The sequence below is a fragment of the Meles meles genome, chromosome 21 (genome assembly GCF_922984935.1).
Source record: "Meles meles chromosome 21, mMelMel3.1 paternal haplotype, whole genome shotgun sequence".
NCBI classification, from domain to species: domain Eukaryota; kingdom Metazoa; phylum Chordata; class Mammalia; order Carnivora; family Mustelidae; genus Meles; species Meles meles.
In genome coordinates, this window is record NC_060086.1 from 42,014,371 (window position 1) to 42,079,942 (window position 65,572).

A 65,572-nucleotide genomic window follows, 5' to 3' on the forward strand; every position below is an offset into this window, starting at 1 on the left:
ACCTCCCAGGTTGGATACTTGTGACATTCCTCAGGCCTAAAGCTAAGAGAAAGAGAAACCAGTGGTCATCTGGTAGACCGTACAGTCCAGCCAAGACCGGAGTCTCCCTCAACTTCCAAATGTCTTAGTGATTTACAAGAAAAAAGCTTTCTTATCAGTAACCTGACTTCCAGAAAGAAGCTCCCAACGGTTTCAACGTTCATATTGCCATGCTAGAGGGAAAAAAACACTTTTAACGCTTTTAACTTTGACAATGGCCAGGCCTCCAGTATCTTGTGGGTCCTCTTTAGCAGAAATGATTTTTTTTTTTTTTAAGATTTTATTTATCTATTTGTCAGAGAGCGAGAGAGCGTGCACAAACAGGCAGAGGCTGAGAGAGAAGCAGGCTCGCAAGCAAGGGGCCGGACTCGGGACTCGATCCCAGGACTCTGGGATCATGACCTGAGCTGAAGGCAGCGGCCTAACCAACCGAGCCACCCAGGCATCCCCAGAAAGTTCTTTTTGAGAACCTCCCTTTTCCTTACGTCCCCCAACTCCCCAGTACATAACAGTCACCCCTCGCAACCCCGCAGCTCTTTCTGACCACGAGTCCTGAGCCTTACTTTAACAAAACGAGCTTTTTGCACCAAAGTCATCTCAAGAACTCTTTCTTGGCTGTAGGTTCCGGAGCTCACCCCACCAGCCTCACCTGCCTCAGCGGGCGAGCAGGTGAGGTGGGGGGCGTGGGGGGCGGGGCGCAGAAAGGACCACCTCGGGCCCTGCCCCCACTGACACTCCCTGCCCAACTCAGCCCCCTGCCAGCCAATTCCAAGGCACACAGTCCAAGGCCAGGACGTCGTAGCTGACCACGGTCCTCACCCTTGTGTCCCCTCTCCCCTTCTCTCTTCCACCTAGGCCTCCCTTGGCTGAACACCCCCTCCAGACTCCACCTCCCTCCCTGGAGCCCCTATTCCTTCCCTGTGCGGAGCTGGCTGTCCCAGCCTGACCACAGGCCCCCTGTGGGAAACCCCCGCATCTTGATGGAGCAGCTCTCCTGCCCTGATGCCCGGCCAGGCCACCTGCCCTCACCTTGAGAAGGGCGCCGAGTGCTCTCCCCACAAGTTCCCCCAGACTCTGGCTGGGCCAGACCCAGGAGGGACTTGCGAGTGGCGTTTTCGGCTCCTCCCTCCCGGAGCTCCTTAGAAAAGCAGGGGTTTTGCTGAACCCATGTCACCGTTTCATTTCATTGGGGTCCAGGCAGTCCCGGTTTCATTTCATTTCCTTTCTCGTGCTCAGAAATGAAAGCATCTGGAATGTTCCCAGTGTGTCAGACAACCAAGAACTCCACGTGTGAGTGAGGCAGAGCGCGACAGTGGGCTCCTGGGCAGGCTCACCAGCACGGCTGTAAGCAGAGCCCAGGTGAAGCCCCAGGCGGCGGGGCAGGTGCTGGAGATGGTGTGATACTGGCCGTCTCAAACGTTCTCTGAGCTCGTTGTGCAAACCCGGCTTCAGTCCGGCCCGTGTGTCCATCCCTGCCTCAGTCTGCAGCCCAGGCCCAGTATTCAGTATAATCCTCGGAGCCAATGTTTTTAGCCAAAGACCCTTTCTTGGGAGTTTGCAACCTAGAGCCTTCAGTCCTGGGAGACTTCCTGGAGGAGGTGACCTTGGGCCTGGGAGGGCAATGACTGAAATGCCCTTTAGCAATGACCACAGGAAATTTTTTTTTAAAGATTTTATTTATTTATTTGACAGACAGAGATCACAAGTAGGCAGAGAGGCAGGCAGAGAGAGAGAGGAGGAAGCAGGCTCCCTGACAAGTAGAGAGCCCGATGCGGGGCTCGATTCCATGACCCTGAGATCATGACCTGAGCTGAAGGCAGAGGCTTCAACCCACTGAGCCACCCAGGCGCCCCCACCAGGAAATTTTAAGGAAGAAAAAGTGTCCTTACTTTCTGGACCTGGAGGTTTCTTAGCGCACCTGGGGCCACGGAGTGAGGTAGCTGGGACAGAGGCAGAGAGAAGAGGGACAGGGGACAGAGAGATTATTAAGAGTGAGAGAGAGACAGCATGAGGGAGGGTGCTCATAGACAGGCCTGGGGTTCTGGTTTTACTGGGATGGAGGAGAAAGGGCCAAGGATTTTGCAGACTCCCTCTATTGCTGAATTTATAACATAAGGGCAAGAATTTAAAGTCAGGGGAGGGGTGAACAGGTGGCCCAAATGGTGGGCTACTGAAGCCAAACTCTGAAACAGAAGCCCAGATGGGGGCGTTTTCTAGGGCGGCCTGCAACACGTTTATTTGAGATGGCCTTTGGGGTCGCGCCTCTTTGAAAGCAATCAAAGTTTCAGTCAGGCACTTGCATCACAACAGAGGAAAAAGCCCATCAGGGCTCAGTGCTCTGATTCACACTGGATTGCCCCCAACTCGGCCAGGATGCTGCTATTGGCGTGGCTGGCTTGCTGCAAGCAGGGTCGCGCATGCTGCCACGCAGAAAGTGCATTTCCACATAGGATTATGGTAGCAAATCCTATAAAAATTATAGGGGCAGTAGTCCGGAATGTAGTCTGTAGCCATTGTCCCAAACTTGGGAGGGCCTGGGGCTATGAGAACAGGTGGGTCAGGTCGTCCTTGGTGGGGGGGGGGGGGCAGCTCAGGGAATCAGTTCAGGGATTTGGATAATACTACGAGATATTTTATTTTAAAGATTTTATTTATTTATATGACAGACAGATCACAAGTAGGCAGAGAGAGAGAGAGAGAGGAGGATGCAGGCTCCCTGCTGAGCAGAGAGCCTGATGCGGGGTTCGATCCCAGAAGCCTGGGATCATGACCTGAGCCAAAGGCAGAGGCCTTAACCCACTGAGCCACCCAGGCGCCCCCACTGCTCTTTTATTAAGTCGGCTTTGCTGGGACCTTTCATAAGAAATCTCAGATTGAACTTGGAAAATCCTTTCCAGGCTAAGAAGCCAAGCCAAAAACTTTCTGTCCGACTTCACCTGGAATGCCTACAGATCTGGGTGAATTCCTTTCTTTTTTTTTTTTTTTTTTTTTTTTAAAGATTTTATTTATTTATTTGACAGAGAGAGAGATTACAAGTAGGCAGAGAGGCAGACAGAGAGAGAGGAGGAAGCAGGCTCCCTGCGGAGCAGAGAGCCCGATGCGGGGCTCGATCCCAGGACCCTGAGATCATGACCTGAGCCGAAGGCAGCGGCTTAATCCACTGAGCCACCCAGGCGCCCCGGTGAATTCCTTTCTTCTTGAGTTTCCTGGGCCTGTCAGGAGGCCGCCTTCCTTACTCACATGATACGGTTACTGGGAATTCCCTTAGCAAGGTTATCAGGCTGATTTTCCCAAGGGGCTTTATTGGCTCCATAAAGTCAACCTTAAGTTCCTAAAGCTATCTGTTCATATCTGAGTCTACGCACATCTTTCTCAAATATGACATTCCAGTCAAAGCCTTGGTGATACGACCAGTGTTTCCAGTAGCGTCCTGTAACAAGGGGAACAGATTCTTATTGGACTTACACAAATGAATATGTTGTTATGAAAATATAAGAATACTTGGAGTTTCCAAATTCTGGAGCGATCAGGTAGGGAGAAAAAGTAATTGCTTCATCTTTGTTTACAAAGGTAGACTTTATATATTGCTGTAGGTCATAGCTAGGTTTGTTTTTTTTTAACTTTTTTTTTTTTAAAGATTTTATTTATTTATTTGACAGAGAGAGAGAGATCACAAGCAGGCAGAGAGGCAGGGATCACAAGCAGGCAGAGAGAGAGAGAGAAAAGGAAACAGGCTCCCTGCTGAGCAGAGAGCCCGATGCAGGACTCGATCCCAAGACCCTAAGATCATGACCTGAGCCGAGGACAGAGGTTTTAACCCACTGAGCCACCCAGGTGCCTGGCCATAGCTAGTTTAAGAGAAAGTTTCCTTAAATCTGGAAAACAAAAGATTAAAGAACCAGCAATGTTTCAAACAAAAGCATAAAAATTTATAATCCCCATCAGTTCCGTCAGTCCCCTGAAATTAATTCCTGTGGATCTTGATCTTTTGCTGATGGTGTTAGGAACCTAGGTTTTCTTTCGAGTTGTGTAAATTCTTTCACAGGTGAGTGATGTGATCTCAATTATCAGAAACCTGTATTCTAGAGAGCTGGTCAGTCCTTTCCAGGAATTTCTCTGAAGATAAAACAGTTTTGCAGAAGCATCCGAGTACAACAATAACTTTGTTTATGACAAAAGACTTAAAAGCAGCATGTTTGAAGATTTGATGAGAGTTTGTTACAAGGCAATTGACACGGAAATTTGGGTATTTTTGTGACATACAACATTTTAAGATGATAACTGGAATAAAGACATAATATACATCAGATTTTTAGGAGTTTCATATAATTTCTGGAAAACTTATATTAATAACATATCCATATAAGGATATTAGTAAAGAACTTATAGCATAATTTCTTATAAAATCTTTGTAAGCCACCCAGGCATTCCTAAAGCCTATTTTTAAAGATTAAAAAAATTGAAAAAAATTGGGGGGGTGTGCCTGAGTGGTTCAGTTGATTAAGATCTGCCTTTGGCTCAGGTCATGATCTCAGGGTCCTGAGAGGGAGCCCCATACCAGGCTGTCTGCTCAGCAGAGAGCCTGCTTCTCTCTCTCTCTGCTCATGCTCTTTCCCAAATAAATAAATAAAATCTTAATTTTTTAAAATTAATCTCTACACCCGACCTGGAGATCAAGAGTGGCAGTCTCCAGAGACTCAGCCAGTCAGGCGCCCCAAGCCTATTTTTGAAACCCTTATAATAGCCATTCCATTTTTAGCCAGCTGGACCATACAAGATCTCCTGCCCCTCAATTTCTTTCTCTTCTCAACTTGTTATGTGCATAGTTTGTTCTTTATTTTCCCCTTTCTCATTCTGAAATAATCAGCTTTACTTTAGGACAAAATTACTCTTGGGACACCTGGCTGGCTCAGTCGGTGGAGATTGTGACTCTTGATCTTGGGGTTGTGAGTTCGAGCCCCACGTTGGAATTAGAGATTGCTTAAAAACAGGGCCAACCCCCCCCAAAAAAAACCCAAGAAAAAAAAAAACAGGACAAAATTGGGGCACCTGGGTGGCTCAGTCAGTTGAGCATCTGCCTTTGGCTCGGGTCATGATCGTGGGGTCCTGGGATTGAGCCCCACATCGGGCTCCCTGATCAGCAGGGAGCCTGCTTCTCCGTCTCTGTCTGCCTCTCTGCCTATTTGTGCTCTCTATCTCACTGTCAAGTAAATAAATTAAAATTTAAAAAGACAAAATTACTTTCTTTTTCCTTGTTATTTCCAGTAGTTTAAATGGCATACAGTAATTAAGTTCTTAATCCGGGGCGCCTGGGTGGCTCAGTGGGTTAGAGCCTCTGCCTTCGGCTCCGGTCATGATCCCAAGGTCCTGGGATCGAGTCCCACATCGGGCTCTCTGCTCAGCAGGGAGCCTGCTTCCCTCTCTCTCTGCGTGCCTCTCTGCCTACTTGTGATCTCTCTCTGTGTCAAATAAATAAATAAAATATTTAAAAAAAATCTTTAAGTTCTTAATCCTTAGAAAACTTAATTTCTACTGCAAACTAAGAAGTATGCAGTTGTGAACTGATACACAGTATCTCTTATTTATTTATATATATTTTAAAAGATTTTATTTATATAACACAGAGAGAGATCACAAGTAGGCAGAGAGGCAGGCAGAAAGGGCAAGCAGGCTCCCAGCACCCTGAGATCATGACCTGAGCTGAAGGCAGAGGCTTAACCCACTGAGCCCCCCAGGAACCCGATACACAGTATCTTTTAGACTGCCAAACTTATGAATACATCTAATTCCTAGAAACTTAACATTTCCTCCTAGTGCATTTTTTCCCAATTAAAATGTAACACTATCACCCTATAATTAAGGGGATTGCCCTGTAAAGAATAATTCTCTGGACTCAAGGTCAAATGGGGCCTCTTGAGGGTTGGAAATAGAGGATCATTTGGGCCACTCACTGGGATCACAGGTATGCTCAGCCCATCCGACCACACCAAATTCGCACAGGAGATGGGCCTTGTCTTATTGTTTGCTGTTCCCCGTGAGCCCTGGCAGTGATCGCGGTGTAGGCATGGAACCAGGCAATAAATATCCAAGTGGAGAGAGGGTATGAATATTTGTGGCTCTGGGGGCCTTTGCCTTCCCGTTTCCCTTGGCCCTCTCAATAGAGACCTTGATGACCCTGTCGGTTTCCCCCTTGGTAGCAGGGACGCCGGAAAAATCTGGATGATGTCCCTGTGGGCACTCCTTGTAGGTGGCCGCTTTCTTTTCCAGGGTGTTCCAAGCGACCAACCTGGAGTGAGGGTAGGCCTCCACTGGCGTGCTACATCCAGGGCCTTGGGAAAAGCCCCAGGCCTCTGGAGTGTTGTACACGTCTTAGCATGTTGGTATGCAGGGCACTGAGCAATAGTCCGGAAGCTTCTATGGGGTTTGCATTGCTCAAGGAGTGGGTACACTCCTCAGTCTTCTTAGGAAGGGCTGGCACCAGCTTCTAAGGACATTTATACTTGTCTGTTCATATTTTTGCAACATCACACCAGGAATAGGACCCATATCAGGGGCTGAAGAACAGCGCTGAGTGACGTGGTGGCCCAGAGACCACGGCCTTTGTCTTGTTTTCCCTTGGGTGCGGCCACTGATTTCCAGGTGCAAGGCTGCACGACTCTTCTGGTTAAGGACACATAGTCCGGGAGTGGCCCACAGACTCATCTCTCGTCCTGCTCACCGAGGGGCATCTTTTCCTTGCTCCTTCAGCCCTAGCCTCCCCTTGGGCAGGGCCACCAGCCTTGTGATCCAGCCCACCCTCCTTAGCTCTCCTCGGCCTTGAGATGTGGAGCACCGTCACGCACATTAAGTCAATTAAGGCCTTTATAATTAGTGGTTGCATCATCTCGGCAGACCACAGGGCCTTGATCGCGATCATCGGATAATTGTGGCAGCTGTGACCTTTTGGGGTTGGATCCTGCAGGCAACACATGACAGAGGCAATTTGCAAAAGCAGAAAACAGCATGAGCAACTGCCTGCAAGCGGTGCGAGTTTTCCAGATGGTGCTCCCCACCTGAGCGAGCAAGGAGCCCAGGCGGCTGCAGGCGAAGACTTTCCCCTCAGCTGAGTGCAAAGGCCATCATGCAATCCTGCCAGCTTCCGCCGGTGGTTCCTGGTGCTCCGTGTGTGGGTCGGAGCTTATCAATGCCCAGTGTTGTGCTGGACCAGCCCTTCAGGTTCTTACTGTGATTGCAAGATAGTCTCCGGCAATCACCACCAGGAACCCACAGGGATGGGGGGAGGTTTATTACCTCAGGACCAGGAAACCATACAATGCCCCTGGGGCCATGTAGCTCGGTCTCTTGGAGGGAGGGAAAGCCCGTATGTGGAAGGGCAGGCTCACAGGCCCGGGGTTCTGGCTTTGGTTGGGTCCACGGTGCAGGGGTGCTGGCCTCGGGGGTTTGAGCTTACTCTTTATTGCTGAATTTAAAACACAGTTGCAGGAATTTACAATTAAAACACAGTTGCAGGGGGCAGGGGGCATGGAGAAGTGGTCCAAGGGTCAGTTATTGAGATCAACCAAACTCTAAGATAAAAGAAGCCTCAGCTGGGGGAGGTGGCCTGGCTCATGAATTCGGCTGGAACCAAATTTTTTGAGATAACCGGCTTTTTAAAATTTTTTATTTTCCCAAGTGATGCCACTTTGAAATGGATGCTTTGGCAATCAAAGCTTAAGTCAGGCACCTGCATTACCAAAGCAAACCAAACCAAAGCGAGCTATCCCCGCTGACTCTACAGAAGCATGTAGGTTTCCCCATCTTTTTGTATTAGAAGTTGCGCCAACGGTGTCCTTGGAAGCTCTCCTCAGCTGGACCTTCACCCGCAGGCAACTCTGCGGCCCCTCCAGCAAGTGGGTCCCTAGTGGCTGGGGGGGGGGGAGCTCTGCAGGGCGGGACTAAGGTGTTACCAGGTGGTGGGAGGCCACTTTGTATTTTCTAATTTTTTTTTTTAAGATTTTATTTATTTATTTGACAGAGATCACAAGTAGGCAGAGAGGCAGGCAGAGAGAGAGAGAGGAGGAAGCAGGCTCCCTGCTGAGCAGAGTGGACCCTGAGATCATGACCTGAGCCAAAGGCAGAGGATTAATCCACTGAACCACCCAGGCGCCCCAGAAGATTTTATTTATTTATGAGAAGGAACACAAGCATGGTGGGGAGAGGGAGAAGCAGGAGGGGGAGAAGCAGGCTCCTCGCTGAGCCTGATATGGGGCTGGATTCCAGGACACAGGAATCAGGACCTGAGCCACCCACTGGCCCTCCTAGTATTTTTAAATACAAAAGTGCCATGCGTGATAGTCATAATTCACCTGAATTTTCACAAAACAATCCCAAGAAAATAAAGTTACTGCTTTTAGTTCATTCTTTTAAAATATTTTATTTATTTGACAGAGAAATCACAAGTAGGCAGAGAGGCAGGGAGAGAGAAGGGGGAAATAGGCCTTCCTGATGCCGGGCTCGATCCCACGACCCTGAGATCATGACCTGAGCTGAAGGCAGAGACTTAACCCACTGAGCCACCCAGGTGCCCCTTCATTTTATTTTTTAAGTTTATTTTATTTTGGTGATCTCTCTACCCAACATGGGACTCAAACTCACCACCTGGAAATCAAGAGGGGCCTATGCTTCCAACCGAACCAGCCAGGCACCCCTAAAGTTATTGCTTGGATTTGATTTATGTATTTAAAATTTTCTCTTAAGATTTATTTGAGAGAGAGCAAGCACGTGGTCACACTTGAGCAGGGGGAGGGGAAGAGAGAATAATCCTCCAGCAGACTCCCCAGGTAAGCGTGGACAGCCATGCAGGGCTCAACCCCAGGATCCCGAGATCACAACCTGAACAGAAACCAAAAGCCAGACGACCAACCTACAGAGCCACCCAGGTGTCTGAAATTATTGCTTTTAAAGCTGTAGAAACTCCCAAAGTTTAGACAGTGTCCATTCGAAGGAGTGGGGGGGGGGCAGTACTGCCCCGGGCCAGGGCGGGCTGCACAAAGGCTGCCAATGCAGCGACAGAGGCAATGCCCCAGATGCTGCAGACCGGGACGGACGGTCCCTGTGGCCTGGGCTAGAACTTCCCCGGTCCGGCTCCGTTAAACTAAAAACCTTTGTGCATGAAAGGATACTGTCAAAATAGGAGAAACAGGGGCACCTGGGTGGCTCAGTGGGTTAAGCCTCTGCCTTCAGCTCGGGTCATGATCTCAGGGTCCTGGGATCGAGTCCCACGTCGGGCTCTCTGCTTGGCGGGGGAGCTTGCTTCCTCCTCTCTCTCTCTGCTTGCCTCTCTGCCTACTTGTGATCTCTGCCTGTCAAATAAATAAATAAAATCTTTAAAAAAGAAATAGGAGAAAAAAATAAAATAAAAAAGAATAGGAGAAACAACCCACAGAATGGGAGGAAATAGTCACAAATCAGAAATCTGATGAGGAATTAATACCCATGATATATAAAGGACTCTTGTAACTCAATAGTAAAAACAAGCCTCCCCCCAAAAAACAAAAAAACCCTTTTAAAAAAATGGACGAAGGACGAACAGACATTTCTCCAAGGGAGATATTCAAATGAACAAAAAGCACAGGCAAAGGGGCCCTGAGTCCGCAGAGAAATGCAAATCAAAGCCGCAAGGACCCCCGCTGGCATGGCCGGAGTGGAAAAGGCAGATAGCAAGGGTCATGAGGGTGTGCAGCCTGGAACACTCGTCTGCTGCTGGCAGGGATGTGAAACGGTGCAGCCCCAGGGGAAACCAGTGCGGTAGTTCCTCAACAAGTTCAATGTAGAGTTCTGTATTGCTGCTGGGTCACCTAATCCTAGGTGCATACCCGAGAAGTAAAAACACGTGGCCACACAAAAAGTTGTATGCCGACATTCATAGAATTATTCATCATAGCCACAGTGTGGACACCCAAATGCCCATCAGTGAATGAGCGGACAACAGTGTGGTTGGAGCCCGTGCAACGGGATGCGTCGGGCCATGAGGAAGAATGAGATTCTTGACACCCGCCACAACGTGGACAGCCCTTGAGAACATGATGCTAACTAAATGCAATACGCCAGACACAAAAGGAGAAACACGGTGTGCTTTCCATCCATAGGGTACCTAGGCAGGCACACTTACAGGACAGAAAATAGAAGAGAGGGTCCTGGGGCTGGGGGAAGGAGGAAGAAAGGAGTTACTGTCAACAGGGTCAGCGTTTCAGTTCGGATGATGACAAAATTCTGGAACAGATGGTACTGATGGCTGCAAAACACTGTGACTGGCTTAAAGGCACTGAACTGGGTACTAATGGTTAAAATGGTATATTTCATTTTATGTACATTTTACCAATATACTGAAATACCGTTTCTCACATCAAGGTAGCAGAATTTGGAAAGTATAGCAACCCATTTTGCTGGCGAGGCTGTGGGAGAGCAGGCCTTCTCATATTTTGCTTCTGGAAGGAAGCTCTCATTACCAAAAAAACGTAAGTGTCCTTACCTTTTCTTTTCTTTTTTAAAAGATTTTACTTAATTATCTGACAGAGAGAGATAGGCAGAGAGATGGGGGGGGGGGTAGGCTCCCCGCTGAGCAGAGAGCCCAACATGGGGACTCAATCCTAGGACCCTGAGATCATGACCCGAGCCAAAGGCTTAACCCATTGAACCACCCAGGTGGCCCAACCTTTTCTTTTTTTTTTTTTTTTTAAAGATTTATTTATTTTACCACCTAGGTCTACTCACCCGCTGTTCCTAGCACTGGCTGACTGACACAGAGAGAGAAAGAGAGAGAGAGGCTGTGTGTGAATAGTTGGCAGACAGAGGAACAGGGAGAGAATCAGACCCGCCACTGGTGGGGGTGGGGCGGAGCCTGCCTGGGGCATAACCCTGAGATCAGAAATGGAGCCAAAATTGGGAGTTGAATGCCCAACCCACTGAGCCACCAGGCGCCCCCTGTGTCTTTACCATTAGCCTTAGCAATGCTAATTCCGGGAATTTACCTTGAAGGTACATCCTCGACAATATGAAAATACCTCTGACCTGGTTACTCACGGCAGCTTGTGATCACAAAACCCTGGAAACAATCTAGATGTTCATACAGAGAAGCGCAGTTGAATGAAAAATCCATCCGCACAGCTCTGTGAACTGATGTGGAATGATTTCCAGGCTCTGTTGCTACGCGAGGAAAGGGAAGTGTGAAGGAGTATCTATAACGTGCTACCTCTGTGTACAAAAGAAGGGGAATTAAGAAAATAAACATTTGCCTCCTCACTGGAGTATAGAGAAACCTAGGAAAGAAAAACCCCAAAAGGACTGAGATTGATTTCAGAAGGCAGTTGGCAGGACTTGAATGGAGAGAGAATTCCGGAGAAGCCATTTCTCTGAATAGACCTTTTTGTCCAGACCTGACTTTTGGAACTATGTTATCATTTTACATATTTGAAAAAATAAAATAAAATCTTCAAGGATGGGAGAAAAATAAATCCCCAAATTTAACACAAACAGAAACAAATAGACCAAAGCATTCTTTCGAATGAATAACAGAAACACGCTCAAGGCTGAGAAAAAGAAAACCAGTAACTCAAGTAACTTTTGAACGTAGTATTTGGAGCGTAGGCCACCGGGCTAAAGACAAAAAGAATCTAAACAAATATTTAGTTCTAACTGGAACTGGTAGGCTTCCCCCGCCACCCCCCCCCCCACAGATCCCCCATACAGATGAAAAATCCTGAAGCTATTTTTTGGAATTCTGGCACACTGAACCCACAGATAAAGGAAACCAAGTCCCTCGGGACTGGAAAACGGGGTTACAAACGCCGAGTGGGAGCACAATGAACCAGCAGGACTGGGTCGGAATTCAAGACGGTGTAAACTGGTGCATGTGCGCATCCCATGCGTTTCCAGCTCCGTTCTGCGGGAGGTAATGACGCCACAGCTACTCCGAGTGCACAGCGGAGCAACCACACTGACCGCCCTTCCTCAACACCTGAACACCGGAAAGCAGGTACCTTTTCACGCTATGCAGAGAACAGAGCATTGCTTCCGTGGTCCCTCCTGCCCAAAGCGTGGAACCTGACATCAGGCTAAACATCAGGCAGATCCAACTGGAGGGACAACAGTTAAATAAGGTCTGCGGGTTGCTGTGCTGTTTCCGTCTTACTTTCCTGATACGGGAAACTGGGCCGTGCACGTGTTAGGGAATTCACGGCTCTCGCCATAAAAAAGGTTGACCACCGCGTGTCCGGGGGTGGTCCCGAGCAGCCAATCAAAGGCGCTGATTGACACAATTCAGGACAGAACAACGGGTGAACACGGGCTAGGGTCGTCATTGAGAAGAGATCTCACTGGACAAGGTGGGGTCTAAGAAACCGCCAGCTCGGGTGCAGAACTAGGCCCCGCCAGGGTCCCCTAGGTCCCTCGGAGGGGCTCCGCCCATGCAGGCGGGATCCGCAGGTGCCCAGGTAGCAGGAGGTTCTAACAAGGCCCCAGGGGCGGCCGGCGCGCCTTCCCGTTCCAGCTCCCGAGATCGGGCAGGTTAAAAAGGAAATTTGCTAACAGCCAACACACAGCCCCAAACCCAAAGGGACTGCCGCCCACCGGGTCCCCGAGAGGCTGCCCGACCCCGCCACCGTGACCGGCACCAGCAAGGGCGAGCCCAAGGTCGGCGGGCAGGCGGCGGGGTCTCAGCCCGGCTGCTTTCCGCTCTGCTTGGAGACAGCACAGCTGGTTCCCAGGCTAAGAAAAACCCGGTCTCTAAAAAGGTCACGGGGGACATGTTGCACGGGCTGAAAAATTAAGGGTGTTTGTGAGGTTTCTGCCCTGACACGTTGAGCCCGATGCGAGTTCTGTAGGAGAACATGGCGTCGCGGCCCGGCTGCCTTACCCGGAGGTACTAGGACGAAAATCATCCCCAAGGGCAGCCGGCCCGGTCCGGCACCGTCTGCAGCGTGGAAGCTGCCGACACCTCGGCCAGCTGCTGTGGCCTTTGCCTCAGGCCCTGGCCCTGAACCTGAACCTGGGCTCTGAAGTTAGGTGTCGGCCCGCTGCTTGGGGTCTGCGGGGGCTTCTCCCGGGTGCGGAAGGCCGGGTGCGACGCGGCCCCGGGGGTGCCGTGCTCACACCGAAACAGCTCTGTCGCTGGCCTCGGACCATCAACTCCAAACATGGGGAAACAAAATGGCGGCCGTGTCCCCGGCCGAAGCCACATACGGGTTCCGCGGCACGCAGGACCTACAACTCCCAGAGTGCTCTGGGTCGAAAGTGAGGGGGGCTGGGAGCGCGCTAGCGTCCCTCGATGTGGCGCGAGGCTCTGTGCCCCGCCCCCTCCCGGCGGAAACCCTCTGGAATACGTGGCCTGCTCCGGGCCGCTCACCCGCCCTTCTTCGCACTGGCCAAAGGGATTTGTAGTTCACTGGCAGCGGCGTTCACCCTCCCTCGGGTCTTAAGAAACTACAGTTCCCGATGTGACCTCTGCGCTTGCGCACAACGCCGCAGGGCGTACTACGGTTCCCGGCGGGCCCTGCGACGCGCGCGGGTGCGTGCTGACGTGCTTAGCTGGTCGTGCTGACGTGCAGCGTGGCCCAGGCGGGGTGCGAGTGGCGCAGTCGGAGCCCGCTGCGGCCCCTGAGGAAGCGAGGAGGCGTCGGTGTCGGCTGAGTCGGGCGGACCGGCGAGGCGAGGCGGCAGTTCCAGGCCCTGAGGGACTCGGGAGCTTGAGCAGCGGCAGCGGCAGCACCTCTCCCCCTCGGAGGCGGCGGGCGGAGGCGGCGGCGGCGGAGGCGGCGGGTGAGAGGGTGAGGGAGCGCGCGAGCCGGGTGGGGGAGGGGCGGCGGCCCCCGGCGCGAGGCCAAAGCGCGCGGAGAACGGTCCAGGCCGCCGCGCGCACGCGCGCTCGCCGCCCCTAGCTCACGCGGACGTTCTCGCCTGCCTGCCTCCCCTCCCCCCCTCGCCTTCCTTCGGTTCCTGTCGCGCGCGGGCTTTTACTGCTCTCCCCCTCCCCCATGGCAACGGCTCGCGCCGCTGACTGCTCTCGGGTTCGCGCGCGCTCGCGACGAGGAGGGGGGAGCGCGCGCCTCGGCTTCTCGCCTCCCCCACGCGTGCGGCCGAGGAGGCCCTCTCGCGGCTGCCCCTTCCGACATTTTCTCGGCGGGCAGGCGGCGGCGGCGGCGGCGCTCTGTTCCTGGATCTCTTCCCCCGAGTCTCGCCGGCCTCTGGCTCCCCCGTCCCTCCCGCGGGCTTGCGGTCCGGCGCGGAGCCTCCCAGACTCCTGGGCGCCGCGCAGCCCCCTCCCCCATGCCTGAAGGCCGAAAATAGGCCTTGGCGGCCGCGCCGCTCCACAAGCCTCGACTCGGTGCCCCGCGTATGGGGCCCTTCAGACTCGTTACTGTTTGCCTCGAACCGGTAGGGCGAGGAGAGCTCCAGACCTTGGTTTGGTTTTGTGGGGGGTTTTTTTGAAAGACGTTCGGCTCAGGTACGTAAAGGCAGACTATGCGCTTCTCTTCCTAAAAAAAATTTTTTTTTAATTTCCACTTTTTATCGTCGTCGTAAAAGTTGTGCTAAAGCCGGGGAGGCCGTCGGAGCCCTTCCTTGGGGAAGAAAGCGCTGGGCGCCGCTGTGGGCACTGCTTGGCACCCAGCTCCCGGAGCCTTCGTCCGCACTCGCGGCTAAGATGTCGTCTGTGCCCGAAATTCGGGAAGAGCGGCTCGTTGCCTTCTAAGTGTGTGGCTTTAGGTGTCTTGAACTGCTATTTCGGATTTGGGGGGTTCCCCCAGCGTCTGCCCAGCTACCGAAATGCCCTCTTAGCTTCCGCATTAGGTCCGTTTTCCCGCACTCCCACGTCCTTGTTTCTGGTGCGTTTCTCGAGCGTCTCAGTATTGAGTTTCGGGATCGCCTTCTCTCTCTTTGTTGGTTTGGCGTCGCGATTTTAACTTCCCAGCGAAGGAAATCCTGTTGTCTTGCTTTGCAGCTTATTTTTATTCTCTGACTTCAGCCTGGGTGACTTGGATGCCCCCGGTGTGGCACCCAGCTAAGAATGCCTGTTTCATAAGGTTAATTGGTTCTGATGATTTCTGTGTGTGTGGGTGTTCCCCTTTGGTCTTTCCTTTTGGTGTTTGAGGACTGCATCGGAAGCTGTGGTTTGTTTTTTTGGGGGGGTTCCCTAAAAGTTTTCCAGTTTGTTGTGGTTTAATACCCTTTTAGCAGCTACTGGTTTTCCCTTGTAAGGGAGTGGGAGGATTTTTGTGTGAGGTATGGAAGTGTGGGTGAGTGGTTAGGCTGAAGAAATACTTGTGTGTCAGAGCATTCTGTAAGGGAGGCAGGAATTAGGTGGGCTTCAGAGAGGCAAAGAAGGACCTAGGTTTAGGGTGGGGAGGATTGGTAGTTGAGAAAGCAAAAGGGAAGGTTGGAAGGTACAGAAACTGATTTTTTTTTTTTTTTTTGCGTTGTAAAGAGATTTTTCTTCTTTTGTGCATTTCCATTTTCTTTTCCTAGATTAATCCTTATTTGTGGCTGTTTTACCTTAGTGTAGATTTCTCTTTGTTTTCAGCCCTCTTGAGTGCTACTGGCGTTGGGCAAGGATCCAGCCTTTAGAGTTTGGGGATAGAGATACAAGCGGTTCTGGAATTGGGCAATTTTCCTTCCATTCAGTGTCTCCCCCTACTTAATTTTTGTTGTTTGTTTTAGTATGTTTTTCCAGGTATTTGTATGGTGGTGTTTTATTCTGGAATTTTCAAAACATACCGTTTCTTTTTTCCAGTTTTCTCTTTTAATCTCTCCACTTGTTTCTTGGGGTAGTTTCCCCTCATATTTATGCTTTGTGAAGCTGTCTACAACAGGATGAGATCGGGGAAGAAACAAAGTGTATATAGTAGGGGAAGAGGATAGCGTATGTGTAATAAGAAATGTAACCAGAAGAATGGGGGCTTGAGGGCTCATTCGGAGCCATGTTGGAGGTTGGGACAGATTGAGAGGAGAGAACGAGAAGGTGTGGAGATGAGATGAGAGGGATAAGGCAGGGCTGGAAGAGAAACTCTAGGAAGTGAGTGAGATACAGGGGGTGATAGGGAAAGCTGACATTTGTTAGTGAAGGAGTAGAAAGACTGGGGGGCGGCTCTGAATAAGTTTAGGGCAAGGAATGTAGACAGTATGGGAACAGTTGGAGCAGAGAAGGCTGATTTGATGTATTCAGAGCATTGAGTTAAAAACAGGTGATGTTTAAGAGGAGCTAATGAGATTTGGGTGAGCTGCAAATCATGTAAGAAATCCTGTTGGGAAGGAAATCAAAGGAAAAAGATACAGGCGGGTTAGTTGATAGGTGCTTGTAAATATTTGGAATCAAAGAAATGACCCCTTCCTTCTGGGAGGTAAAGTACAAGAGGATTATGTATCCAAGGTTCATGTGTTTCTGATATGCATACTGGCCTTTATTCTTCAGTGTGAGGCTGTGCAGGACACTTGGCTTATATGAGGAGCCAGTCAGTCCACCTGGTCAAGTACATAGGGGTCATTCAGTCTGTTTTGTTTTCATAACGGGGTAGTCTGAAATTCTCAGGTCTGCTCTTAGAAGAATCTTTGAACTTGGACCGTGGGCCTTAGTTGCCACACGACTGCTGTGTGGTGGTGGTGGTGGTTCCCTGTTTAGAGGTCTCAGTCAGATACCAGATGTTAGGGATTAGATTAGTTGGTGGAGACATCTCTTGTGCTTATTGGGGCTGGAGAATAAAGAGGCAATGTGGAGAAATTTGAGAGAAACAGGTTTCTTGTTTCCTTAGGGTGGAAAAGAAGAACATCTAGGTGCAAAGAGAAATGGGAATAGCTCTTGCCCTTTGGGGGAAAAGGCTGTAAGAGCTGGGCTGTGATTTGAATGGAGAGTACGGGAAGGGTGAGGAAGGGTTTTTGTTAGGAGACCAGAAGGATTATGCAGCTAAAGGAGGTTTAGCCTGGAGATTCATGCTGAAATAGGGATGAAGGAGAACAAGGATTTGGGTGGTGGTAAGTGGTTAGTTTGGGGTCAGGGGCCTGACCCGTGTTTCCCCGCTCCCCCTCAGGAGCGGTGGTGCCCCCCCGGGCACGGGGCCATGTACAACGGGATCGGGCTGCCGACGCCCCGGGGCAGCGGCACCAACGGCTACGTCCAGCGCAACCTGTCCCTGGTGCGGGGCCGCCGGGGTGAGCGGCCTGACTACAAGGGAGAGGAGGAACTGCGGCGCCTGGAGGCTGCCCTGGTGAAGCGGCCTAATCCTGACATCCTGGACCACGAGCGCAAGCGGCGCGTGGAGCTGCGATGCCTCGAGCTGGAGGAGATGATGGAAGAGCAGGGGTGAGGGGAGGGCTGGGGGAGAGCCAAGCACTGAGTGAGTGCAGAGCTGGGGGAAATTAGGTGGGATGTAGGGCGTTTAGGGCTGGTTGAAGAGGCCTGGAGAGGAGTTGAAGGAGGGGAGGAGATAAAGGAGCTAGTGAATGGAAAGGAGTTAAGGGACAGCTCAAGGTGGGAGATGAGGAAACTGACAAGAGGAACCCTCAGGGAGTCTGAATTACTTAGGTGGAGGCACATGGGGAAAGAGGGGAGTCAGAGAAACAAATGTGCTTTAAGGGGAGAGGTGGGGAAGCAGGTACCAGGGAGGAAAAGAGTTGAGGTATAAGCTGACAGGTGTTGTAATTGGTAGAGAAGAGGAAGGTAAATGGATTTAAGGATTGAGGCCTTGGAACATACTGAAGGCAGGGAAACAGGAATTGGAATAAAATCTGGATAAGAGGAGATCATGGGTTGAGTAGGGAAGTGAAATTTTGGAAAGGGGGTGCAGTCAGGCAGAAGACCTTTTAGAGCAGTGGTTTTCAAACTTGAGTGGCAACCTTTTTACACAATGTACTTTTGGAATCTCAGGAAATACGTCTTGTTGAAGTTGGGGAGGAGCACCTAGAACTTGCTTAACTTTCCTCTTGTGGCCCCTGGAGTGTGGCATGTTTAAAATCCACTGTTCTAGAGGCTACAATCAGTGGAGAGAAGAAAGATAACAGGAAAAGATCAGAAAGATTTAAGAGAAAGGCCTTTTGGGTGACAGTGAGTGAAAAGTTTTATGTGTGCATGGAAAAGGAAGGGATCCTCCTGGGAATGAGGAAACTGTAAACCTGGGACTGGGGAAAGTGCTTAGTCTAGCTTTAACCCTGAAGGGATTTGTTCTTTAGGTACGAGGAACAGCAAATTCAGGAAAAAGTGGCTACTTTTCGACTCATGTTGCTGGAGAAGGATGTGAACCCTGGGGGCAAGGAAGAGACCCCAGGACAGAGGCCAGCGTGAGTGTTTTCACTGTCACTTACTTCCTCTGGATGCCAAGTAGTTGTTTATATTATCCTCCTTATCTTGTACTTTTTCCCTGCCCTCATTTGCTTTTCCCAGTCCCATTGGACTGCCTACAGTTGTGTGACTATCACTCTGCTCTTTGCTAACTTCTTCTGACCTTTGCCTTATTTTTCCCCTAGGGTAACTGAGACTCACCAGTTGGCAGAACTGAATGAGAAGAAAAATGAGCGACTCCGTGCTGCCTTTGGCATCAGTGATTCCTATGTGGACGGCAGCTCTTTTGATCCTCAGCGTCGTGCTCGAGAAGCTAAACAACCAGTTCCAGAGCCCCCTAAACCTTACAGGTACTCAAGGCCAAGACACCCATGCCAGCTCCTTTTCTTGATTCTGAGTACTCTGGTTTTTGTTTTTGTGAGGTTTATTTGGACTGTTTCTTATCAGACTGTTGAGATTCTGTTGTTTTGAAGTTGAAATGTTTAAAATTTGTTGTAGCACTAAACCCTGCTTCATTTCATCTTTCCCCAAGCCTTGTCCGGGAGTCCAGCAGTTCCCGCTCACCAACTCCAAAGCAAAAGAAGAAAAAAAAGAAGAAAGATAGAGGACGGTAAGTTAGTTGGGAAGTTACTCTAATAGCCAGAGAACCAATCCTGTCGTTTTCTTTCTCTTTCTGGAAATAGAGTTCTTGGAAGCAGGTGAGAGTTGTCACATAAATCAGGGAAGATGGGGGGCGCCTGGGTGGTTTGGTGGGTAGGACCTCTGCCCTCGGCTCAGGTATGATCTCAGGGTCCTGGGATCAAGCCCTGCATCAGGCTCTCTGCTCGGTGGGTAGCCTGTTTCCCCCCTTTCTCTGCCTGCCTCTCTGCCTACTTGTGATCTTTCTCTCTCTGTCAAATAATATCTTTAAAATAAAAAAAATCAGGGAAGCTGGAGTTTCCATTCTGATTTCAGTTGGGGAATGAATACGTATGTTTCTTCAGTGGGGAAAGGTTGTTCATTTTTGTAACTGAGAGTTAACCAGCAATATCTTAAATTGTATTTTCTTTTTCATTTTGAGATTTGTTGCTTTATGCTAGAGATATGCTTCTTGGAGAGTAAATAAATCTGAGAAACTGGTGTGCCTTTTTTTTTTTTTTTTTAAAGAAGCCTCCTTTGTAATTGTAAGTGGGAGGGTCAGAAAAGGAGCTGAGCAGAATGACTTTGTTTTTAAACCCATCTTTAGCAGGTCAGAGAGCAGCTCTCCTCGACGGGAGAGGAAGAAGAGCTCGAAGAAGAAGAAGCACAGGTATGAGGTGGGAGTATGTGGAGTGATTGGAGAGGCTTGATGAGTCCAGACAGAGGTATTGGTTCATTTTTTTTTTTTTTCCCCCTTCTCTTCCCCCGTAACAGGTCAGAGTCTGAATCCAAAAAACGGAAGCATAGGTAAGAGTTTTTTGGGGCATAAGGGGCATAGTGGCACATGGAATGGTGAGCCCCATTGGCCTTACCTGTTCTCCAGGAGGTTTCTTGGAATATAGCTCAATTTTTCGATCTTGCACTGTTAATAATTTTCCCATTTCGCTTTTGGTTTTATTTTAAAATGATTATTTTTAATAATCTCACTTACATTGTCAGGTCTCCCACTCCAAAGAGCAAACGTAAATCTAAGGACAAGAAGAGGAAGCGGTGAGTGAATTTGTGTGCATTGGAGGGTAATTAATTGGCCTAGCAAATAGGTAAAGGCTACTTGGTGGGGGATAGAGAAGAATTAATTATGTCCTTGACTGATGGTGGAGGGTTGAGAGATGGATGAGGAGAATCCAGTAAGTGTGACAGTGAGTTGTGGTGACCTTCCTTCAGGTCTCGAAGTACGACACCAGCCCCCAAGAGCCGCCGGGCCCACCGTTCAACATCTGCTGACTCTGCTTCCTCTTCTGATACTTCCCGTAGTCGGTAAGGGGTGGTCCAGGAGGAAGGGAGGGAGAGGGACTTGTGGGTTAATCAATTTAATATTTATTGAGCGCCCACGGTGTGCTAGGCGCTGCACAGACCATTCGGAAGACACGGTCCCTGCCCTCTAGGAGCTGACAGGCTAAAGCAACAGGATGGACAGACATATACATTTCCCCTTCTCTTTTTTTTTTTGTTTTTGTTTTTGTTTATTTTGTTATTTTTTGTTTTGTTCTGATGTATATGGACTGCCAGAATAGGGGGGGTGGTGGTTTGTTCGTGGTGTCTGGGGGAGGAAGGAATCCTTACCCTGGCTTCCTTAATCGGGGAAGGCTTCCTGAAGGAGGTGGGCTCAGAGGTGAGTTGTGAATGAAGTGGGTAGGGAATGGGCAGGGTGGAGGGTTTGGGGAGGTTGGGGGAGGTGAATAAAGGGGTAGAGGGAGAATGTTTTTTGGGGGACTGTTTTGGGAAGAAAAAGACCAAAGTGAATTGGACTTGAGTTTCCATTTGAGTGAATTGAGTGTTGTGTGTAAGAGAAGGCTTTTTGGAAGAGGGTTCGTACAGTCAGGAAAGGTGGATGGGAGCTGGGGAGGGGGTATTTTGTTCTCCCCTGAACTGATTTCCTTCCTCTTCCCTGCCCTCAATTACCTTCCTCAGGTCTCGAAGTGCAGCAGCAAAAACCCATACAACTGCCTTGACTGGGCGAAGTCCTTCCCCGATTTCAGGGCGGCGAGGGGAGGGAGATGCACCTTCCAAGGAACCAGGTACCACCAACACAGGGCAGCCTAGCAGCCCCGAGCCCTCTACAAAGCAGCCTAGCAGTCCGCATGAAGACAAAGACAAGGAGGTATGTTAATGAGTTGGTGGATGTTTATTGGGTTGCAGGTTTAGGATGGGTGTTTGATGTGGAGGAGGGAAGTGAAGTTTTTAAAAGTGAATTTAGTTCTCTTTTTTTGTGCATTTCTCATCAAGTTCTTTTTTGCATTTGCACATTCTTTAAAATTATGTCTTTCAAACCTGAGTGGTTATTAATAGGTTTTACATCAGCGTTCTTTTATAATTTATGTATAGTTTGGGCAAATTTTTTTTTTTTTTTTTTTTTTTAATTTAGCCTTACTCCTTGAGATCTCTCTAGTTTTTTATTTTGCTAAATGCTGGTTGTAGCTAACTGTTTTCAACCTCCTGGGTTGCTGCTTGCAGTTTGAAAACACTACTACATTTGTTTTTTCAGTATTTGTCATTCTGTGGTTATTCTTATTGAGCCTTAGTCACGATGTTTTCTTGCTATTACATAAATTGCTCTTCGCTAAATTCTTCTTTGTCCATTTTCCATATCATCCACAGTTAGGTTTCTAAACAAGGTGGATCACCAGAAAATTTTTTTATATTTAAAAGTGTTTATAACTTGGTCTCCTTTCTGTTTTCTGTAGTTCACCATCTTCTTATTTACATAAATCTTGTTCTCAAATCTTTGCCTTTGTTCTTTATTTTAGCATTCTTTTTCAAGGGTGAAATCAGATGCCTCCCACTTTGGGAAACCGCTTTGTTTCTCCATTTTAAAAAAGTGCCCTTTTTTTTAGTGTTTCCATAGCATTTTGTTATGGTTGTTACACAGTGTCATGCGTTAGTTGTTTGTATTGTGTTTTTTCGTAGATAATGAGATTTAAAGCGACAGCTTGTCTATATTTTTGTGTTATCTCCACTGTCTTTTTATATGATCTTCTGTTAATGAATGATGGCCTGTGGTGAGGAAAGGGACCAGTTGGTGTAATAAGGATGTATAGAGAAAAATTTCATTGGGAAGGACATTGTGCTTTTACAGGTGATAGGAAGTTTTGGTGCTTACATTCCTATCCGTACTTTTTTTCCCCACTCTTAGAAATCTGCAGTTCGACTTAGCCCCTCTCCGGAAAGGAGCAGCACAGGCCCAGAACCACCTGCTCCCACTCTGCTCCTTGCTGAGCAACATGGCGGCTCCCCACAACCCCTTGAAACAACCACCTTAAGTCAGGAGCCAGTGAACCCCCCATCTGAGGCTTCCCCACCCAGGGGCCGTTCACCACCTAAGTCTCCTGAGAAACCAGCCCAGTCTTCTTCAGAGAGCTGTCCACCATCCCCTCAACCTACCAAAGTTTCTCGACATGCCAGCTCTTCCCCTGAAAGTCCTAAACCTGCACCAGCTCCTGGGTCCCGCCGAGAGATTTCTTCTTCTCCCGCATCCAAGAGTCGCTCACATGGCCGGGCAAAGCGGGATAAGTCACATTCTCATAGCCCTTCTCGAAGGGTGGGGAGGTCCCGTAGTCCTACCACTACTAAGAGGGGACGCTCTCGGTCTCGAACCCCTACCAAGAGAGGTCATTCTCGGTCCCGGTCCCCTCAGTGGCGTAGGTCCCGGTCTGCACAGAGGTGGGGACGATCCAGAAGCCCCCAGCGACGTGGGCGCTCTAGGTCTCCTCAGCGACTAGGCTGGTCTAGGAGCAGAAATACCCAGAGAAGAGGCAGGTCTAGATCAGCGAGGCGAGGCAGGTCACACTCTAGATCCCCAGCCACTAGGGGCAGATCTCGTTCTAGAACACCAGCCCGTCGGGCCAGGTCTCGCTCTAGAACACCCGCCAGGCGGAGATCGCGATCCAGAACACCCGCCCGGCGTAGGTCTCGCTCTAGAACACCAGCCCGGCGGGGCAGATCTCGCTCTAGAACACCTGCTAGGCGCAGATCTAGGACCCGATCACCAGTACGACGGAGGTCTCGTAGCAGATCACCAGCCAGGAGAAGTGGCAGGTCACGTTCTAGAACCCCAGCAAGACGTGGTCGGTCACGCTCTAGAACCCCAGCCAGAAGAGGGAGATCTCGGTCTAGAACACCCGCAAGACGAGGTCGGTCTCGGTCTAGGACACCTGTAAGACGAGGACGGTCTCGGTCTAGGACACCTGCAAGACGAAGATCTCGTAGTAGAAGTGTAGTTAGACGGGGAAGATCTCACTCTAGAACACCACAAAGAAGAGGCAGATCTGGTTCATCTTCAGAGCGGAAGAACAAATCCAGAACATCACAGAGAAGGAGCCGGTCTAACTCAAGCCCAGAAATGAAAAAATCTCGCATTTCTTCAAGGCGGAGTAGGTCTCTCTCTTCACCACGGTCCAAAGCAAAATCTCGCTTGTCTTTGAGGCGAAGCCTTTCAGGGTCCTCTCCGTGTCCTAAACAGAAGTCTCGGACACCACCGAGGCGCAGTCGCTCTGGGTCATCCCAACCAAAAGCTAAATCTAGAACACCACCAAGGCGAAGTCGTTCTGGTTCTTCTCCTCCTTCTAATCAGAAATCTAAAACGCCGTCAAGACAAAGTTGTTCCAGTTCATCTCCTCAACCTAAAGTGAAGTCTGGAACGCCACCAAGGCAAGGGTCTGTAGCAAGTCCCCAGGCAAATGAACAATCTGTAACACCACAAATACAGAGCCATTCAGAATCATCTCCTGACCCTGAGGTGAAATCTGCAACCCCTTCGAGACATAGCTGCTCTGGGTCCTCTCCTCCTAGAGTGAAATCTAGCACATCTCCAAGACGGAGCCGATCTGGGTCATCATCTCCACAACCCAAAGTGAAGGCAGTCATGTCACCCGTCCAAAGCCATTCTGGCTCCTCTTCTCCAAGTCCTAGCAGGGTGACATCCAAAACACCTCCAAGGCAAAGCAGATCAGAGTCTCCTTGCTCCAAGGTGGAAGCTAGATTGTTGCAAAGACACAGCCGGTCTAGGTCCTCCTCACCAGATACCAAAGTGAAACCTGGAACACCACCAAGACAAAGTCACTCAGGGTCTACTTCGCCATACCCGAAGGCCAAGCCCCAAACTCCATCAGGGCATAGTATTTGTGGATCAAAGTCACCATGTTCCCAAGAGAAATTGAAAGACTTAACAGCACAAAGTTCTGGATCCCTCTCTCTGTGTCCAGAAGTAAAGGCTGACACACCACCAGGAGAGCTGTGTTTTGCTGCCGCCTCTTTGCAACAGAAAGGACAATCTCAAACTTCACCAGACCCTAGATCTGATACTTCAAGTCCTGAAATGAAACAGAATCACCCTGAGTCTCCATCTGTGCAGAGCAAATCTCAGACACCTCTTAAAGGTGGCCGGTCCAGGTCCTCGTCTCCAATCACTGAGCCGGCCCCCAGATCTCCAGCAAAACAAGAAAGAAGTGAATTGTCAAGTCCCAGGCTAAAGTCTGGAATGTCTCCTGAGCAGAGCAAGTCTCAGACTGACTCTTCCCCATATCCTTCAGTGGACTCTAAATCTCTTATGGGGCAGAGTAGATTGGAGTCTTCTGAATCGAAAGAGAAAACAGTCTTACTCCTTCAAGAGGAGATGACTGTGTCCTCTCCTAGACCAAGAGACAAATCGAGTCCTCTTCCAGTGCAGGACAAGCCTGATTCCTCACCAGTACTCAGAGAGATGCCTAAAACCCCATCAAGGGAAAGAGGCGGTGGTGTTGGATCGTCTCCAGATACAAAAGACCAAAGCGCGTTAGCCAAGCCAAGCCAAGATGAAGAATTAATGGAGGTGGTAGAGAAATCGGAAGAATCGTCAAAGCAGGTCCTCTCCCATTTGTCTCCAGAACTTAAAGAAGTGGCTGGGAGTAACTTTGAATCATCTCCTGAAATAGAAGAAAGAGCCACTATGTCTCTGACTCTTGACCAAAGCCAGTCGCAGACTTCCTTGGAAGTAGAAGGCCCTGCAGTGCCCTCAACTTGGAGTGGGCCCCATTTTTCTCCAGAACATAAAGAACTGTCTAACTCTCCCCCAAGGGAGAACAGTTTTGGATCACCTTTAGAATTTAGAAATTCAGGGGCTGTTGCAGAAATGAATACTGGGTTTTCTCCTGATGTCAAAGAAGATTTGAATGGATCTTTTCCTAATCAGCTGGAGACAGATCCATTTGTAGACCTTAAAGAACAATCTACAAGGTCTTCTAGACGCAGCAGTTCTGAGTTATCCCCAGATGCAGTGGAAAAAGCGGGAATGTCTTCGAATCAGAGTGTTTCCTCACCAGTACTTGATGCAGTACCCAGAACACCATCACGGGAAAGAAGTAGCTCTGCCTCTCCTGAGCTGAAAGATGGCTTACCCAGAACCCCTTCACGGAGAAGCAGGTCTGGGTCTTCTCCAGGACTTAGAGATGGGTCTGGGACTCCCTCAAGACACAGCTTGTCTGGGTCCTCTCCTGGAATGAAAGATATACCTAGAACACCATCCAGGGGGAGAAGCGAATGCGATTCTTCTCCAGAACCAAAAGCTTTGCCTCAGACGCCTAGACCAAGAAGTCGTTCACCATCGTCCCCAGAGCTCAACAACAAGTGTCTCACCCCCCAGAGAGAGAGAAGTGGATCAGAATCCTCAGTTGAACAGAAGACTGTAGCTAGGACTCCGCTTGGTCAGAGAAGTCGATCTGGATCTTCTCAAGAACTTGATGGGAAACCAAGTGCATCCCCTCAAGAAAGAAGTGAGTCAGACTCCTCTCCAGATTCTAAAGCTAAGATACGAGTGCCGCTCAGAGAGAGGAGTCGCTCTGGATCATCTCCAGAGGTCGAGAGCAAATCTCGGCCTTCTCCTCGGCGCAGTAGATCTGGCTCATCTCCTGAAGTTAAAGATAAGCCAAGAGCAGCACCCAGGGCACAGAGTGGTTCCGATTCCTCTCCTGAACCCAAGGCTCCTGCCCTTCGTGCTCTTCCCAGACGAAGCAGATCAGGTTCATCAAGCAAAGGCAGAGGCCCTTCTCCTGAAGGAAGCAGCAGTTCAGAGTCCTCTCCAGAACACCCACCCAAATCCAGAACTGCTAGGAGAAGCTCTAGGTCCTCACCAGAGCCCAAGACGAAGTCCCGTACTCCACCTCGCCGTCGCAGCTCTCGATCATCTCCTGAGCTGACCAGGAAGGCCAGACTTTCTCGTAGAAGCCGCTCTGCGTCATCCTCACCAGAGACCCGTTCTAGGACTCCCCCAAGACGCCGGAGAAGTCCTTCAGTGTCTTCCCCAGAGCCAGCTGAAAAGTCGAGATCCTCACGCCGCCGGCGCTCAGCTTCATCCCCACGTGCTAAGACAACCTCAAGGAGAGGCCGTTCTCCTTCGCCAAAGCCTCGTGGGCTCCAGAGGTCCCGTTCCCGCTCGAGGAGGGAGAAAACCAGAACGACTCGACGTCGAGATAGGTCTGGATCTTCTCAGTCAACCTCTCGGAGAAGACAGCGGAGCCGGTCAAGGTCTCGGGTCACTCGTCGGCGGAGGGGAGGATCTGGTTATCACTCAAGGTCTCCTGCCCGGCAGGAGAGTTCGCGAACTTCTTCCCGACGCCGAAGAGGCCGTTCTCGGACACCCCCAACCAGTCGGAAGCGGTCCCGCTCACGCACTTCACCAGCCCCGTGGAAACGTTCAAGGTCTCGGGCCTCTCCTGCCACTCACCGGCGATCCCGCTCCAGAACCCCTCTGGTCAGCCGCCGTCGGTCCAGGTCTCGAACCTCACCAGTCAGTCGGAGACGATCAAGGTCCAGGACATCAGTGACTCGACGAAGATCTCGATCCAGAGCATCCCCAGTGAGTCGAAGGCGATCTAGGTCTAGAACGCCACCAGTAACCCGCCGTCGTTCGAGGTCCAGAACACCGACACGCCGGCGCTCCCGTTCTAGAACTCCACCAGTGACCCGAAGAAGGTCTAGATCTAGGACTCCACCAGTAACCAGGAGGCGATCACGAAGCAGAACATCTATCACTCGCAGAAGATCGAGATCCAGAACATCCCCAGTTACTCGTAGGAGATCTAGATCTCGCACGTCTCCAGTAAATCGCAGGAGGTCCCGCTCTCGAACCTCTCCAGTGACACGCCGCCGATCTCGATCCCGAACTCCTCCAGCCATTCGGCGCCGCTCTAGGTCTCGGACCCCACTGTTGTCACGCAAACGTTCTCGAAGTCGCTCTCCACTTGCCATCCGCCGCCGTTCTAGGTCCCGTACTCCGCGAACAACTCGGGGCAAACGGTCCTTAACAAGATCTCCTCCTGCCATCCGAAGACGTTCTGCATCTGGAAGTAGTTCTGACCGTTCACGTTCTGCTAGTCCTCCAGCAACAAGGAATCATTCTGGTTCTCGGACACCTCCAGTAGCACTCAATAGCTCCAGAATGAGCTGCTTTAGTCGTCCTAGCATGTCACCAACACCTCTGGACCGCTGTCGGTCACCTGGAATGCTCGAACCCCTTGGCAGCTCTAGAACACCCATGTCTGTCCTGCAGCAAGCTGGTGGCTCTATGATGGATGGTCCAGGTCCCCGAATTCCTGATCACCCAAGAACATCTGTGCCAGAAAACCATGCACAGTCAAGAATTGCACTTGCCCTGACAGCCATCAGTCTGGGCACTGCCCGGCCGCCTCCATCCATGTCTGCCGCTGGCCTTGCTGCAAGAATGTCCCAGGTTCCAGCTCCAGTGCCTCTTATGAGTCTCAGAACGGCCCCAGCTGCTAGCCTTGCCAGTCGGATTCCTGCAGCCTCTGCAGCGGCCATGAACCTGGCCAGCGCCCGGACACCTGCCATACCAGCGGCAGTGAATCTGGCTGACTCGAGAACACCAGCTGCAGCGGCAGCCATGAACTTGGCCAGCCCCAGAACAGCAGTGGCACCTTCTGCTGTGAACCTTGCTGACCCTCGCACCCCTACAGCCCCAGCTGTGAACCTGGCAGGAGCCAGAACCCCAGCTGCCTTGGCGGCTTTGAGTCTCACCAGTTCTGGCACACCCCCAGCTGCTGCAAGCTATCCCTCCAGCTCCAGAACACCCCAGGCCGCAGCCCCTGCCAACCTGGTGGGTCCTAGATCTGCACATGCCACAGCTCCTGTGAATATCGCCAGCTCGAGAACCCCTCCTGCCTTGGCACCTGCGAGCCTCACGAGTGCTAGGATGGCTCCAGCCTTGTCTGGTGCAAACCTTACCAGCCCCAGGGTGCCCCTCTCTGCCTACGAGCGTGTTAGTGGCAGAACCTCACCACCGCTTCTCGACAGAGCCAGATCCAGAACCCCGCCAGGAGGCCCAGGCTCCAGAACCCCGCCATCTGCCTTGAGCCAGTCTAGAATGACCTCTGAGCGGGCTCCCTCGCCTGCCTCTAGGATGGTCCAGGCTCCCTCACAGTGTGTTCTCCCTCCAGCTCAGGATAGACCTAGGTCCCCTGTGCCATCTGCTTTTTCTGACCAGTCTCGAGCTTTGCTTGCCCAGACCACCCCTGTAGCAGGGTCTCAGTCCCTTTCCTCTGGGACAGTGGCCAAGACCACGTCCTCTGCTGGTGACCACAACGGCATGCTCTCTGGCCCCGTCCCTGGGATGTCCCATCCTGAGGGCGGGGAACCACCTGCCTCCACTGGGGCCCAGCAGCCTTCTGCACTGGGCGCCCTGCAGCCGGCAAAGGAGCGGCGGAGTTCCTCCTCCTCCTCCTCCTCCAGCTCCTCCTCCTCCTCGTCGTCGTCATCGTCCTCTTCCTCCTCCTCCTCTTCTGGTTCCAGTTCCAGCGACTCAGAGGGTTCGAGCCTTCCTGCTCAACCTGAGGTAGCACTGAAGAGGTGAGGGGCTGGGCGCTCAGAACTGTTTCTACGGGGCAGGTCTTCGGGTGGTTGGTTGGGGGGAGGGAGAAGCCCCATCCAGAGGTTCTCTGCTCTTCGAAGGAGGTGTGGGGACCTTGGCCCTTAAGCCGGGGGTAGAAGAGAATGCTGGGCTGGGGGCAGTGGGAGGGGGAGGAGGAACGGGTCAGATAAAAGTCTCCAAAGGTTCATTCTCTAGAGGATAATGATGAGTTTTCCGTCTCTACAGAGGACAGAACTAGAGGAAATGGACTTAATTTTACAGCAGGAGGGATGGCAGTTAGACCTCAAGAGGAACTCCCTGGGCTGGAAGGATCTTCAGAGGTCATCCCGTCCCTCTCCCTGCCTCCAGGCAGGACGGCCCCTCCCCCAGCCAACCCGCGCACACGCAGGGGCCTCCCCAGACTGTGGCTCTCCGCGGGAGGAGACCACCCCGCTCGACTTCCACACCTGAGCCCAGGGGCCTTATTCCTCCACCAGGGACATTCTTGAGGTTTAGCCTTGATCCCTTGTGCTGCGGGCCCCAGCCTGTTGCTTGTATTAGCAGAGGTTGGGTCAGCTCGGGGCCGCTGCTCTCCAGAGAATGCGCTCACTGGCTCTCAGCTTGGACAGCGCGCAGGGCCTCTCGGCAGCACCCCTCCCCCACTGCCGTTCCTCCAGGCCAAGGAAGGTAGGGTTGGGGCTGGGGCGGCTCGTCTCCTTGTGACACTCGGCTTCTCCCGCAGGGTGCCCAGCCCAGCCCCAGCCCCAAAGGAGGCTGTTCGAGAGGGACGTCCCCAGGAGCCGACCCCGGCCAAGCGGAAGAGGCGCTCTAGTAGCTCCAGTTCCAGCTCATCCTCCTCGTCGTCCTCTTCCTCCTCCTCATCGTCCTCGTCCTCCTCCTCCTCGTCCTCCTCCTCCTCTTCCTCCTCCTCCTCCTCTTCTACTTCCTCCCCCTCCCCTGCTAAGCCTGGCCCTCAGGTCTTGCCCAAACCTGCAAGCCCCAAGAAGCCGCCCCCTGGCGAGCGGAGGTGAGTGCTGCCCGGCTTGAGATGCAAGGGGTGGGGTGAGACCCTGGGTGTGCAGTCCCTGCCGGGAGTCTCAGGCGCTGCGGCGTCTGCTTCTGTGGGAGGAGTTGGGCTCTCCTCTCCCTGCCACCTTCGTGGCGCCCTGCTGTGGCAAAAGGCTGCACCATCCGAGTGGGTGCTCTGGTCCGAATTGTGGAGTCCTAGGTTCCTTCCTCTGCCTGCCCCCGACATGCAGCCTGTTCCCTGCCCCGAGGTCCCAGGGACGCTGGCTCTTAAATCTCCCCGTTGCTACTGCCAGGGCTCCGGTCTGGCCACCGTCATCTTCTCCCGACTCTGTCCACAGCCTCTTCCCTGTCTCCCTGCCTCCACGCCATTCTCTTCCACACGTAGCGAGAGGGATCTTTCTAAAACGCACATCTGGTTACTTCCCTCCACTCCACAAATCCTTCCGGGACGCCCTGTGGCCTGCAGGATAAAGCCCCACCTCTGCGGGAATGGCGTGTGAGGCTCTCCACCAACTGGCCTTGCCTGCCCTGTGTTCTCCTCTCCTGCCCGCCCCCACACATGCCCTGTGCTCCAGCCACACCCAGCGCCTTGCAGTCTAAGGAGAACCCCATGCCTTTGGACATGCTGTTCCTTCTGCCTGGAATTCCCTTGTCCGCCTGGTGAACTCCTCGTTCTGCAAGACTCCGCTCAAACAGCACCTTCGAGAAGACTACCCTGCCCCACATCCCCTCCCCCCGGGTCCCCAGCCCCATGTACATCGGTCCTTGTGGGGCTGCTTCCCATACACGGGGCCAAGTGGGCCTCCCTTGGCCTTCCTCCACCACCAGACCGAGCCCCTCCAAGGGCAGGGACTGTCTTTATCTTTGCCTCCCCCGCTGCACCCCGTGCCCGCCCACTGGGGCACTCGGTGGATGGTGTGCGGGCGGATGGGTGAGTGAGCAGACACAGGTGGGTCTGAGGCTGGCCCCGTGTGGTGTGAGGTTTGGTGGTCAGGACCTGGGGGGTGGTCCTGAGTGCCGGCTGGTGGCTTTGGAAGACCGTGGTGCTATGGGAACTTAATCTGCTCCTCAGGTCCCGCAGCCCCCGGAAGCCAATAGACTCTCTCCGAGACTCTCGGTCCCTCAGCTACTCACCTGCAGAGCGCCGCCGCCCCTCACCCCAGCCCTCGCCGCGGGACCAGCAGAGGTAGGGGCCCAGCACCCCCCCCCACCCCCCGGTCAGGCCAGCACGGCCCTGCGAAGAGCTTCGAGGCCCAAAGGTGCCAGAGGTTGGCTGCGGCATGCAGTCTAATGTTCCTGTTATTGCAGCAGCAGCGAGCGCGGTTCCCGCAGAGGCCAGCGTGGGGACAGCCACTCCCCGGGCCACAAGCGCAGGAGGGAGACGCCCAGCCCCCGTCCTGTGCGGCACCGCTCCTCCAGGTGTGTCCTCCTGGCCAGGTCCCCTGCTGTGTGCCCCCCCCCCCCCCCCCCCCGCGCTGGCTGGTCTTGGCACTGACTGTCCCCTCTTTTCTGTTGCAGGTCTCCTTGAATCTTTCTGGGGGGGAATTCCACCACACCCTAAGTTCTGGAGCCGCAGGGAGTGTCCTCTTTCCCCAGCAGAGCCATGGGGAGGGGTCCTTGTCTGCCCCCCTTTGAACCCTGGCAGCATCTTGGGGGAGGGCTCTCTCTTCCCTCCCCCCTTTTTTCTTTGTTCCTGTGAAATGTTAATCTCTGTGAGTTTTTCCTGGTTCATGTTTTGGGGGGTTTGGGGTGGGTGGGAATGAGAATGGGAGTTGTGGGAGGGGAGGATACAGTTGGGGACACCCTGATCTTGAGTTAGAAAGGGCCTGGGAGGCAGTGATGCCCCCCTTTAACCCTAAGTTCCTGGGGGGCAGTGGTCTGGAATTTGGGAACTTGTGTGAGGTATTCCTGGAAGGAAGGGGCAGGAGTGGAAATGAGTTGGCCCCTGCTGTCCCCCCAGTGACGTCGTGGCCCCTCCCCCAACTTTTCTTCACGTTTCTTAAAGGCATTTTGGTTTTTTAAAATCTGTACAGCAAGAGCAACTTTTTCTGTCAAATAAAAATGAGAAATGCAGGAATTGGGTCTATAGATGGTTTATTAGGGGTGAGAGCTGTTCTACTGACCGCCCCCTCCCCATGTATTCTTATGGCCTCCGAGGAACTGTGTTGGGCGGCTCTAGGCTTTGGGTCCACTGTGGAGCCCAGTCTAAGGCCAGCGCACTGGCTCCAGCTTCCTTTTGCTCCTGGCTTGTCCTTACCTCTCGGAAGCTGCTGTGAGCCTGCCTACTGGCGGGAACTCACGAAAGGAACCAAACCTCAAAGCTTGGGTCTCCAGGCAGAGCGGAAGGCTGGCCTGCGGGCTCTGGGTTCCTCCCAGGCCCCTGCGGTGGCCTCAGGGGCAGGCTGGGGTGGGGGCGGATGGCGAGGACCACAGCGCTTGTGGTCTCTGAAGGTGGCCTTAGCAGCGAGGGGCTGAGGACGGGTCTCGCAGGGGTGCGGACCCACCCCAGGGAAGGCGATGTCTGCAGCGGGAGGAGGTGCGCAGAAAAAGGCAGCAACCAGGCAGACACCCAAATCTCTTTTATTGGGGGGGCACTGGGGTGGGCCCAGGGCCCTCTCACTGCACCGCTTGTTCATTGGCGCTGCTTCCTGAGTCCTGGGGCTTCATCACATCGGGCAGCTCAGGTGGGCTGGAGAAGGGCTCGATGCGCAGAGCCTCGAAAGCTTCATCTGGTGGACAAGGGGGTTGAGAGAGCTGGAGGGAGCAGTTCGCGCCAGCTTCCGGGGTCCGCTGACTTCCCCACCTGTGCGGAGTGAGTCTCCTCCGGGATCCTACTAGAGCTGCATCACCCCCCCCCCCCCCCCCCCCCCGCCCACCTGCCTTCCCCATGCTTCGGTCCTTTGCCTCACCCTTTATGCCCACTAGGGACACTGCGGGGACCCCTGCCCAGAAGCTCCACCATCTCCTTGTCCCTTTCACGCCTCTCTACCAAGTACAGATTTTTAGGTTCAAACCAGACTGTTCTTCCTTGTGTAAAGCCTTGCAGTGGCTTCATCATGCTCTGAATAAAGTATCTCAAGTCCATTGCCCTCTGTGCACCTGTCTCCTGTGTTCCCACATCAAGCTCCCTCCTGCCTCGGGGACTTTGTATTTGCTGGGCCCAAGCCTATCACTCTGGCCGCTTGGGGGGATTCAAGGGGTCAACCCAAAGGTCAGAGAAGCCCTCCCCAGCTTCTCTACGTCGACGGTCACTGCATCCAACACGTGAGTCACTTCAGCAGCACTTACGTACCGCTTCGCCAAAGTGGCCTTGAGCGGCCAAGCTGCTTCCCCCACTGGAACAGTAGCTCCAGAAAGCCCCCTCTGGTTTCTGTCACCTCAGCAGGGCAGATAAGCCCCGCTTCCAACCTCTCCTGCACTTTCTTCCAACAGGGAGACTTCTGTCCCCCTGGCTCCGGGTTCTCAACCAGTTAGGCCGCCCAGGACAGCTGCCCACGTCTGGCACAGTTCTGGTTGTGACAACTTGGCTGAGTGGGCAGAAGGCCATCTCTCCTAGTGGCCAGAGATGCTAACCACCCTGCGGTGCGCACCCAGTGGCCTGACCCCCAGAGGTCAGCAGTGCCGACCTGGACCCTGGCTCAGCTTAACACACAATCTGCAGTGACCATTCTTGCCTTCGCTCACAGTTCCATGTTTGATGAGCTAAATCTGGAAACCGCCCTTAACACTTGATTTGAGCAGCCAGTTTGCGCGGGGAAGTTGTCTTGGCCTTCCAAAAACTCTAAGGAAACAGTTACCACGCAAAGGGCATTTTTGCAACAAAAGTAGCCCAGAGGAGGAATGAAGAACATCTAGTCCGGGCCACACTGTGTCCTCTATCAAGGCAACAATCACCAGTCCCAATGGTGACACCATCTAGGGACTAGTCGCCCCCATATTCAACGCCCTAACTGGGGTCATGGGAAAAACAAATGCCCTCCCTCTGTTCTGAGCTCCTGGCGGACAAAACAGGCCCACGACATCCTCCCAAGAGTCCCCACAAGCCTGCAGGAGACGCCTGCCCTTGAGAGGCAGGGACCCCCGGGGGAATGCAGCTGAGCCGGGGCTTAGGAAGCAGAATGGGAGATGCGCCAGCGCCTCACGTACCCCCTCCCAGGCGCACCCCTACACAGAGTCTGCACCAGTGCGCGCCTGCCTTCACGTCACCGAGAGGGTCAGAGGGGACCCACGGGAAAGGCCCCTTAAATACGCATCTGCTGAGCACCCTCAGGCCAAGGCCTGGGGTGTGTGGGGGCTCGCACCACCCGTGAGGCTGGCCCGAATGCCCCACGCCGCCCTGGAGATGGGAACTCTGGCCAGGAGGACGGGAGGCATGAAGTAGGCGCCCAAGGACACGGCTGCTGAGGCCCGGCACGGTGACCCTCATGAAATCCGACAGTGGCTAAGGTGGTACGCGCCTTCCTCAGCCCTCACTAGTTTTCTCCTAAGAAGCCAGAAAAATCACTACTTATCACCGGAGTCTATGCAGCCATCCACATACGCCGGAGCCCACGGCTGTGAAGACATCCCCTGTTCAAGTTCCTGGAGACAATACGATTCCAACCTCTCTTTCTTGGGAGAAGAGTTTCTAAACACTGGGCAAGGGGCATGTGGTTCACGAGAGCACAGTCTCCCGGGCAGGCAGAGACATGAATTCCAGATCAGGCAGCAGTGACCTCACTTCCTCAGGCTCAGTTACTCATCCTTAAAATGGGCACAACACAAGCGTGCGTGTGGAGATGCTGGAGGGCCGTGATGGCTGCAAACACTGCCTGGTACGGTGCTCAGCTCAGGCCAGGTACCCGCAGTCTGCATCCGGACCGCAGCTCCCCAGGTGACTGCCTCAGTTTCCAGTCTCCAAAGTGGGGACTGAGTATTAAATGGAAAAATGGAAACAGAACGCAGACTGCAGGACCCAGAACTCACTAAGACCTCTGCACACAAGCCGGGAGCACGGCTCGGACTGTTTGAATCCTTCATGAAATAAGCTTCAATTGCCACAAACATCTCCTCTGCCTTTTTTTATCTTGCTGACACACACACACACGGTCACAAGATACTGGCTGTGCTTTGTGGCCTAGGAAGACGCTGCCCTGAGACCGCGAGGAGCTACAGCGGGCTCCGCGGTGACCCTTCCTTTGGGGGTCCTCCCCTGGCCTGGCGGCCCCGCTCACCTGCTCGGAAGGCCAGCCCTACAGTGGCCGGGGCCTGCGGCCGAGCCGTCTGACTGGTGAAGCCGCACTCTCCCAGTGTCTTGCCGTCATCCAGAAGCTGGTCATCCTGAGGAGAGAGGCAGGGTGTTGGGAGAGGCCCCAGGAGGGGTGGGTCCCAAAGACTTCCCTGGTCAGCAAATACCCTGAAAGTCAGAAGACGGAAGACAGATGGCCCCAAGCGGGGCCCAGGACCACCCCCAGAACAGAGCAGACACAATTCACAGGGCCACACACCACTTTCCAATCAGAACCTTCCAGGCTACCACGGGGGAATCTCTTTTTCTCTCCCAAGTCTCCAGGTGATCCTAATCCAAGTCTCCAGGTGATCCTAATCCAAGTCTCCCGGTGATCCTAATCCAAGTCTCCCGGTGATCCTAATCCAAGTCTCCAGGTGATCCTAATTTCAAGAGATCTGACCCAGACTGTCCTCGGGCCGACCTCACTTGAATCCCAGTCCTGCGACCTTGGACAAAGCGGTTGAGCTTTTTGATGTGCAGTTTCCTTATTGGTAAGATGGGAATTACCGGAATTCCCAACTCGTCGGGCACCCCGGCGGTTCCGGCGAGTGAGGCACCCCCAGAAAACACGAAGGCAGCACGGGGAAGGCGCACAGGCCGCAGGGAAGCATCTCTGGGCGCCTGGCAGAAGGGGCTCTCAGAGACGAACCCAGCTCGGTCTGGGATCAAAGGCCAGTGCCCCACTTCCCACTCTCCAGCGAGTCCGAGCAGGGCCGCCATGCTGCTGGACACCCCAATCGGGCCAAGAAGACGGACTCCCCCATGGAAACCCGAAGCCCCAAGCCATCTTCGCTACGACTGCAGTGGGTTTGAGGGGGGACGGACCGGCGTTCAGACCGGCAGGAGCGTGGGGACCAATGCGCTCGCTGGCGGAGGCCTGCTGGGCCGCTCCTCACGCCGACCCCTGTGCTTGTCGGCCGTAAGGAGCGGGGCTGAAGGGGTGCGCTTCTGACCGGCCCACGGGGCCCTAAAGGCAACGGGGTTCAAAGCCCGGCTCCGCCGCTGACCTTGGACTGAGCGGCCGCCTCGCCCAGCCTCAGTTTCCCCAGCCCTCCGCCGCGGGGATGAGACGCGCCGCCGGGCCCCCGCGCGACCCCCGGGGCCGCCCCTCCACCGAGCGCCGGCGCCGCCTCGCCTCCACGCGGGGGAGTTCCGGCCACTGTTTACACCAACGACGCGGCCGCCGCGCAGCGCCCGCCCCCGCCCGCCCGGGGCCGCACCTTGTAGAGCCGCTGCTCGTCGGGCGGCCGCTTGAGGATGCCCTCGACGATGCGCTTCAGCTCGAACACGGTACTCGACTCCTTGGCGTCCGTGAAGATGGTGGTCTTGTGGCGCCGGATCATGAGGAACACGTCCTGCGGGCGGCGGGCCGGCGTGAGCGCCGAGCCCGGGCCCCCCGCTCCCCCGCCGCTGGCCGTCCCCACCCCACCCCCACCCCGCGCGGCCCGCCGCCCCCCGTCGCCCCCCGCCGGCCCCGGCCCGGGGCCCCTCCCCCCGCACCCGCTCACCATCGCGGCTGCTGTCTGTGCCCCCTCGACGCGCCGGCGCGGCCGCGCTCCGCCCCGTTCCCGGCAGCCCGCGCGGCTCGCCCCAGCGTGCCTCGCGCCCCGCCCCGGCGTGCATCGCGCCCTGCGACCCCGCCGCCGCCGCCGCCGCCATTTTAAGTGACGGGAGCCCGCCGCTCGACCCGACTGCTGTCCGGCCGCCATCTCGGCGCCGTGGCCTGGTGGGCGTGCGGCCGGGGTCCCGCGCGGCAGGTGTTGGCGCCATCTTGGGAGTGGCAAAGCTGAGCCCCACCCCCACCCCCGGTTGCAGTGAGGGGGTGGTCTGGACGCAGCGTCGGCCCGATGGCGGGGAACGTTGGGGACGGACGTGGCGAGTGTATAGTAGCCCCACATCCCGGCGAGGGTCAGTGAATGCTGTGCATCTTGGTCATCGGGGCGCAGGACTTTCGCGTCTCAACGGCGTCCGGGCTGGTGTGCGGGGGAGGGAGGTCTCATAATTGAGGGGCTCCCTGGCCGCCATTTTGAGGGGGTGATAATTCTGGCTCTTCCGGCTGCCCCCATGGGTGGGCTGTCCCCATTTCTGTCTTCTGCTCGGGTCACGATCCCAGGGTCCTGGGGTCCAGACCCCCCACTGGGCTCTGCGCAGCGGGGAGTCTGCTGCCTCCGCAGCCTCCCCCTGCTTGTGCTCTCTCGCTTGCTCGCTCGCTGACAAAATCTTTAAAAATGCCCTAATTCTTCGCCAAGTTGGTGCTCACTCCCCAGGGAGGAGGAAGGAAGCCCAGGGGCGTTGGCTGGCTCCGTGCACTGGGGTTCTGGAAGGACCCTTAGACTTGGTTTCCCTGGCTGCCTGTCCTTGCAGGGGGCTTCCCCACCAACAGCGCAGGCCTTGTCCTTGGGTCACTGTCCTGCCTTGCCCCACGTACACTTACACTAGAGCGAGGGCAGGAGGTGTTGTCTCTCCCGTAGCCGGTACTGGGAGGGACAGAGCCTCAGCTGGGTCGCTCACGGCGCGTGTCAGCCATGCCCGGGCACCCAAGGGAGCCGGTGGGTGGCCCTGCATGCCAAACAGCGCTGCCGATGTTGGGGGCTGCGATGTGACAGTTCTTGAGAGTGGGTAGAAGCTGAAGCTGCTGCTGCCTTGGCGGTGAATCAAGCTGGTGACTAACAACTATTACCCTTCAGAAAATAAAGCTGCCGGTTATTTTACCAGCGAAACGAGGCTTACCTGGGGGAAGCGGAGCAAGCTGCAGCAGACCCGTAGGCAAGTCGGCGGAACGAGGGAGAGAAACTCGGGTAACAGGAAGGGCGAAACCGGGAGGGCTGTTGCAAACGAAAAAGTTATAACTGGAATAAAGTGAGTTCTGGTCGTGGCTTCTCATTGGCTGGGCTGTTGCCTTCGCAGCTGGGGTAGTCAGGTAGCGCGCACCTGCCCGGGGTGCGACTCTCCCCGTGGGGGCCGCAGTGGATGAGCGAGAAAGCTGCCAGCGCCCCCTGCTGGCCCCCGACTGCGTTCTAGACGAGGTTTCCTTTGACTAATTTTCCCGGCTGGGCTTGGTGCTCAGCCCACAGGGGGCTTCACAGCCTCCGTCCCGGTGCAGGTGCAGCCTGTGCCGCTTCGGGCAGTTAAGGTCATGAAAGCCCAGTTTCCTCATCTTTAAGAGGAGAGAACAGCTGTTTGTAAAGTTCATGGATTTTCACCAAGAATCGGTACTGGGGGCACCTGGGGGCTCCGTCAGTCGAGCGTCTGCCTTTGGCTGCGGTACTGATCCCCGGGGTCCTGGGATCGAGCCCCACATTGGGGTCCCTGCTCATTGGGCTCTGCTCAGCGGGCAGCCTGCTTCTCCTTCTTCCCCTTTCCCCTGCTCATATTCTCTAATAAAATCTTTCTTAAAATAAAGAATTGGTACTCAGGTGTTTCTAAAACTATAACCAAAATGATTATTTTTGACTTCTAGCCTCTGCCTCTTCCAGAGCCCCCTGAAGTCCTTTCCCCTCCTGTGACTCTTCCCTCCCTGATCCAGTGGCCGTGGCGCCCGGCTAACTCCCCCAGCCCTGGGTGACCGCACGAGGCTGTGGTGCGTCCTTGGCTCAGGCCAAAGATTTCCATCTTAATCTCAGCCTCATTGTGTATAGAGATTTGGGGGCTTCAAATCCTGTACTGCTGAGGAAGGAGAGCGCGCGGCAGGGGAGGCGTGGGGATCGTGGGGGCCAAGGAGGTTCTCAGGCATCCAGCCAACGTCCCGGAATGAGGCAGAGAAAGGGGAAAGATGGGAGCCCAGGGGTGTGGGGAAAGGAGGGGCCTCCTCTCCGCCCACCATGTTCTGTCCCAGCTGTACCCTGGCCCGTTGTCCCTAACGTGTGCGCTCTTGCCACCCAGACACTTGCCTTATTAGGTTTGTCCCGGCTGATGTCACAGCTCAGGATGCCTACCGGGAGTCACCCTGAGCGGGCCCACACTCCATCCCTCCGAAGATCATGTCTGTCCCCGCCCACCCTCCGGCAGGCCGTCGGTTCAAACGTCAGCTTAGTAACTGTGATCTCCTGCAAGGCACTGGGCCTTAACCTGCTTTCCCATCCACGAAGGGGATGCACAGTTGGACTCTGCAGGGCACTTGGGGGCGTTTCGGAAGCAACACACACACAGCCCAGTGCTGGGGTTCCGGTGATGACTGGTGTCTGATTACAGCGGTCCCCGCTGTGAGAGGTCACCCAGCCTAGGGGAGGTGGCGAGGAGGGTCGGGGGCCTGCCCAACATGCCCCTTAACCTCTCTGGGCCTGTCCCTCCGTTGGCGAAAGTGAACAGGAGGAGGCCCCGTGGGTGTTCACCCGGCAGGTGAGGGCTTTAGCCGTCTTCTCAGCCCTCCCGGCCGCCACAAGAGGGCGAGCAGCATCGAGTCAGAAGACAGAAGGGGAAACCGAGGCCCCATCAGCGGTCTTGGGAGGGGCTAGGCCAGCTGGCTGCGGAATCACCAGCTGAAGCAGCAGGGCAGCTGGGAAATGCCTGCCTTACAGGGGATCCCAACGTCCCCCTTGCCCGGGACTCCCCAGGACCACCCTGGGCGACCTGGTGCTCCCCTCCCGGGGTCACAGCCTCCCGGCCTGTCACCTAGCAGGTCACGTCACCCCCCATGCTCCCCAGCACCCCCACTGACCTTGCGGACAGACGCACAGCCGGAAGGAGCCAAGAGAAAGGGGACCCAGAGCCCCTGTGCTGTGGGGAAGCAAGCAGAGACAGTAAAGGGGATTGGAACCTCCGCCTTCCCATTCCCAGCTGCCCACAGAATCAGACCGCCTGGGCCAATCCCCGTCTACCCTCTACCCGTTGCGTGACTTGGGGCCTCAGTTTTGTTATCTGACTGATGGGTATCAGGTGACTTCCCACGAGGCAGTGCAGCAAAGCTCTCCGTGTGGCATCTGGTAAGGGCTTCCTGAGAAGCAGCCGATGTGTTCGCATGTGTGGACCCCCTCCCCTCCAGCCCCGCTCCTGCCCCTCCAACTCCGGACCCTCCCGTCGAGCTCCCAGGTTACCCTTCCGAAACACGGGGCCCTCTGAATGTGGACCCGCTCCTCAAATCGCAGCAGGTCCAAGGCTGAGGCAGACTGGCTCCCAGCCCCTGACTTGCCCATCTCAGCGCTTCGGGAGGCATCCTGGGGAAGGTCCCTTAGCTGGCTACAGGCTGAGGGAGGGAGCGAGGATGGCCAGCATCACCCAGCAGGGGCCACCGGGGTTCCCTTGCGGACGTGCACAGCCATGCCCCATTCTGGACACCCTGCTCCCGGATAACCATCCCCCAAGGCCCATGAAGCGCTTCCCTGGACGGATGGCCCTCGGCCGTGGGGAGAATGCGGTCTGGAGCCCCCTTGTGGCCCAAGTCTGTGGGCCCAACCTGCCGGCCTGGTGCGCCTACCTTCCCGCCTGGGAGGGAAAGGAGGGAAAGGAGGCAGTGAGCGTCGGGCCTGCACTCCCCCGCTGTCCCCTGGGGCCGTATCTTTGATGATGGCCTCCCCTAGGTCTCCTGGCCCCACTGACCCTGTTATCCCCAAAGATTAGGCTTTGGGGTTCCCAGGTTTTGCTCAGTTTCTTGATCTTTCTGCATACACTGAGCTCTATCTGCTGGGATGGTCAGTCTTCCACCTGCCGGAGAGCAGACGGCAGGGAGGGGACAGGAACCAGGTCCCAGGCACACAAGGGCAGGCAGGGAGCTGCAAGGGGCCTCACCTGGTTTCCAGATGCAGGTGGCAGGGGGCAGTCCTGGGTGTGGGGGCCTTCGCCACAGCCGGGACACAGCCCCAGACTCTCCCCAGCAAGGGGCCCCGCCACAGAAACTAGCATGGCTGAAGCTCTGGCCAGGCCTGTCTGGGGGTCCCGGCCCTGCCTGGGTAGAAGGCATGAGGCTAGGTGCCCCAGGTTCCTGAGCCTTTTAGAGCCTAGGGCTGGCCCACGCACACCTCGGGGGCACCTCCCCAGCAGGGGGCGAGGTCTATACTCGGTTTCTGTTGCTCTGTCAGAAATGACCACCACTCACAGAGCAGCCTGCAACACCCACATTTATTAAGTCACAGCTCTGGGGGCTGCGAGTCTGGGAGGGTTCCACCGGGTTCAAGGGTTGGCCTGTGGGGCGGCCTGATGGACTCTCAGCTGGAGGTCTGGGGGGAGTGGGGGGGGGCTGGGTCCCAGGTTCATTCAGCTCCTTGCGGTTGTGGCAGGGAGGGGCTTCCCCGCCGGCTGTCAACTGGGGTCGCCCACAGCCACGGAGAAGCATCTCCTGGGCCTGAGTCCCTCTCATACCTTGACTGTCCCCAACTTCCTCCAGACAAACAGACAAATGGGGCCCAGAGGCCAGACGGCGCCCCAGCGGACTTGCCTGTCTCTGGGCACCCAGGGGCTGGAGCTGAGAAGGGTAATATGAGCGGGAAGGGGAGGGGAAGGGAGGGATTGGGACACAGCGCCCCCCCCACCACCACAGGAGGCTCCTGGAGGAGGGCTGGTGGCTAGGAGACAGGGATGGACAGGTGGATGATACCACCCATGAGCCTCAAGTCGGAGGTGCAAGGCGGGGGACTGCACAGGTCCTCAGAGGGACCCCAGCCTCTGGCTCCAGGTCAGTGTGACTGCATTAGAGGCTAAGGCGAGCCTGAATCCAGGGGCTGTAAGTGGCCACATTGGTGTAGACCCCTGGACGGTTGGGCAGGGCACAGCCCTTGCCCCAGCTCACCACGCCCACCAGAACCCAGCGCCCAGATCTCAGGCAGGTCAGGGGTCCCCCAGAGTCACCCTGCAGGAGAAAGGCAAGCTTAGGTCTCAGCCCTTTGAAGATGTGGGAGGGCAGTCCCAGGGCTCCCGCCCCCGAGGTGCTGCCTCCGGGTTAGGGGCCAGGATGGATGGCCCCTGGGTCCTGGGCTCCAGGGAGGGAGGGAGGGACGGAGGGTGGGTGCTGGGCACAGAACCTAGACTCCAGGGCTCCAGGCAGCTTTGCGCACCTGACAGGCGTCTTTGTGGCCCTGGACGTAGCCCGCGCACAGGTTTCCCCGCAGCACGATGCGCTCGCTGCTGGGCACATCGGTGCCCACGTGGTACAGATGGTCACAGGTGCGCCTGTCCAGCAGGGGCACCCTCACTCCCTGCAGAGGCCGCCAGTCTGGAAGTGGCACTGGGCCGGGGCGGGGTGGGAGGGGACTTCTGAGAGCTGGGAGAGGCCAGGGCTGACGACCTGACCCCGCGGGCCGTCTGACTGGGAGGAGGAGGACAAACAGGGAGCGCCTCCCCAGAGGTCCCGCTGAGGCCGGGACTGGGACAGCGCGGGGCTGGGGTTCCGGGTCAGAGGGTGATGGAGAGGAGCCCCCGCCCCCGGCCTCACCTCCCGGGTGCAGGCTGCCCCAGCCGGTGACCCAGCAGGGTGTGCCGGTGGGCGGGCGGACCCCGGGCTCGGGCAGGCACACGGGCTGGACGCGGGCGCTCAGGGGCACCGGGCGGCGCAGCTGCAGCAGCGCCAGGTCGCCGCGGGCGCCGTCCTCGGAGAAGTCGGGGGGCAGGAGCACCCTGCGCACGGGCGCCGAGAGCGCGCGGGGCGAGGCGGGGACCAGGCGCAGCGCCCCCAGAAGCACGCGGTACTCGGACGGCGGCGTCGGCCTGCACGACCCCGCCCAGCTCGCCAGGGAGTCGGGGCCCCGCCCCCCGCCCTAGGCCCCGCCCCTACCCTAGGCCCCGCCCCCACGGGCCCCACCGCCCGCCGCCCGCCGACCTGGGGAAGCAGTGCGCGGCGGTCAGCACCCACTGCGGTGCGATGAGCGAACCCCCGCACACGTGCGCGCCGCGGTGCTGGATGCTCGCCTGCCACGGCCACTGTCCGACCCGGGCGTCCCGGCCTCCCACGATCCGACTCGACACCTGGGGCTGCCCACAGGCTGCGGGGGACAAGGGGGACTCGAGGGAGGACGGAAGACGGGGTGGGGGGGGGGGTAGGCTGCGAGGTGGGTGGGGTCGGGGAGACGCCGGGGCCGAGAGCGCAGGGACTCTCAGGCGCCCTCACCTGTGGACTCCCGCGTCGCTGTCCCTGCAGCTCCTGGAGGAGGAAGCAGCCGTGGGAAGGGCTGGATTAGGAATTTGGTGTCAGGTAACGGGGTTCGGGGGAGGGATGTTGGAGATTAGGAAGGAGGGTGGAACGTACTTGTCACACGGACCAGGCGCCAGGCTTTTGTGCAATCACCACCCTGGCCTGGTTACCTGATTTAACCCTCCCCAGGGCAGCCTGATGGGGGGGGGGTTCGCACCCCAACACACATGGGCACATAGGAGCTGGCAGAGCCCACCGTCAGCAACAGGGAGAACGGGAACCGGTGAAGCCAAGACTAGGGTGTCCCTGAGCGCTCTAGGGGAACCAGGCCAGACAGGGGTGTGATGGGACATCAGGGACCCCCCCGGCCCTTGACCCCCACTCACCCAGCACCAGTAGGACCAAGACCCCGAGGCAGGAAGCCCCCCTCATGCTGTCTTCAGGGCTGGCCTGGTAAGGGTGGCACGGCTTAGGGCGGGGACTCTGGTCGGAGCCTGGAAAGAGATGGGAGGAGGGTCCTAGCCCAGGCCCCAGAGGCCCTCTGTCCTCCCTCAGCCCCTGGTTGGTCCTGGATCTATCCCAGGTCCTGGGGCGGCAGGGGGGGGGGGCGCAGGTCCTATGTGCGGCCCTCTGCCCACGCCCCAGGGACCACACCCCAGCTCCCACAAGATTTGAGCCCCCTTGGCCTCCCCCAGGCCTCCGCCCCACCACCTTAGCCCCTTTGCCTGCTGGCTGCCCTCACCTGCCCAGGCAGTCCCCGAAGCCTGCTCTCACCCTCTGGCCGGTGCCCTCCCTGCTGACTGCACAGGGGAGGGCCTGGGGGCTTAAAGGGCCAGAGGGGGTGGGGGCCTGGCCAGGGGGTGATTAAGGAGCCAGGGCGGGGCTGTGGCTTCACCAGCGGAGCCTCAAACAAAGATGCTTTGAGCAGCACTTTCGAGGTGGCAGGAAAGGGACTCCCGGGTTTGTCAAAGGACACCTGGCTTGGGCCGCAGTCCTAGAGCTGGGGGCGGGGGCCTGGGCTCCGGCGGCCAAGGATAGGGGCGGAAGGCTGCGGTCAGGCCAGGAAGAGCTGGAGAATCCCTGGCAGCTCATCTCTGAGCCTGACCCCGGCTCCTGGCTGCTGTTCGTGCCAGTCACGGAGCCCGTAAACACTACCATTCTGTCCAGAAATCCCGGCGCGGCCGCCCACACCGAGCTCTACCCAGCTCCCTGCTCTGCACTAATTCAGCGCGAGGGACGGCTGGTTCAAAGCCACCAGCCCTCCTTGCTTGACCAGAAGCAGACCTGACCCTGAGGAACAGTCCGTTCTTGAATCTGGTGTGGCCGGAACAGCGAGGCTGCTGGCCTCCGTGAACCTGGTCAGTGCTGGGAACCAGGGTTGGGGGGGCGGGCCTGGACTGTGTCTACCACCCAGAAGTCTCTGGAGCTCTTTCGCCCGTTCACCTCCTCCTCATCCCGCAGCTGTCCACTCCGCCCCGGCCTCCTGGGGCGCCGTCCTGCCCAGCCCCAACTCTGTCCCAGGCGTGTCACTGTGCGCGTTGACAGGTGATGGAGGAGGCCTGGTTCACGGCTGTTCGTCTCCTCCCGGGGAGATGAGGTCTGGGTGTCTGCCAGAACAGAAAGGCACACTGAGCCCTGAAACAAACATGTCTCACCATTCGGGAGGCTGCCAAGTCCAAGGACAAGGTGCTGGCGAGGGGGGTCCCATTCTGACACCTCTGTTCCTCGTGCCTAGGCCACGGCTGTCTCTCAGGGCCCGCCCGCCGGCTCTTCCTGCCTCCGGGAGGAGAGGTGCTGGGACGCGGAGGGAGCTCTCGGACGTCTCTTCTTGTAAGAAGGGGCCTAGGGGACCAGAGCCCCGCTCTCAGGACCCATCTTAACCCTGGCTGCTTCCATAAAGGGCCGGTCTCTAAATACAGTCACGCGGGAGGGTGGGCTTCAAAACTTGAATTTTGGAGGGGACAGAGACATTCCGTTCACAGCGGTCCTCGAGGGCCAGAGCACTGTCCCGCGCGGAGCACAGCCCGAGAGCCGGAGAGCGCAGTGAGCGGGGCGCCAGGCAGGCAGGGAGGGCGGGGACCACGGGAGAGGGAACCTGGCGCCTGCCCTGGATGCGGGCGGACGGACGGAGGGAGGGCAGCCACAGGACTGACCCGGCAGCCCGTGCTCCAGCCCGAGGTGTCTGACACCGGGCTGTGGCCCACTGTCTCTGCAGTCCCCCAGCGCCGCAGTCTCCTCTCCTGTGGGAGGCCGTTGTGAAGAGCGGGATCAGCCCAGGCGCCACTAGGGAGCCTGGCTCACTCAAACGCAGGAAAAGGGTGAGGAGAATAAAAGCAGCTTCCTCCTGTCCTCCCCGGGCTCCTGACCTTTTATGACCTGGGGTTCACTGGCCTCCCGAGGGCTTGGCGGCAGTGGGGCAGAGGTGGTCCCTGTGCGGCTACTGGAGAGCCCAGTGGGAGAGTGACAAGGGACGCTGGGGACACAGCCACCTCTGAGGGCGTGGAGTGAACTCCAGGTGGGAGCTGGCCGGCTCTAGGGTCCTCCCAGCAACTACCTTTCTGACCGATCTAACCAGAGGGGGTCCTATGATTTGCCGCCCAAACTTTTCAGATAGCATGGAGGAGGCTGAGGGACAAAGGGACGACCTATTCCAAGCGGCAAAAGAATAGAACCGTCAACCGACAATTCCGTGTTGGGCAAAACTACCCTTCAGAAAGCGAGGGAGAGTTTAAGAGATTCTCCGATAACCGATGCCGAGAGGGGGCGTCACGAGCAGACCCGCCGTGACACGGAGCGCGAAAGGGAGCCGTTCATCCTTTCACGGGAGGAGAGGCCGCACCGGTAGACGTGTTCTCACAGCCTGGGTTGGTCACTGCTCTTTGCTCCTTGCATAATCGAGACACGTGCATAAAACAATCGAACCTTTTTCTGCTCATGGTTGCATGCCATGGAAACTGGACGCTCACAGCTTAACAGGGAGGAACAGAGCTGTACAGGGGCAGAATTTCTGTATACTACTGAAGCTGAGCCAGGATGGATTCAAAATAAATTGCTATAAGGGCGCTCGGCCGGCTCAGTCAGTGGAGAATGCGGCTCTGGACCTCAGGGTTATGAGTTCAAGCCCCGCATCTGGTGTAGAGATTACTTAAAAATTAAGAAAAAAGAGGGGCGCCTGGGTGGCTCAGTGGGTTAAGCCTCTGCCTTCAGCTCAGGTCATGATCTCAGGGTCCTGGGATCGAGCCCCGCATCGGACTCTCTGCTCCGCGGGGAGCCTGCTTCCTCCTCTCTCTCTGCCTGCCTCTCTGCCTAGTTGTGATCTCTGTGTCAAATAAATTTAAAAAAAAAAATCTTTAAAAAAAAAAAAAAAAAAAAATTAAGAAAAAAGAAAATCTTGAATAAAACAAAATGAAGTAAGTTGTTGATTGTCATCCCCGGGACAACCGCTACAAAAACAGAACAGGAAATGGGAAGGGAATCAACACGGGACAGTAATAAAACTCAGTGAAACAGGGGCGCCTGGGTGCCTCAGTAGGTTAAAGCCTCTGCCTTCGGCTCAGGTCATGATCCCAGGGTCCTGGGATTGAGCCCTGCATCGGGCTCTCTCCTCGGCAAGGAGCCTGCTTCCTTACCTCTCTCTCTGCCTGCCTCTTTGCCTACTTGTGATCTCTGTCAGATAAATGAATAAAATCTTAAAAGAAAAAAATCAATGAAACACAAAAGGAGAAAATAAAAAAGATCCAGGACACAGATGTAGCTATTAGACAGACAAGTTACAGGAAGCAAACAGAATAGCGGGAGAGGTCCGTCCTTACTCATCAGTAGTTAATTTTAATGTAAATGGACTAAGTACTTGGGAGGAGCAGTGGCAGGATGGATCACAAACACAGGACCCAACCACATAACCACATGCTGCGTGCAGGACATTTTAGAGTCTCAGGCACACGGAGCTGAAAATGGAAGGTGGGGGAAGACAGGCCATGCAAACAACAGCCAGAAAGGTGCAGAGGTTGTGTCTGAGCATCAGACAAACAGACTTTCAATTAAAACGTGTTGTGAGAAGCACACCTGGGTGCCTCAGTGGGTTAAAGTCTCTGCCTTTGGCTCAGGTCAAGATCCCACGGTTCTGGGATCGAGCCCCACATTGGGCTCTCTGCTCAGAGGGAAGCCTGCTTCTCCTTCTCCCCCTCCCGCCGCTTGTGTTCCCTCTCTCGCTGTGTCTCTCTCTGTCAAATAAATAAACTCTTAAAAAAAAGAAAAAGAAAAGTTTCCCCAAGCACAGGGAACTGAGGCTAGAAGCCGCTAACAGAAGACAAACTGAAAAATTCATGCATGTGTGGACACGAAATAGCATATTCCTTACCAATGGATTGAATTAAAAAATTTTTTTCACAAGGAGAATGAGAAAATGCTTTGAAATGAACGCAGATGGAAATAAGAAGCACCAAAACTAAGGGATGCAGCACGGGCAGTCCTCAGAAGGAAACTTACAGCTGGGAACGGAAACGGTAACACAGGACAAAAATCCAAAGTACTTGGATTTACAGCTTCAGGAGTGAGAAAAAGCAGAGTGCACTGACCTCAACGGCAGAAGAAGGAAGGACATCGTAAAGAGAGGAACAGACAAAATCAGGCTTGGGGAAGAAGAAGAGAGGAAACCAACGAAACCAGAACTTGCTTCTTTGAAGGGCGTAAAATATTGACGATGAAAGTGAGGACATTACTACTGACCTTACAGAAATAATGATGACTGTAAGGGACTATGACCAGTTCTACCTCCAACAAATTAGATGACAGCAATGAGAGGGACAAAATCCTAGACCCACAAAAACTACCCAAACGGAATCAGGAAGAAACAGAACATCTGAACAGAGCAATTAAGAGACTGAATGTGTGCTGGGAACTTTCCAGCCAAGACAAGCCTGGACCAGATGCCTTCAACGGTGAATTCCACCAAACATCTGCAGAAATGAACACCCATCCTCCTTGAACTCCTCCAAAACTTAGAAGAGGAAGGAGCACTTCCTAACTCATTCCCTGGGACTAGCATTATGGTGATGCCGACTCCCAGGCAAGACAACCCAAGACAAAGAAACAATAGACCAAATGCATGTGCGCAAGTCGTTGCCAAATCGCCAAATTGTAGCAGCCTGAACCCAGCACGTCTCAGAACAACGGTACATCATGGCCAGGTGAGATATGGCCCATGAATGAAAGCGTAGTTCCACAGGTGGAACTCGATCAGTACGATGGACTTCATACATGAACACAACGAAGGGAAGAAACCACAGGGTCAGCTGATGCGGACAAAGCGCTGGGCAAAATCCAAAACTCCTTCATTACAAAAACCCTCGATAAACGGAACGGAAGGGGCTCCCTCAGCAGGCTGAACGGTGTCTGTAAAAAACCCACAGCTAACATCATACCGAATGTCCAAGACTGAAAGCTTTTCCCCTGGGATCAGGAAGGAGACAATGAGGCCAGTTTTTGCATTTCTATTTGACATTTTACCGAATGTTCTAGTCAGGGCAGTTAGCCCAGAAGAAGAAATAGAACACATCCAGACCGGAAAGGAAGCGGTGACTCTCTATTCACAGACGATGAGGTTTTACATACAGAAAATCATAAAGGACACACACGGGAGGATTACGTTAATAAGTGAAGTCAGCGAGATCGTAGAGTCCACACTCGAGACATAAGAGTCTGTTATACCACCGGCGAACAATTCTAAAAGGAAATTTAATAAGAAATTTCACTTACAAAGCATCAAAAGTAATAAAAGGGAATAAATTCAACAGGAGATGAAAGACTTATGCACAAAAAAGCTACAAGACATTGCTGAAAGGACTTGGAGACCTAGAAGCCTGGGGGGCGTCTGACTCTTGACTTCAGCTCTGGTCATGAACTCAGGGTCCTGAGATCTAGCCCTGCACCAGGCTTTGTGCTCAGCGTGGCGTCTCCTTGAGGTTCTCTCTCTCCTTCTCCCTCTGTCCCCCAGCCCAGTTTGCATGTTCTCTCACTCTCTCTTTAAAAAAAAAAGAAAGAAAAAAAAGAAAAAAAAAAAAAGAAAGAAAAAAGGAAATGTTTAAAAAGGATTTTATTTGAGAGAGAGAGTGAGAGAGAGCACAAGCAGGGGGAGGGAAAGAGGGGAGAGCAGGCTCCCAGCTGAGCAGGGAGCCCCAAGTCGAGCTCCATCCCAGGACCCTGGGATCATGACCTGAGCCGAAGGCAGATGCTTAACAGACCAAGCCACCCAGGGTCCCTGGGAAAAGGAATTAAAGACCTAGACAACTGGAAATATATCCCAGGTTCATGGATTGGTCACATAACGAAGACGGCAGCACGCCCCAAAGCAAGGCACAGATTCGGCGCAGATTCAGCCTCTCCAAACCCCAAGGCTCCTTTCAGCAGAAACTGACAAGTTGACTCAAAGAGTCAGGTGGGCGGAGCTCGGTTCTCCCAGCAGGGACCTGCCCGCGGGGGACCCTCCCCCCCCCCCCCCCCCCAGTGAGCCCAGGGGCCTGGAGGTTTTCCTGTCCGGCTTCCATCCCGTGAGCACTGAGTCCTATGGCGACATCAGCGCCTCCAGAGGTCCCGAGGGAGCAGGGTGGCCCTAGACGCTGCCGGAGGCCGCACTGTTAGCCTTAACTATCTGGAGGGGCACAAGGCTCACGTCTACAGAGATGCTCTTGTCAAGCAAGACGTTCCAGAGGCTCAGAGGTGATTTCCTGGGAGCTGGTCGAGGGCCCCTGCTTTCTTTGGCCAGTGCCTGGGGGGAGCGGCGGCCTGGTACTAGTCTGTTACCACCACACAACCACCAAGGACAAAGCACTGTTCGCGGAAAGCCCATGCGCGCACCAGAAACGTCTGTGTGAATCAACGGCACCGCCTTCAAGGAGAACGGAGAGACGACATGGAACAGGAGAGGACTTGGAGGGTCCTAGCCGCTGTCCCCAGGAAGCTCCTGGGCCGTGCTGGCAAACACAACACAAGGGGGTTTGCAAACAGGAAACAAGAATTACCCAGGGAAAGAGTGAGCAGAGAACAAGAAAGGGTACACCTTGAAGGTGCTGTTGGGAGCGATCGTTTGGGGCAAGGGCTGAATGAGAAAATGGATGTAGCTAAAGGGGGAGCCGGCAAATTTGGGGAAAAGGTAGAGAAACGTGTTCAGACCGCAGAGCAAAAATACACGAAGATGGCAGGACAGGAAACTGTGCCGACAGGGAGGGACACACCAGGTCGGTCCCACAGCTGACAGTCGTCTACGCTGGGTGATGACTTGGTGTTTCCTGTTCTCCTCTAATCTGTGTATATTTAAATTTTTCCATAGCAAAAAGTGTTTTAAGTAAAATAAAATCAAGGGTTGAGAGCAAAGACAAGGCAGGGCTCTAGATGGCTGGGAAGGTCAGCGGACCGTCAGCCCGGCCGTCTCCCCGGCCCTGTGCCTGGCCTCGCTTGGAAGGCTGCGGGGGGAGCTGTCTCTCCGCCACCCTGCTCTGTACATTCCTAACACGAGGTCAGGAGACACAAGGGATGGCGTGAGCCCACACCAAGGAAGAGGACTGTGACGTCACTTCTGAATCAAAGGCTTTGCTGGGTGACCTCATCCACTTGGCACCGTAAAGTGGTTGGGAGGGTCACAGATAACAAGCATTTCCTTCTCATGGTTGGCGGGCTGGAAGTCTGAGGTCAAGGTGTCTGGCCAGCCGAGTGAGAGGGGCAGAGGGAGAGGGAGAGGGAGGATCTCAAGCAGGCTCCGTGCTCAGCCTGAAGCCTGACCTGGGGCACAATCCCACAACCCTGAGATCGTGACCTGAGCCAAAATCAAGAGTTGGGCACCTCACTGACCGAGCCCCCCAGGTGCCCCAAGGCTAGGAGTCTTAAGAATGAAATATACAGGGGCGCCTGGGTGGCTCAGTGGGTTAAAGCCTCTGCCTTTCGCTCGGGTCGTGGTCCCAGAGTCCTGGGATCGAGCCCCGCATCGGGCTCTCTGCTTGGCGGGGAGCCTGCTTCCTCCTCTCTCTCTGCCTGCCTCTCTCCCTACTTGTGATCTCTATCTGTCAAATAAATAAATAAAATCTTAAAAAAAAAAAAAAAGAATGAAATATACGGATATTTTACATTGACACAAGTTACGAGTCGCTGAAAAGATTATGCCTCCAACAACAGAGCTTTGAAATACGTAAAGCAAAAAAAAAAAAAAAAAAAAAGGTTCCAAATACTCAAGATACAAATAAATCCACATTTTTCAAGAGATCTGGTAGATGGAAAAAGCAATAACACCAGAGTACTCCCCGAACATGCTTTGGACCTAAATCAAGTATCTGGGGCTGCCCGGAAACCCACCATGCCCCCAGAGGGAATGAGCCCCTGGGAGGGGGAGCAGGGTTGACCGGGGCCTCAGGAAGGATGGGTATTTCTTGAGAAATGGATAAAACTTAGCAATCAGGGAAAGTGTCCTGCACCCCTCCTCCCCCCAGGGGCCAGGCTGCTCGGCTCTGGTTTCGGGGCCCCACAGCTCTAGAGAGGGAAGCCAGCACACGGCAGTGGCCGTCCAGGAGCTCGGCTGGAGACCAGGGCTGTGCCCTCCAGCCGCTCCTGGGCGAATGGTCTCCTCTTGCTCTCCAGGCATCTTGGCCCCTCCTTAGGCCCCTCAGAGCCCCAGGGTGAAAAGCAGCAGCTGGGGGAGCAGAGCGGAGTGTGTCCTAGGGTGGGCGGTCCCCTCCCCGTCCCCCCCGCACTGCGAAGTCGAAATATCTGGCTTTCCCCCTCTCGGGCCTTGGTCAGGTCGTTCCACGGCGGGAGTTTCACGGACTCTGCTGTAAAACGGGGCCCGTCCTAGCTCCCGGGGAATCAGGGGGCAGAGGCGTGGCTGACCCAGGGCTGGCACATGCTGGGTGCCCCAGACGTGCTGGCGGTGGGCGGGTGCTCTGATGCCAGGGCAGGGCAGGGGAGGGCAGGTCCTGAGGGTTTGGCCCAAGCCGTGCAGGTGGCCTCGAGGATGAGGTGCGGAGGTGGCAGCCGCACCCCCAGGCCGGCCCAGCACTCGGGCTGCACCGCCGGCGACCGGCGCCTCAGTGCGCGGACTCTGCTCCCGGAAGTGGGGCTGGAGCGCACCATGGAGCTGGCCCTGACCGCAGCCCTGCTCTCCCTCCTCCCCACGGCCCTCCAGCAGAGCACTGCCCTCCCAGCCAACCTCTCTGCGACCCGTGCCTGGGCCAGAAGCCTGGATTCAGGTAGGACAGATCCTAGGGTCGGGGAGACGGCCACGGCCACGGCGGGACAGAGAGCCCGGGGGCTGGCTTGACAGGGGCGTCGGAAAGGATGAGCCTTTCCGGAGAAACGGATAAAACTTAGGAATCAGGAAAGTGTCCTGCATTCGGGGGGAGTGTGTAATTCCTTCCCTGCCCCTGCTACCCTGTGCTGGTGCACATTCTCTTAGGAACCCTGATGTGGGGAGGGGGCCTTCCTCAGACCCTGCCAGACCTCAGCCCCTTCACTGTCCCCGCCGGCCAGGCGCACAGGACGTGTCGGGCACCGGGCCGCAGACAGGAGCCCTGGGCCGGCGGCTCCCAACTCCCCTCTTCCCTCTGAGCCTGGAAAAACCACCCCGCCCCCCAGCTCTGCGGCTGTGCCCCCCATCCTCCGGGGGCCACCAAGTCCTTCCCTCCAGCAGAGCGTCCTGCATCACAAGGAAGTCCACCTGGGGAGGCTGGGGAGGGACCAGGTGCCAGCCCTGAGTGGCAGGGATTGGCGAGGGCTGGTCTGCAGGGCCGGGGGATCCCAGGCGGGACCACGCCTAGCCGGCCCATGGCTCCCCTTGCAGAGTGTGGACGCCCACACGCGTCAGGCCGCATCCTGTCGGGGCAGGACGCCACGCTGGGCGAGTGGCCGTGGCAGGTCAGCCTGAGGGAGGAGGGACAGCATGTGTGCGGGGGCACCCTGATCGCTGAGGCCTGGGTGCTGACTGCGGCCCACTGCTTCTACCAGTGAGTACCTCCAGGGGGCGCGGCTCTGAGCTGGGGGTCGCGCTCCCCAACACCCTCCCTTCCCCATTTGAACCACAGCCTTCCCCGCATCTGGAGCTGTGAGGGAACATCCTTCTGGAGCATCGCTTCCCAGCCACGCCAGGATGGCCCCTGTCCTGGGGCCCGTCCCGGGGAGAGTGGGGGAGGGGACAGACCCCGCCCCGGCTCTCCCTCACTGGTGAGATGATTCATTTCCCAGAGACCAAAGGCTCCCATAAGGGGATCTCTCGAGAAGCTGAGGCGTCCAGTCCACTGCCCAGCATCTGGACGGCACGTGGACAGGTGACCGCCTCTCAAGCCTGATTCACACTCACCGGACAGACAGGATCCTGGGGTCTGTGCGGGGATGTCTTGAGGAGTAAACGGGGTCCTTTTCGCTTCTGGCATGTGCTCCGCCGGCAAAGCTGTCTATAATGTCAGGACCCTCAAATCAAGACGGTCCCTTCCCCCCACCCGTGAAACCCGGCACAGCTTTCCTGACACCTCCCCCCTCCCACGACTCTCCCACGTCCAGGAAGCAGCCGCTGTCTGCCTACAGCGTGCTGCTGGGCTCCATCTCCTCCTACCCCCAGGCCGAGGAGCCCCAGGAGCTCCGAGCGGTGGCCGAGTTCATCATCCACCCAGAATACTTGCCGGAGACCAGCAGAGCGGACATCGCCCTGGTGCAGCTGGCCTCCCCTGTCGCCTACAGTGACCTCATCCTTCCCGTCTGTCTTCCCAAACCCGGAGACCCCCTGGATCATGGCACCTGGTGCTGGGTCACCGGCTGGGGGAACATCGACTTGAGTATACGTAAGGACACCTGGGCGGGGAGGAGCCCCATAACGGGTGGCCGCGGAGTCCGTACACACTGTTGTGCGCGTGGCAGAGGGGAGCCCCGGAAATACGGCCCCGAGCGCGAGCAGCAGCCTGCCACCCCAGACCCTCCCTCAGGCTCCCCGGGCTGCCCTCCCGGCACACAGCACCCCAAGGACGAATGCTGGCCCAGACTGGGGCCCAGGCCCTTCTGACGCGCCCCATATCTGGTTGGAGAAAGTGATGCACGTCCCCGCCGGCCCCCATCCTCGCCGCCCGGGGAACCGGGCCCGACTACCTGGCTTTTGTCCTGGCTGGGTGACCTCACTGGCCTTGCTGGGCTGTGGCTGCCCCTCAGACAGGCCGAGCCTCCAGGGATGATCCATTTCAGGCGTGTCCCACAGGGCGGGGCAGGAGCAAGGTCCGCGGTGTGGCAGCCAGCGTGGTCACTGTCAGCACGAGTGTCCCCGGCCGCCACGACAAACCAGCACAGGCTGGGGGGGGGCTTCAAACCACGGAAACGTAGGCTCTCACAGTTCAGGATGGCACGAGGCTGAATTCAGGGTGTTGGCAGGGCCGAGCTCCCTCTGGAAGCTCCAAGGGAGGACCCTTCCTGCTCCTTCTGGCTTCTGGTGGCTCCTGGTGATGCTTTTGTCCCTCGGCTGGTGGCTGCGTGCCCCCGCCTATCCCCACTGTCACAAGGCCTCTCTCCCGTGTGCCCCTGCATGTCCCCTCCTTTTCTGTCCTGCTGGATCCCATATGACTTCATCTTAACGAATTAATCTGCAAAGCCCCTATTTCCACCAAAGCTCCCATTCCGTGGTGCAGGGTGGGCTTGAATGTTTGAGGGGCTTCAACCCATTTTTGGCCAGAGCCTTGGAGAGCCACGAATAGTCAGGTCATCTGGTGGAAGTGACTTGACCACAGTCTGTGGTCAGGGCCAGGCCCTGACACCAAGTCTTGGCTCTTGGCCAGCACCCCAGTGTGTCCCCAGTCCCCCTCCACCAGTCCTGCCCTGGCCTGGGTACTGGCAGGGCAGCCAAGCCCGAGGGGAGCTCTGCACCTCTGTGCACGGCCCCACCGGAGGGAGAAAGGGAACGGCTCTTCCTCTTGCTTTGAATATTCAACGTGGGGCTCACCTTGGCACCCGGGCTCGTGGGTCAGGCACTCCCGAATACCAGTGCAGGCCCAGGGTCCTCGAGAGGCAGAGCGGTGGAATGCTGAAATGACAAGAACAGGCTTCTTGTCATCAGTCCAAGTCCCAGGAAGGCCGCCCCGGGGAGCAGGGATGGGCTCTCGCAGACAGTCACCTCCCGGCTGAGCGCTGCTCTGCTCCCCGGCCCAGCGCTGCCCCCACCCTTCACCCTGAAGGAGCTGTCCCTGCCCCTCATCGATGCCCCGACCTGTGACGGCTACTACCACGAGAACTCGGACATCCCCATCCAGGAGCCCATCGTCCTCGAGGACATGCTCTGTGCCGGCTTCGAGAGTGGCCAGAAAGACGCCTGCGGGGTGAGCAAGCACCCCCCGGGAAGGGGGCGGGCAGCAGGATCTCCCACTCCCTAGCACCCCCGGGAGCCCCCCCAGGGTGGAGGAGGGCAACGTTGCTTTAAATACCAGAGTCAATTCCAACAGAAATCACGTTCTTTCCCCCCGTCTCCCTTTAAATGTATCATATCCGGGGCGCCTGGGTGGCTCAGTGGGCTAAGCCTCTGCCTTCGGCTCAGGTCATGATCTCAGGGTCCTGGGATCAAGTCCCGCATCGGGCTCTCTGCTCGACAGGGAGCCTGCTTCCCTCTCTCTCTCTCTGCCTGCCTCTCTGCCTGCTTGTGGTCTGTCAAATAAATAAATAAAATCTTAAAAAAAAAATGTTAAATGTATCATATCGGTATTATCAGAAATGAAGTACTTGAAAAGTGTTCAAGCAAACGGTGACCTTATCCTTATTCCTATAGCTCTTCTTTGTGGCCCAGAATGGTCTTTTTTTCTTTCCCAAAAAGAACTTCAAGGTCTCTGAGCTGATGGCCCCAAGGACCAGGTCACTTCTGGGCTGGGTAGTTGCTGTCTTTCCTCGTCTGCTTTCACAGGCAAAATGCATGTTATCTCACACGCCCTCTTAGCATTGTTTTATCAGATTCTTTTCATTCCAAACGAAGCAAACAGAACAGCGTTCTTCGCAACACCAAAGTGCCCCCGAGCCCCTACCCTGACACGCACAGTTGAACCTGGAGAACGGGGCCTTCCCAGGCCACTGCTTCCCCCACCTGCCAGACATTTTGCCCAGAATTCCCAGACCTCTGTCGCCTTCCAGAAACATCCAGCCCGGCCGATCCTCCGTCCACCAGACCTAGCTAGCCGAGCTGAAGGGAGGTTGGTGGGCCCGGGGAGACCCCTGGGAACTTCCTTCCCCCTCGCAGTCCCTACACTTCTGGACTCCTCCTTTGTCCCTAGGGTGACTCCGGGGGACCCCTGGTCTGCGACGTTGGTGGAGTCTGGGTCCAGGCAGGCGTTGTGAGCTGGGGCTTTGCCTGCGGACTGCCTAAAAGGCCGGGAGTCTACATCAACGTCAGCACGTACACCGCGTGGATTACCAGCACCATCCCGGGCTCGGACCTGCACACCGAAAACTCTTCTCCGCGTCTTGCCGGCCTCTTGTTCCCGCCCGTGCTGCTGATTCTGGGGCTGCTGGGGGACACCTTTGCCCCCCTGAGGCTGGCCTAACCAGGCGGCCAGCCCTGCAGACTCAGCCTCTGCTGTGGAAACTCGGGCCCTTTCTCTGGGGTCTGTGGCATCTGGCTGGAAACCACTCCCCAAGCCCCCCCAGGAAGGCCGCCTTCCCCAACCCCCAGGGGGCGGGGCGGGTGCCTTTGCAGACGTGTCTTATGATGTGATAGGCAATAAAGAAAAGCAGGCAGAAGGCCCTTGCTCCCTGCGCCTCCGGGCCCCAGAGGGTGTCGGGGAAGGCATCTCCCACTTGCCAGAGCTCTCCCACCAGGGTGCTGCTGGGTGCTCACAGCAGCCCCGAGAGGTGCATGTTACTCCTATTTCCAGTTTTTCGGACTGGAAACTGAGGCTGAGGGGGGCCGGGTTTCTATCTGGGCAGGAGAGGAGGGCAGGCTGAGCCTGTTCTGGTAGGAGCTTCGACCCCCGTCCTGGGACAGCCCCCACCGCGGCCTAGGCCTGGCTCTCCCACGCACAGGCGAGCCGAGTGGTCCCATCCTTCAGTGGCCCCCTCTGCCCGCGAGCAGCAAGCTGAGACCCCTTCACCCTCTGGAGCCCCCAATTACCCCTCAGCGCTTTCTCCACAGCGTCCCCGGTCCCTGCTGCCGAGCCCACCCGAACCCCACGCTCCCCTCTCTGGAGCCTTCTCTGCACGCACAGGGCCTGTGGGTCCCCATCAGGGCTGTCTCCCGATGGTCACAGAGGCAGGGAGCTGCCCCCATCCCCAGCGCTGCGCCTCTCCGGGACGGGGAGCAGCCATGCAGGTAGGATGGGGGCTGCAGCGAGGGACGGCCGGAGCGCTGAACCACAGGTGTCAGAGCAGGCCCCCTGCGCTGCCCGCCCTGGGGAGAGGGAGCCCGTGTTAGATCTCCAGGATCATCTGGGGCCCAGACCACAGCTATGGACTGACCACCAGGGGCACGGCTGCAGTGACCACCCCCCTGACGCCCCACGCGCGTTTCCAACACGTGCCAGCCAGGCACCCCAGGGAGGAGTGCGAGCCCCTTGTGCGTGTGAACAACAGGCAAGTCTGGCTGCTGCTGCCCGCGCTTCCCCCGGGGGCACCTCCTGGGGTGGCAGCCGGATGAGACAGCGAGCCTGAGCGTGCCTGAGGGAGCCAGAGGAGGACAGGCTCCCGCCTCGCGTACCAAGAGGGGTCTCAGTGACCAGAGCCTTGCACGCCCGCCCCTCCATCCCCAGCAGCTGACAGCCCCCCAAGGAGCTCCAAGGGGATACCCGATGAAGCCCATGGTCAGGGCCACTCCGGGGCCACTGATGTCCCCCCTGTGCTCCTCCACACCACTCCTCCCAGGCCAGGAGACCTGGAGGCCCTCAGGGAGGCAACAACAGGGACCTCGAGAGCCAGGGCCCCGCCAACCCCGGGGATGCTCTGTCAGTCCGCATCCTTCCTTTTCTACCTTTTCTCCTTCCAACACTCCCTCCCTCGGCTCTCCGTCAACCCTTCAAGTCCGCATACATCAAGCCTGTCACACAGAGGTCCTGGACCAAACAAGATCCTTTTGGATACTGCTAACTTCCAGGAAGAACATCCATGGGGGCAGTGAGACAGACAGTTGGGGAGGAGGAGGGGGGCTTGGAGCTTGCTGTGGCACCAAGATCTAAAGTCTGCAGGGAGAGGTTGCCCCAGGCTGGAGCGAGCTCGGGGTGCACTAGGAAAAGACAGCTGGGGAGGGGAGGGATTCAGGGGGAGGAGAGCCCTGGGCGAGCGCGGACCTGCGGTGGAAGCAATCTTTTGGGCTGCAGCGGAGAAGGGACGGCCTGGCCTCTCTGTGCAGCACCAGCAGGCAGGCGCGGGCGCAGCATGCCACACGGGCCCCTGCCGCGGGGAACTCACAGGAGACTGGCCAGTTATGGTGCTGTGGTGCCAAGGGCCACAGAGGGGAACTGTCGTAGGGAAAATCTTGCCCCCTTGCCATGCCGGGGGCCCCAGTCCCACTCAGCAATGGCCTCCCACAGGGACCTGTTCAGTCCCTGCGTCCACCTGGCTAAGCCCGTGCCCACCACCCCTCACTCTGCAGGTGATTTGGTGGGGGGCACACCAGGGTGCAAAGTCAAGGGGGTCTGGTGACAAGCCAGCTTCAAGACCTGGAGAATGTTCCAGGGTCACCAAGCATCCAGTGTCTCTCGCCAGTGTCCCCCTCAGCGTGCCTGGATTGAGGGCACCGCGTGGAACTCTCCTGCTCGTGCAGGTAGGGGAGCCGGCCTCCAGGTAGGGGTGCTGGCTCCGCAGGCTAGCGCCTGATCCCTGGGCCACTCATTGCCCAGGCCCAGCTGAGTGTGTTGTGGGCCTTGGCTCACCCCCCAAGGCTCCCACAGAGTGGACACCTTGGGACACCCCTGCCAGTCCAGACTGGCTCCCCTGCCTGGAAGGACCACCGAAGCTGATGCTGGGAAACTCACAACTTTGCCGATACCACCACATCCCCAGTAGCGCTCAGGACACAGACAAGGACACCAAGAAGTCACAGCCCTCCCGGAAGCCCCATTGGGAGAGTCACTGGTCACAGGGACGCCAGGATGGATAACCTCCCGGTGTCTCTCTCATTTAGGCCATTTCATTCCCCCAAGGACGCCATGCAAGAAAGTAAGTTTGCTAAAGGTGGTTTCAACCTCCACAATGTAAACTGGAGGAGGATGAGGAGGGCTGCGGCCTGCCTTGCCAGCTACCGGCCCGGAGTGGGCTCAGGGCGCCACAAGACCCGAGACTACGATTTCCCCCAAGAAAGGAAGAAAGGGATCTTTTCTTCTTGGCTCGGACCCTTACTACCAGGCCTCCCGAGCGCGTGTCACGGGAGTCCTGGTTCTGGGCCAGCCGCGGCCCTTCCCGGAGAAGAACGGGGGCAACTGGGGGGGCGCCCAGGACCCCTGGGTCGCTGACAAGCAGGACTGCGCGGGCGCACGCGGGGGGTGGGGGACCCAGCCCAATTTGGGGGTCCGAGCCGAGCCGGGCGCCGGGAGGTCCGACGTTACCGGACCTCGGGCCCCTCCCACCCAGCGAAGTTCGAGGGGGGGGCACGGCGTGGCGGACGCTCCCTCTCCCCAGGGGGCACCCGGGCCCGGCCCCCAGGCGGGCGGAAGCAGAGGGGGCGCCACGCGGCGGGAGAGGAGGCCATGGACGCGCACTTCGGGGCACTGCTGCTGGCGCAGCTGCTGGTGCGAGCCGAGCTCCGGCCGCAGGGTGAGCTCGGGCGGGGTGCGGGCAGCCCAGGGCTGGGGGCGGGGCGGGGTGGGGCGTGTACCGAGCGGGCGGAGCTCACCCGCCGCCCCCCCCCAGAGTTGGAGGACGAGGACCCGCTGCTTGCAGGTAAGGTGCCCAGGACACGCGCTTCCCCGCGCCCGCCACGGAGCCGGAGCGCAGACGGCGCCTCATCTTCTCCTCTCCCCCCGCCCAGGTTTCGAGAACTCGTCGTTGCTCACGTGTAACTGCCGGGCCCTGGGGGGAGGGGCGGGCGCCTGCGGACCCCGTGGGGAGGGTCCCGGGGTCCCCCGGTCGCCCTGTGGCGGGACTCCCCCCCCCCACGTGCGTCCTTTCTTGTTGCCCGCCCGGGCGGGCGGGGTCCTGCAGCTCAGCCGCGGGTCCCTCTGTCCGTCCCAGGGCCCTGCGGCCAACGAACCGTTTCGTCGCGCATCGTGGGCGGAAAGGACTCGGAGCTGGGGCGCTGGCCGTGGCAGGGCAGCCTGCGCCTGTGGGGCTCCCACCGCTGCGGAGCGAGTCTGCTCAACCGCCGCTGGGTGCTCACGGCCGCGCACTGCTTTGAAGAGTGAGTCTGGGTCATGCGCGCCCCTTGGGTGCGGATACGGCCTGCCTGTTCTTCTGAGCTCCAGGCCTGGCTGCAGGCACGTGAGGCAAACCCTGTTCCCCTTCTTCCAGAATGTTCTTCAGAGCATTCACAAGCACTTTTGTGTCGTGTTCTCTTGTCTTCTTTTCCTCCCAAACGACAGCACCAGGCGTCCCCTTCCTCATCCCCCGTCCGGGTGGAGGTGTGTTGGGGGGTAAGTGCTGGGCCTGTCCTGTGGCGAGGGCGGTCGTGGACTTCTCCACCTGCTCTGATGCTGTGCATCTGTTCACTGCTTTTTAGGACGGCTGCGGGAGGAGACGGGCTGGCTGAGTGGCCAGACCAGGCCCCGGGGGGAGGCATCCTGCTTCCCCCCACCCCCGTCCTCCCCCAGGACATCAGGTGTGCTCAGGGGCCGGGCCCCCTCTGAAGACCCTGCCTGCCCTCTCGTCCCTCCAGCCACAGTGATCCGTTCGAGTGGTCCGTCCAGTTCGGCGAGCTGTCTTCCTCACCGTCTATCTGGAACCTGCAGGCCTACTACAACCGGTACAGTGTGGAGGAGATCGTTCCGAGCCCTCTGTATCTGGGCGCTTCGTCCTATGACATCGCCCTGCTGAAGCTGTCCTCCTCCGTCACCTACAATAAGTACATCCAGCCCATCTGTGTTCTGACCTCCTCCTCTGAGTTCCAGAACCGGACCGACTGCTGGGTGACTGGCTGGGGGAACATCGAAGAAGAACAGGGTAGGGCTGTGGGCAAGGGGCTGGGGAGGGGGAAGCCTCACGCTCCACCATCCGTTCCGTCCCCACCTAGGTCTGGGTGCAGCTGGGTCCCTCCTGGGGCTACTGGGCACTTGCCTCATCACCTGCCATCCCTCCTGCTTCCCCTGAAAGGACATACTTCCTGTCCTCACACCAGCTTCCTTCTCCCTTCCAGAGACTGTGAGCCAGAAGCTGCAGTGAGAGGGAGGCCAGCTGGGCTCGGGCCCGCACCCCCCAGACGGCAGGGCTGTTGGGGTTGTGGGAGGGCCTCGGGCGGCCTCGGGCATCGACTGATTTAGCCGAGCGCTCTTTCCCCGTCCGCACGGATGCTCAGCCGGCACCCAGCCATGCCCACCCTGGCTCTCCCACACCTTCTCCATCTCCCTGCCTTGCTTCCTGGCCTGGGGCACTGAGCCCAGGAGTCTGCTCCTGCAGTTTCAAGCCATCCACAGTCCTCGGCCTCCCACCCAGCTCTCCGGGGGTCCTTGAGCTGGCATGAAGTGCCAGCTGCATACCTCTCGCTGTGAATTCCCCAAAACTGCTGGGCACAGCCTCCGCGGAGGTGCCCTGGGCCTGGACTGCCCCGGCCCGGCCCGTTCCCGCAGCACCCTTCCCACAGCAGCGACAACACACAGAGCTCCTGGCGTCCGTGCCGTGCCCCTGGCCCTGTTCTAGGCTCTCGAGACTGAGGAATGAGCAGGGAGAGGTCTCTCTCCCTTCTGGACCTTACCTATGAGTGAGGCTGGGAACGTTTTTATACCTGCTTTACAGATGAGGAAAGCGAAAGAGGTAGGGAAATGGCCCTAAGGCCCCAGAAGGAGTCAGTGGAAAAGCTGGGGTTCACTGGCTGAGAGGGTCATGTGTCCGTAAGGTCATACATCTGGAACTGACAGGGGGTGGAGGGGCTTAGAGTACCCACCACCGGCCCCCACTTCCTCAAGAGCTGGGGTCCTGGATCGAGTGTCCCTGCAGACCTCCCCTGGCCCAAAGCACCGAACGGGTGTGAGCCAAGCGGCCCAGTCCCCAGACTCCCTGACCCCGGGCAGACAGGTAGTCCCGACCAGGGCCAGGATCCCCCTTCCTTCCAGCAGGTAGGAGGGGGCTTCTGGCCCCCACCATCTTGCAGGTGTCAAGCCCAGCTCAGCCACGTGCCAGGTGGGAGACCTCGGCCGCCTCACGTGGAACGGGGTCATCGTAGCTCCCACCGGCTAAGGTGGCTCAAAGCTTTGAAACTGTTCATATGGAAGGGCCCAGGCAAGGGCGTGGCCGACAGGAGGCCACCCGGACACGGCAGCTCTCGGCGTCAGCCCTGTGGCCGTGCCCTGGCTCTGCTCCTGGCCAGGGCCTAGACTGCGGAACTGCACGGGTTTGGGTTCCCAGCCGGCTCAGGCTCCCCGCGGCGCTTGGCGGGGCAGCGGGGTAGTGGGGTTTGGGGTGTGGGTGGGCAGTCGTCCCTCTGTGTCTTCCCTTACCTGAACAGGGGTTATGGTGGCGCCGTGTCTCAGGAGGGCACCAGGAGCCCAGAGAGCTGCTCCGGACGCTCTGGAAGCCTGGGGCTGTGTGAGGAGGGGAGGCCACGAGGGGAGGCCACGGGCTGCCCCACCTGCTCAGGCGCCTGCCGAGGCTCAGCTGTGTTGGCCCCGCCCCCTGGGCTGCGGGCCCACCTCCGAGGGGCTGCTCCCTGCTCGCTGCTCTGCTCGCTGCCTGCTCCTGGAGGGGAAGCTGCATGTCGGGAAGGGGCTCTGGCCGGCTGCCGTTGCCCACAGTGAACTGCGTGCTGGCCCCAGGGAGCCTCTCCCCTGCCCCGTAGCCCGGGTCAGTCCTCCTGCCCAGATGGCAGAGGAGAGGCTCAGGGTGCCGTCTTCCTTTGTCTGCCCGCCCCCCAGAGCTGCCGTCCCCCTACATCCTCCAGGAAGTGCAGGTCGGCATCATAAACAACGCCATCTGCAACTACCTGTACTCGCAGCCCGTCTTCCGCTACGACATCTGGGGAGACATGATCTGTGCCGGCACTATCCAAGGTGGCAAGGACGCCTGCTTCGTGAGTGTCCCTTCCCAGCCCAACCAGGGGCGCCTGGGGCCTGGCAGGCCACCGCCCCAGCCCCAGCCTTGAGAGCCACCTGTATCCCTGCACCTCATTTGGTCCTTGTGCCCCCCCTGAGGGTAGAGACCGTGGCTCCACTTTGCAGACGCAGAAACTGAGGCTTGTTCACTTCCGGGGTGGGGCGCGGGGTTCGCACCCAGGCTGCCCGGCTCCACAGCCCCTCCTGCTGTCTCCTCGGCACCCCCCCCCACCCCAGCACCCGGCTCTCCCACGCTGCTCCGCAGGGTGACTCGGGCGGACCCTTGGCCTGCGAAAAGAAAGGGCTGTGGATTCAGGTTGGAATCGTGAGCTGGGGGTCGGGCTGCGGGAGGCCCCTCCGGCCCGGAGTCTACACCAACGTCAGCAGGCACTTCAGGTGGATGCAGAAGCTGCTGGCCCGCAGCGGCGTTCCCAGGCCAGCCCCCGGCCTGCAGCTGCTGCTCCCGGCTCTGCTCGCGCTGGCCTCCCCCCTGCAGGTGGCCTGAGCGCACTGAGCGCCTGGGAGTTGGGGCCGTCTGCTGTGCCAGGGCCCATCCCCCACTGTCCTTCTGCTAATAAACACGTTCGCATGACGGAGTCTGTGCCTTGCGGAGCCCTCTGTGGCCCCGGGGCTCCCCGGACACCCCCCCAGTCACCACAGCAGCCCCCACTCCTGAATCTTGCTCCAGGTGTCTGCACTCTTTGGGTTTGGGGGCAAATCATGGGACCCCCCCCCCCCCCGGTTAGATCAGTCAGAAAGGTAATTGCTGGGAAGACAGTAGCCCCTGGGGAGACAAGGCGGGTTGCCAGGAGGAAACATCCTGAACCCCCTGGTGCTCAGGCCCCCACCACACACAACAGACACTGCTGGTCCGACCTCTTTCCCCGAGGCTGACCTGGGACTCCCTGCTCATCTGTGATCCTGGGAGACGGGAAGGGGGTTCGCTTCCCCAAATGGGGAGCTGGTGGGCTGCCACGGACAAGACCAAAGCCCTCCCCACTGGGCAGGAGGCCCCCAGCCCGCTCCCTGTCTCACCAGCTCCCTCAGAGGCGCTACTGTGCCACGTGCAGGCCCCGCTTTCTGTTTCCTCGCTGCCCTCCCCCTGCAGCGGGACGAGCTCCCCAACACACGCAGCAGGGCCAGTGGCTTCCCTGGGCTCCTGGCCGGCGGGGCACCCCACCCCTGCAGGGACCCCGGCGCCCCTCACCCCTCGCGAGACTCCCCACCGCGCCGTTACGTGGCGCCTGTGTGACCGGCTCAGACCTGACCTGGGGTCCTTGCGGGCACCGTTCCTTTGGTCTAGAATGTTCCCCCTTTCCCTGGTTGAGCCCTGTTGTTCTCCAGGCCTCAGCTGAAACCTTGCTCCTTCCACTCTGTCATCCTGCTCATCACAGTCCTTACGGTCCTTCCTGCCAGCTCTCCGTCTGTCACTAAGAGGCCTTGGCCATACCTTCCCGCGTGGGCGGTCCCAGAGCCCGCATGGCCCAGCCATGACCACGCAGCCACGTGCCCTTCATGGTGGAGATGCCCTACCACCCCACCCACAATCAGTGACGGGCTCCGGGAGGTCTAGCCACGGCCCCCCGCCACCCCTTCATGTGGCGCAGGCCACACTGGATGTTTCCGGGCCCAGGGTGGAAGGGAGCTCCGACCGTCGACACTGCACCGCGGGGGTCATCGTGGGGCAGCGCTGGGTCCCTGGTTTACTCACCCCGTAGTGTCCCCTGCGTTTGCTCTCCTGAGGTAGGCGGGAGACGGTGAGAGGTCTCAGCCGTCCTGGGAAGGGAATCGGCAGCTTCAGGTGGGCAGCTCGGGCTCGTCACTCCACCGCCCATTCCTACCCCCTGCGGCATCCCCGTTCCCAGCTGTGTACCAGGGAAGACACGACCCTGCCGCACAGAGAGGCCTTGTACACCTGGGCACGCGTGGTCCGGCAACCTCCAAGCTGATCCGTCACGGACCAGTGGGCCTGACCTGGTTGCTTGTCCCCCCACAGCTGGTTCAGGGCATGCCACCCCGCTGTGGACAGCTCAAGTCACTGTGACTGCTGGGGAGGACATGCACAGTGAGGACATGGGAGTCCTGTCTGGGGAAGAAGTTGGAGGCTGGGTGGGGGGTCCCGCAGACCGTAAGTGACCGCTGTCCTATCGTGTGCTTTCCCACCGGCCAGTGTCAGCAGAGAGGGGGCCTTCCCTTGTGG

General features: G+C 56.8%; 5 protein-coding genes and 1 long non-coding RNA gene across 24 annotated transcripts; 4 read left to right on the forward strand and 2 right to left on the reverse strand.

Moving 5' to 3' along the window:
* The first annotated feature begins 13,614 nt into the window (after positions 1-13,614).
* SRRM2 (serine/arginine repetitive matrix 2) lies at positions 13,615-31,959 on the forward strand. 14 transcript variants are annotated; one of them, XM_045993554.1, is made up of 15 exons: positions 13,617-13,833; positions 17,094-17,365; positions 18,232-18,339; positions 18,526-18,690; positions 18,873-18,950; positions 19,566-19,628; positions 19,733-19,765; positions 19,958-20,008; positions 20,183-20,275; positions 20,930-21,119; positions 22,152-28,852; positions 29,596-29,880; positions 30,955-31,068; positions 31,194-31,301; positions 31,401-31,959. In XM_045993554.1, the coding sequence occupies exons 2-15, from the start codon at positions 17,124-17,126 to the stop codon at positions 31,408-31,410; spliced, it is 8,241 nt and encodes a 2,746-aa protein (XP_045849510.1). In that variant the 5' UTR covers positions 13,617-13,833; positions 17,094-17,123; the 3' UTR covers positions 31,411-31,959. The 14 variants fall into 14 exon arrangements, with proteins under 14 accessions (XP_045849520.1, XP_045849510.1, XP_045849512.1 ...); XM_045993551.1 differs by having other exon boundaries at positions 13,618-13,841; positions 31,191-31,301; XM_045993550.1 differs by having other exon boundaries at positions 13,618-13,833; positions 31,191-31,301.
* Positions 31,960-32,444: 485 nt separating this feature from the next.
* ELOB (elongin B) lies at positions 32,445-37,449 on the reverse strand. Of its 2 annotated transcripts, none has more exons than XM_045993565.1 (4): positions 36,660-37,449; positions 36,372-36,506; positions 35,096-35,201; positions 32,445-32,685 (listed from the first exon to the last, which is right to left on the reverse strand). In XM_045993565.1, exons 1-4 carry the CDS (start codon positions 37,047-37,049, stop codon positions 32,549-32,551), a joined length of 768 nt encoding a protein of 255 aa, XP_045849521.1. In that variant the 5' UTR covers positions 37,050-37,449; the 3' UTR covers positions 32,445-32,548. The 2 variants fall into 2 exon arrangements, with proteins under 2 accessions (XP_045849521.1, XP_045849522.1); XM_045993566.1 differs by having other exon boundaries at positions 32,445-32,611; positions 36,660-36,875.
* On the forward strand, positions 36,408-38,034 carry LOC123933871. Its single transcript, XR_006816704.1, has 2 exons — positions 36,408-36,525; positions 37,892-38,034. It is a non-coding gene; the product is annotated as an uncharacterized LOC123933871 (long non-coding RNA).
* A 3,175-nt stretch (positions 38,035-41,209) lies between these two features.
* PRSS33 (serine protease 33) lies at positions 41,210-44,814 on the reverse strand. 2 transcript variants are annotated; one of them, XM_045993964.1, is made up of 7 exons: positions 44,654-44,814; positions 43,597-43,704; positions 43,187-43,219; positions 42,899-43,061; positions 42,515-42,786; positions 42,138-42,307; positions 41,210-41,932 (listed from the first exon to the last, which is right to left on the reverse strand). In XM_045993964.1, exons 2-7 carry the CDS (start codon positions 43,640-43,642, stop codon positions 41,774-41,776), a joined length of 843 nt encoding a protein of 280 aa, XP_045849920.1. In that variant the 5' UTR covers positions 43,643-43,704; positions 44,654-44,814; the 3' UTR covers positions 41,210-41,773. The 2 variants fall into 2 exon arrangements, with proteins under 2 accessions (XP_045849920.1, XP_045849919.1); XM_045993963.1 differs by having other exon boundaries at positions 42,854-43,061.
* A 7,379-nt stretch (positions 44,815-52,193) lies between these two features.
* Positions 52,194-56,947, forward strand: LOC123934062 (serine protease 33-like). Of its 2 annotated transcripts, none has more exons than XM_045993958.1 (5): positions 52,194-52,443; positions 53,034-53,196; positions 53,750-54,027; positions 55,376-55,542; positions 56,482-56,947. In XM_045993958.1, exons 1-5 carry the CDS (start codon positions 52,209-52,211, stop codon positions 56,749-56,751), a joined length of 1,113 nt encoding a protein of 370 aa, XP_045849914.1. In that variant the 5' UTR covers positions 52,194-52,208; the 3' UTR covers positions 56,752-56,947. The 2 variants fall into 2 exon arrangements, with proteins under 2 accessions (XP_045849914.1, XP_045849915.1); XM_045993959.1 differs by having other exon boundaries at positions 53,927-54,027.
* A 2,826-nt stretch (positions 56,948-59,773) lies between these two features.
* On the forward strand, positions 59,774-63,964 carry LOC123934063 (testisin-like). Of its 3 annotated transcripts, XM_045993960.1 has the most exons (8): positions 59,774-59,950; positions 60,047-60,076; positions 60,165-60,191; positions 60,368-60,533; positions 60,715-60,765; positions 61,008-61,291; positions 63,196-63,350; positions 63,638-63,964. In XM_045993960.1, the coding sequence occupies exons 1-8, from the start codon at positions 59,884-59,886 to the stop codon at positions 63,875-63,877; spliced, it is 1,020 nt and encodes a 339-aa protein (XP_045849916.1). In that variant the 5' UTR covers positions 59,774-59,883; the 3' UTR covers positions 63,878-63,964. The 3 variants fall into 3 exon arrangements, with proteins under 3 accessions (XP_045849916.1, XP_045849917.1, XP_045849918.1); XM_045993961.1 differs by lacking the exon at positions 60,715-60,765; XM_045993962.1 differs by lacking the exons at positions 60,047-60,076; positions 60,165-60,191; positions 60,715-60,765 and having other exon boundaries at positions 60,338-60,533.
* The last annotated feature ends 1,608 nt before the right edge of the window (positions 63,965-65,572 follow it).

Excerpts from the sequence above, each read along its gene's own strand:
- SRRM2 (XM_045993551.1), top strand. The coding sequence starts at position 17,124 with ATGTACAACGGGATCGGGCTGCCGACGCCCCGGGGCAGCGGCACCAAC. Across the intron at positions 20,009-20,182 it reads AAGGACAAGAAGAGGAAGCG|GTCTCGAAGTACGACACCAG; the intron begins GTGAGTGAATTT and ends ACCTTCCTTCAG. Across the intron at positions 29,881-30,954 it reads CCGCCCCCTGGCGAGCGGAG|GTCCCGCAGCCCCCGGAAGC; the intron begins GTGAGTGCTGCC and ends TCTGCTCCTCAG.
- ELOB (XM_045993565.1), bottom strand. The coding sequence starts at position 37,049 with ATGTGGGGCTACTATACACTCGCCACGTCCGTCCCCAACGTTCCCCGC. Across the intron at positions 36,507-36,659 it reads CACAGACAGCAGCCGCGATG|GACGTGTTCCTCATGATCCG; the intron begins GTGAGCGGGTGC and ends CGCCGCCCGCAG. Across the intron at positions 35,202-36,371 it reads ACGAGCAGCGGCTCTACAAG|GATGACCAGCTTCTGGATGA; the intron begins GTGCGGCCCCGG and ends CTCTCTCCTCAG.
- PRSS33 (XM_045993963.1), bottom strand. The coding sequence starts at position 43,642 with ATGAGGGGGGCTTCCTGCCTCGGGGTCTTGGTCCTACTGGTGCTGG. Across the intron at positions 42,308-42,514 it reads GGGCAGCCTGCACCCGGGAG|TGCCACTTCCAGACTGGCGG; the intron begins GTGAGGCCGGGG and ends GCCCCGGCCCAG. Across the intron at positions 41,933-42,137 it reads GCCACAAAGACGCCTGTCAG|GGTGACTCTGGGGGACCCCT; the intron begins GTGCGCAAAGCT and ends TTTCTCCTGCAG.
- LOC123934062 (XM_045993958.1), top strand. The coding sequence starts at position 52,209 with ATGAGGTGCGGAGGTGGCAGCCGCACCCCCAGGCCGGCCCAGCACTCG. Across the intron at positions 53,197-53,749 it reads GCGGCCCACTGCTTCTACCA|GAAGCAGCCGCTGTCTGCCT; the intron begins GTGAGTACCTCC and ends TCCCACGTCCAG. Across the intron at positions 55,543-56,481 it reads GCCAGAAAGACGCCTGCGGG|GGTGACTCCGGGGGACCCCT; the intron begins GTGAGCAAGCAC and ends CTTTGTCCCTAG.
- LOC123934063 (XM_045993960.1), top strand. The coding sequence starts at position 59,884 with ATGGACGCGCACTTCGGGGCACTGCTGCTGGCGCAGCTGCTGGTGCGA. Across the intron at positions 60,077-60,164 it reads CGAGGACCCGCTGCTTGCAG|GTTTCGAGAACTCGTCGTTG; the intron begins GTAAGGTGCCCA and ends CCCCCCGCCCAG. Across the intron at positions 60,766-61,007 it reads GGGTGGAGGTGTGTTGGGGG|CCACAGTGATCCGTTCGAGT; the intron begins GTAAGTGCTGGG and ends TCGTCCCTCCAG.